This window comes from Hermetia illucens, chromosome 1 (genome assembly GCF_905115235.1).
Source record: "Hermetia illucens chromosome 1, iHerIll2.2.curated.20191125, whole genome shotgun sequence".
Taxonomy (NCBI): domain Eukaryota; kingdom Metazoa; phylum Arthropoda; class Insecta; order Diptera; family Stratiomyidae; genus Hermetia; species Hermetia illucens.
In genome coordinates this window covers 122760405-122832493 of record NC_051849.1, presented here as the reverse complement: position 1 = coordinate 122832493, position 72089 = coordinate 122760405, and the positions used below count along the sequence as shown (strand labels likewise).

Sequence of the window (72089 nt, the reverse complement as noted above, 5' to 3'; positions counted from 1 at the left end):
TTTCCCTTTTACGACGGGTTTAACCATCATCATAATTAAGTTAAAATCAAATTCAAATTGAAAATGTCTTAGTTTCAAATTTAAACCCCTTACTTTCCAATTCAGATATTTCAATTCCAGCTACACCTATATAATTCACCCAATAACTCCATTTCTATTATTAGATCAGAATTCAGTCTTTTCTCTCGGTTTTGTCACTCATGTCAACGCTCCTTCAAATTCAGGTACGCACATTATCAAAGTAATTCTACGCGGCCTAGGTATCCTGTCAAATAGTTTCCTCAGTGGCATTTGGCTGCAAAAACTCCATAAACGTTGTTTTATAGAAAGTTATCGTTATCGTTATCAACGAGCGCCTCAAACTAGATCAACCTACCTTCTTGCGGTTTTGCCTGTTGCCTGCTCGCTTCTGCCACTTCTTATTTCACGCTATTCAGAGTGTACTTGTATTGTGTGCGGCTAGTATCATGACTTTTAATTCCCGTTATTTCTCTTTTAGCTGGTTATTTATTTGTAATGTGCATTTATATATCTGCATATTCTTGATATTCTCCCTTTGTTCATATTTAATAGAAGATGTAAATGGTCTCCTATCCTCGCTCCGAGCGAACCAGGTGGTCGATCTGAAGAAAGGTCGCATCGCCCGTAGAAGGTATGGATTTCGCTTCCTCCGAACAATTTTCCATTGAGCCTGAGGCGCCAGCAAACGGGGCACTCTCCTGCTTTTATGCTGCGTGATATCCAATCTACTCCCAGCGACTCAGTAAATGATTCAACCTTTTCTGGTGGGGACAACAACCTATTTTCTACATTGATGGCTGGCTTCACCCGCGGATATCAAACTGTGACTATTCCTTCTCTGTTTTTCATCCTGAAGAAATCACCTATTAACAACAACAGCCATTACCTGCTCATATATATGTGTCATCTCATTTCCGTGACGTTAACATTTATTTATTTCAGGAGCGTCCAAAATTCAATCATTTTGCTATTCCTCCACTCTATCTTTCTCTCAATTTACACTAACCATTTAAGTACTGCATTACGGTAATTTCCACCAAATTAACTATTTGCCTGTCCATCAATTTCTATTTAAATTTACCGGATTCGCCATCTAAATCCCTTATCCCGCAAATATTTCCCTTCGCTAAAGGGTGAAATCGGGAGAAGCAACAGGACCTACCGACATCCTAACTGAACTCTAGAAACCGAAGAGCGACGTACTAACAAACATCTCAAATCTAAAATTTACCGCAATGTCGCCCGTCCTGTGTTCTCGATGCTTCTGCATGTTGGCTGACTACAAAAGACAATGAATGGTGTTTTGCGGTTGGACCAGCGGTGTGACACGTTTTCATCATATGCGAAATAAGAATATCTGCGATCGATGTCAAGTTACACCGATCGTTAGAAAAAATCTTCGGTTGTATAGTCACGCAATTCGCGCTAACGAGAAATCACTCGGCAACATTGGTCTGAACATCGAAGTCGATGGTAAGCGACCGAAAGGTCGGCAAAAACAACTGTAGCTTGATACGCTGGATGGAGATTTGAAAGCCTCGTGACTACATCCAGATCAGGCATTTGATAGAACCAAATGACGGAACCGATCACAACAAGCCCAACCCATTTATGAAAGGGACAATGATTGAAGAAGAAGGAGGTAGAAATTCATCCCTTCTTACTGAGAATATGTTGTACCAGGCACTCTGCATAGCAGTGTAGGGATGGAAACTTTGAAGATTTGATTCCTTCCATGTCTAGAACCTAAACTTATGTCAAGCACATCTTATAACCTCTGTCATCGTCCCCTTCTTCTCCCATCCTGCAATACTTTAAGACTCTGCATTCAATTGGTTCATGCCATATATATTTTTCGCTGATTTTCATCTTCAAGCTACATCTTAATGCTCGTTACTAGCTCTCCATAGTATGCGTCCAGCTTTAGACACCCAGGGCATACCGTTTACACCTATTGGCCTGCTCAGTGCTCATCCCTTCAAACCAGCCAGGCGGACTATGACACACTTGCCTACCAATCACTTACTACTTATCTATTTTTGTTAACCCTACCTCTATTCATTCATTCTTTGTTGGTTTTCAATTTTGTTATTAACTTCATAATTGAAACTAACATTAAGTTATGTTTATCAAACTTCCAAAATTCTATCATTTATTCTAACTTTGAACTTCCTTATTTTTCCACTCTATTTTTCTTTCAATTTACACTCACGATTTAACTATTGCATTACTGTAATTTCTGACTAGTTAAAATATTTCTATATCAATCAATTTCTAGCTAAATCTATCTGATTCCCCATCTATCATAATTCTCTTGTCCTACCAATATTTTTTTCCCTACCCTCACCTATCATCACAATTAAGTTAAAGTCAAATTTAAAATTCAAAATATCTTAATTTCAAATTAAAATCCTTTACTTTCAAATTCAAATATTCCAAATTCTAGCTATACCTATATGATTCACCACCTATTTCTACTCGTATTATCCCATCAGAACTCACTTTCCCCCGCCTTACTCATTGTTCCATTTGTAATTAAAATTATAATTTTGAAATTTGAATAATAATTTCAAATTCACTTTTTAACCTCAAATTCCACTTCCATTTCTCGGTGGAAAATTAGATAGGTGAGGACGTCAGTTGCGTTCCAAAACATTCTGACGAAATGTCAGATCAACGAACGAACAAAGAGAATAATCCAATCCATCACAATAAATAAAATCAGAAAGTATTTCCTGAATTTCGAGGAGGTAATCATTGAAATTCCATTCTAGTAGTTAAACACTCAAATTCAAAAGGAACGACATCCACCCCTTGTCGGCGTGGTCTTTGCGAGGTTGATGAGGACCATGTAATACCCAGGTGTGGTTCTCATTTGATTATGATATTTCAAATTTTACCGGTAATTTTATCAATTCTTTATCCATGATCCTAATCAATGGGTTGAATATAATACGTGCGTGTCACATATGCTTGTCTTCGCTTTCGCCAGCATTCAAATGGTCAATGGAAATTTCAACGTCCTCATCAGATGGTTGCCACAGCTTTTATATCAACATTTGCCAACGTATTATGAATTCATCAATCTAATCAAATCTTAATCATTTATTTCGTTTTAATTTTAGGTTATGGCAACTTCTTCAATTTACGTTCAAGTTGCATTCATTCAATTATGTTAAAAACCATCAAGTGAATAGTAAATAAAAATTTCTTTTGTATTGTTGAGTTTAGATCATGATAAGCGGTCCCCTGGCCCGATGGATAAATTAATGCAGAACCTGGCCAACGTGGCCTTGTGTGGTGGATTTATTTTGCCCATGAACTAAAATTTTGGTCGGAATCCCATACTTGGCTATTCTTAAAGAGATAATTTTCCCTCGGCTTTGTCACTTGAGTAGAAGGCCTTGAAGTTTTCCCACATATTGTGAAACTGACTACGCGGACCTCTAGATGCATTTCCACCCTGTCCAGTAGGCTTTCGTAGCAAGAACTAAAATAAAAAGCGCTTTTAAGAAAGTTATGGTAGGACCCGTGTTAACCTATCTATGGGCCCCTGTCTTTGAGGCAGAAGAGGTTATTTCTGAATCGAAAGTCACCACGACTCTGTCTCGATTGCAGGAATATTAATCCTATCCTCTCGTTAATTAAACGAGAACGTCAAGACAAAATTAAAAATCTGTTCCACCCACCTTCCATCCGATTTGCCCACTGTCTGCTCCCTTCCGCTACTTTCTATTTGGTCAGTTCAGTCGCCTTCTTCTCTTTCCAATGCCGCTTCTATCAGTGGTATTTTTCAGAGCAATACTCAGCCATTTCACTCTTTGTCCATTGTTCACCAGGTTTGGTGCCGGATTTGCTCACGATTTTTCATACACTTTAATCCATACCGCCTGTGGTCACTTTTTATTTATGTGATCTGCCGCTGTCCGCTTATACTTTGATAACTCTTTCCGTCATTTCTAATCATTAATTCTCCCAGTGCTAGACATTGAACACATATATCTATCTTAAGCATTGGTTAAAATGGGGGGTGGCTATTACAAGTGTTTGGTCTGCCCGAGCTTCTTTGATTTAACTTTAAATGGTGTATTTATTCTACATACAAGATCTCGACAAAATTTATAATTGGCAAAGCAACATATTTATATAAGAAAACTGCGCTTGCATCTACAGCACGAGAAGACTTATCTACTAGCTTATTCTAGCTTATTCTAATTATAATACTTCGCTTTGTAGCACCATCTATTTAACTCAGCATCTAATTCCCATATCCTATAAATATTTCCCTTTCCCGACGGGTTTAACCATCATCATAATTAAGTTAAACTCAAATTCAAATTGAAAATGTCTTAGTTTCAAATTTAAACCCCTTACCTTCCAATTCAGATATTTCAATTCTAGCTACACCTATATAATTCACCCAATAACTCCATTTCTATTATTAGATCAGAATTCAGTCTTTTCTCTCGGTTTTGTCACTCATGTCAACGCTCCTTCAAATTCAGGTACGCACTTTATCAAAGTAATTCTACGCGGCCTAGGTATCCTGTCAAATAGTTTCCTCAGTGGCATTTGGCTGCAAAAACTCCATAAACGTTGTTTTATAGAAAGTTATCGTTATCGTTATCAACGAGCGCCTCAAACTAGATCAACCTACCTTCTTTCGGTTTTGCCTGTTACCTGCTCGCTTCTGCCACTTCTTATTTCACGCTATTCAGAGTGTACTTGTATTGTGCGCGGCTAGTATCATGACTTTTATTCCCGTTATTTCTCTTTTAGCTGGTTATTTATTTGTAATGTGCATTTATATATCTGCATATTCTTGATATTCTCCCTTTGTTCATATTTAATAGAAGATGTAAATGGTCTCCTATCCTCGCTCCGAGCGAACCAGGTGGTCGATCTGAAGAAAGGTCGCATCGCCCGTAGAAGGTATGGATTTCGCTTCTCCCAACAATTTTCCATTGAGCCTGAGGCGCCAGCAAAGAGGGCACTCTCCTGCTTTTATGCTGAGTGATATCCAATCTACTCCCAGCGACTCAGTAAATGATTCAACCTTTTCTGGCGGGGGGAGGGGGGGACAACAACCTATTTTCTACATGGATGGCTGGCTTCACCCGCGGATATCAAACTGTGACTATTCCTTCTCTGTTTTTCATCCTGAAGAAATCACCTATTAACAACAACAGCCATTACCTGCTCATATATATGTGTCATCTCATTTCCGTGACGTTAACATTTATTTATTTCAGGAGCGTCCAAAATTCAATCATTTAATCGTTCTTCAAACTTTGCTATTCCTCCACTCTGTCTTTCTCTCAATTTACACTAACCATTTAAGTACCGCATTACGGTAATTTCCACCAAATTAACTACTTGCCTGTCCATCAATTTCTAGCTAAATTTAACGGATTCGCCATCTAAATCCCTTATCCCGCAAATATTTCCCTTCCCTAAAGGGTGAAATCGGGAGAAGCAACAGGACCTACCGACATCCTAACTGAACTCTAGAAAGCGAAGACAAAGACAAGCGAAGACAACAAACATCTCAAATCTAAAATTTCCCGCAATGTCGCCCGTCCGGTCGTTCTCGATGCTTCTGCGTGTTGGCTGACTACAAAAGACAATGAATGGTGTCTTGCGGTAATGGAGATGAAGATGCTAGGTTGGACCAGTAGGCGTGACACGTTTTCATCATATACGAAATAAGGATATCCGCGATCGATGTGAAGTTACACCGATCGTCAGAAAATACGAAGGAGACATCTTCGGTTGTATAGTCACGCAATTCGCGCTAACGAGAAATCATTCGCCAACATTGGTCTGAACATCGAAGTCGATGGTAAGCGACCGAAAGGTCGGCAAAAATAACTGTAGCTTGATACGCTGGATGGAGATTTGAAAGCCTCGTGACTACATCCAGATCAGGCATTTGATAGAACCAAATGACGGAACCGATCACAACGAGCCGAACCCATTTATGAAAGGGACAATGATTGAAGAAGCAGGAGGTAGAAATTCATCCCTCTTACTGAGAATATGTTGTACCAGGCACTCTGCATAGCAGTGTAGGGATGGAAACTTTGAAGGTTTGATTCCTTCCGTGTCTAGAACCTAAACTTATGTCAAGCACATCTTATAACCTCTGTCATCGTCCCCTTCTTCTCCCATCCTTCAATACTTTAAGACTCTGCATTCGATTGGTTCATGCCATATATGTTTGTAGAAGGCCTTGAAATTTTCCCGCATATTGTGAAAGTGACTACGCGGACCTCTAGATGCATTTCTACCCTGTCCAGCAAGAACTAAAATAAAAAGCGCTTTTAAGAAAGTTATGGTAGGACCCGTGTTAACCTACCTATGGGCCCCTGTCTTTGAGGCAGAAGAGGTTATTTCTGAATCTGAATTCACCACGACTCTGTCTCGATTGCAGGAATATTAATCCTATCCTCTCGTTAATTAAACGAGAACGTCAAGACAAAATTAAAAATCTGTTCCACCCACCTTCCATCCGATTTCCCCACTGTCTGCTCTCTTCCGCTACTTTCTATTTTTTCAGTTCAATCGCCTTCTTCTCTTTCAGTGGTATTTTTCAGAGCAATACTCAGCCATTTCACTCTTTGTCCATTGTTCACCAGGTTTGGTGCCGGATTTGCTCACGATTTTTCATACACTTTAATACATACCGCCTGTGGTCACTTTTTATTTATGTGATCTGCCGCTGTCCGCTTATATTTTGATAACTCTTTCCGTCATTTCTAATCATTAATTCTCCCAGTGTTAGACATTGAACACATATTATTTTTATATCTATCTTAAGCATTTGTTAAAATGGGGGGTGGCTATTACAAGTGTTTGGTCTGCCCGACCTTCTTTGATTTAACTTTAAATGGTGTATTTATTCTACATACAGATCTCGACCAAATTTATAATTGCAAAAGCAACATATTTATATAGGAAAACTGCGCTTGCATCTAGAGCACGAGAAGACTTATCTACTTGCTTATTCTAGCTTATTTTAATTATAATACTTCGCTTTGTAGCACCATCTATTTAACTCAGCATCTAATTCCCATATCCTATCAATATTTCCCTTTTCCGACGGGTTTAACCATCATCATAATTAAGTTAAAATCAAATTCAAATTGAAAATGTCTTAGTTTCAAATTTAAACCCCTTACTTTCCAATTCAGATATTTCAATTCTAGCTACACCTATATAATTCACCCAATAACTCCATTTCTATTATTAGATCAGAATTCAGTCTTTTCTCTCGGTTTTGTCACTCATGTCAACGCTCCTTCAAATTCAGGTACGCACATTATCAAAGTAATTCTACGCGGCCTAGGTATCCTGTCAAATAGTTTCCTCAGTGGCATTTGACTGCAAAAACTCCATAAACGTTGTTTTATAGAAAGTTATCGTTATCGTTATCAACGAGCGCCTCAAACTAGATCAACCTACCTTCTTGCGATTTTGCCTGTTACCTGCTCGCTTCTGCCACTTCTTATTTCACGCTATTCAGAGTGTACTTGTATTGTGCGCGGCTAGTATCATGACTTTTATTCCCGTTATTTCTCTTTTAGCTGGTTATTTATTTGTAATGTGCATTTATATATCTGCATATTCTTGATATTCTCCCTTTGTTCATATTTAATAGAAGATGTAAATGGTCTCCTATCCTCGCTCCGAGCGAACCAGGTGGTCGATCTGAAGAAAGGACGCATCGCCCGTAGAAGGTATGGATTTCGCTTCTCCCAACAATTTTCCATTGAGCCTGAGGCCCCAGCAAACAGGGCACTCTCCTGCTTTTATGCTGAGTGATATCCAATCTACTCCCAGCGACTCAGTAAATGATTCAACCTTTTCTGGGGGGGACAACAACCTATTTCCTACATTGATGGCTGGCTTCACCCGCGGATATCAAACTGTGACTATTCCTTCTCTGTTTTTCATCCTGAAGAAATCACCTATTAACAACAACAGCCAGTACCTGCTCATATATATGTGTCATCTCATTTCCGTGACGTTAACATTTATTTATTTCAGGAGCGTCCAAAATTCAATCATTTAATCGTACTTCAAACTTTGCTATTCCTCCACTCTATCTTTGTCTCAATTTACACTAACCATTTAAGTACTGCATTACGGTAATTTCCACCAAATTAACTACTTGCCTGTCCATCAATTTCTAGCTAAATTTACCGGATTCGCCATCTAAATCTCTTATCCCGCAAATATTTCCCTTCCCTAAAGGGTGAAATCGGGAGAAGCAACAGGACCTAACGACATCCTAACTGAACTCTAGAAAGCGAAGAGCGACGTACTAACAAACATCTCAAATCTAAAATTTCCCGCAATGTCGCCCGTCCGGTCGTTCTCGATGCTTCTGTGTGTTGGCTGACTACAAAAGACAATGAATGGTGTCTTGCGGTAATGGAGATGAAGATGTTAGGTTGGACCAGTGCCGTGACACGTTTTCATCATATGCGAAATAAGGATATCCGCGATCGATGTGAAGTTACACCGATCGTTAGAAAATACGAGGGAGACATCTTCGGTTGTATAGTCACGCAATTCGCGGTAACGAGAAATCACTCGCCAACATCGGATGGAAACTTTGAAGATTTGATTCCTTCCGTGTCTAGAACCTAAACTTATGTCAAGCACATCTTATAACCTCTGTCATCGTCCCCTTCTTCTCCCATCCTGCAATACCTGCAATCCTGCATTCGATTGGTTCATGCCATATATATTTTTCCCTGATTTTCATCTTCAAGCTACATCTTAATGCTCGTTACTAGCTTTCCATAGTATGCGTCCAGCTTTAGACATCCAGGGCATACCGTTTACACCTATTGGCCTGCTCAGTGCTCATTCCTTCAAACCAGCCAGGCGGACTATGACACACTTGCCTACCAGTCACTTACTATTTATCTATTTTTGTTAACCCTACCTCTATTCATTCAATCTCAAATTTCACAATTCTTTGTTGGTTTTCAATTTTGTTATTAACTTCATAATTGAAACTAACACTAAGTTATGTTTATCAAACTTCCAAAATTCTATCATTTATTCTAACTTTGAACTTCCTTATTTTTCCACTCTATTTTTCTTTCAATTTAGACTCACGATTTAACTATTGCATTACTGTAATTTCTGACTAGTTAAAATATTTCTATATCAATCAATTTCTAGCTAAATCTATCTGATTCCCCATCTAATTCTCTTGTCCTACCAATATTTTTTTTCCTAGCCTTACCTATCATCACAATTAAGTTAAAGTCAAATTTAAAATTCAAAAATCTTAATTTCAAATTAAAATCCTTTACTTTCAAATTCAAATATTCCAAATTTTAGCTATACCTATATGATTCACCACCTATTTCTACTCCTATTATCCCATCAGAACTCGCTTTCCCCCGCCTTACTCATTGTTCCATTTGTAATTAAAATTATAATTTTGAAATTTGAATAATAATTTGAAATTCACTTTTTAACCTCAAATTCCACTTCCATTTCTCGGTGGAAAATTAGATAGGTGAGGACGTCAGTTGCGTTCCAAAACATTCTGACGAAATGTCAGATCAACGAACGAACAAAGAGAATAATCCAACCCATCACAATAAATAAAATCACAAAGTATTTCCCGAATTTCGAGGAGGTAATCATTGAAATTCCATTCTAGTAGTTAAACACTCAAATTCAAAAGGAATGACAGTCACGGGCCTTGTCGGCGTGGTCTTTCCGAGGTTGATCAGCACCATCTAATACCCACCTGTGGTTCTCATTTGATTATGATATTTCAAATTTTACCGGTAATTTTATCAATTCTTTATCGATGATCCTAATCAATGGGTTGAATATAATACGTGCGTGTCACACATGCTTGTCTTCGCATTCGCTAGCATTCAAATTGTCAATGGAAATTTCAACGTCCTCATCACATGGTCGCCACAGCTTTTATATCAACAGTTGCCAACGTATTATGAATTCATCAATCTAATCAAATCTTAATCATTTATTTCGTTTTAATTTTAGGTTATGGCAACTTCTTCAATTTACGTTCAAGTTGCAATCATTCAATTATGTTAAAAACCATCAAGTGAATAGTAAATAAAAATTTCTTTTGTATTGTTGAGTTTAGATCATGATAAGCGGTCCCCTGGCCCGATGGATAAATTAATGCAGAACCTGGCCAACGTGGCCTTGTGTGGTGGATTTATTTTGCCCATGAACTAAAATTTTGGTCGTAATCCCATACTTGGCTATTCTTAAAGAGATAATTTTCCCTCGGCTTTGTCACTTGAGTAGAAGGCCTTGAATTTTTCCCACATATTGTGAAAGTGACTACGCGGACCTCTAGATGCATTTCCACCCTGTCCAGTAGGCTTTCGTAGCAAGAACTAAAATAAAAAGCGCTTTTAAGAAAGTTATGGTAGGACCCGTGTTAACCTATCTATGGGCCCCTGTCTTTGAGGCAGAAGAGGTTATTTCTGAATCGAAAGTCACCACGACTCTGTCTCGATTGCAGGAATATTAATCCTATCCTCTCGTTAATTAAACGAGAACGTCAAGACAAAATTAAAAATCTGTTCCACCCACCTTCCATGCCATTTTCCCGCGGTCTGCTCTCTTCCGCTACTTTCTATTTGGTCAGTTCAATCGCCTTCTTCTCTTTCCAATGCCGCTTCTTTTAGTTGTATTTTTCAGAGCAATACTCAGCCATTTCACTCTTTCTCCATTGGTTACAAGGTTTGGTGCCGGGTTTGCTCACGATTTTTCATACACTTTAATACATACCGCCTGTGGTCACTTTTTATTTATGTGATCTGCCGCTGTCCGCTTATACTTTGATAACTCTTTCCATCATTTCTAATCATTAATTTTCCCAGTGTTAGACATTGAACACATATTATTTTTATATCTATCTTAAACATTTATTAAGATGGGGGTGGCTATTACAAGTGTTTGGTCTGCCCGACCTTCTTTGATTTAACTTTAAATGGTGTATTTATTCTACATACAAATCTCGACAAGATTCATAATTGCAAAAGCAACATATTTATATAAGAAAACTGCGCTTGCATCTACAGCACGAGAAGACTTATCTACTTGCATATTCTAGCTTATTCTAATTATAATACTTCGCTTTGTAGCACCATCTATTTAACTCAGCATCTAATTCCCATATCCTATCAACATTTCCCTTTCCCGACGAGTTTAACCATCATCATAATTAAGTTAAACACAAATTCAAATTGAAAATGTCTTAGTTTCAAATTCAAGCCCCTTACTTTCCAATTCAGATATTTCAATTCTAGCTACACCTATATAATTCACCCAATAACTCCATTTCTATTATTAGATCAGAATTCAGTCTTTTCTCTCGGTTTTGTCACTCATGTCAACGCTCCTTCAAATTCAGGTACGCACATTATCAAAGTAATTCTACGCGGCCTAGGTATCCTGTCAAATAGCTTCCTCAGTAGCACTTGGCTGCAAAAACTCCATAAACGTTGTTTTATAGAAAGTTATCGTTGTCGTTATCAACGAGCGCCTCAAACTAGATCAACCTACCTTCTTGCGGTTTTGCCTGTTGCCTGCTCGCTCCTGCCACTTCATATTTCACGCTATTCAGAGTGTACTATCTATCTTTCTCTCAATTTACACTAACCATTTAAGTACTGCATTACGGTAATTTCCACCAAATTAACTACTTGCCTGTCCATCAATTTCTAGCTAAATTTACCTGATTCGCCATCTAAATCCCTTATCCCGCAAATATTTCCCTTCCCTAAAGGGTGAAATCGGGAGAAGCAACAGGACCTAACGACATCCTAACTGAACTCTAGAAAGCGAAGAGCGACGTACTAACAAACATCTCAAATCTAACATTTACCGCAATGTCGCCCGTCCTGTCGTTCTCGATGCTTCTGTGTGTTGGCTGACTACAAAAGACAATGAATGGTGTCTTGCGGTAATGGAGATAAAGATGTTAGGTTGGACCAGTGGCATGACACGTGTTCATCATATGCGAAATAAGGATATCCGCGATCGATGTGAAGTTACACCGATCGTCAGAAAATACGAGGGAGACATCTTCGGTTGTATAGTCACGCAATTCGCGCTAACGAGAAATCATTCGCCAACATTGGTCTGAACATCGAAGTCGATGGTAAGCGACCGAAAGGTCGGCAAAAATAACTGTAGCTTGATACGCTGGATGGAGATTTGAAAGCCTCGTGACTACATCCAGATCAGGCATTTGATAGAACCAAATGACGGAACCGATCACAACGAGCCGAACCCATTTATGAAAGGGACAATGATTGAAGAAGCAGGAGGTAGAAATTCATCCCTCTTACTGAGAATATGTTGTACCAGGCACTCTGCATAGCAGTGTAGGGATGGAAACTTTGAAGGTTTGATTCCTTCCGTGTCTAGAACCTAAACTTATGTCAAGCACATCTTATAACCTCTGTCATCGTCCCCTTCTTCTCCCATCCTTCAATACTTTAAGACTCTGCATTCGATTGGTTCATGCCATATATGTTTGTAGAATGCCTTGAAATTTTCCCGCATATTGTGAAAGTGACTACGCGGACCTCTAGATGCATTTCTACCCTGTCCAGCAAGAACTAAAATAAAAAGCGCTTTTAAGAAAGTTATGGTAGGACCCGTGTTAACCTATCTATGGGCCCCTGTCTTTGAGGCAGCAGAGGTTATTTCTGAATCTGAATTCACCACGACTCTGTCTCGATTGCAGGAATATTAATCCTATCCTCTCGTTAATTAAACGAGAACGTCAAGACAAAATTAAAAATCTGTTCCACCCACCTTCCATCCGATTTCCCCACTGTCTGCTCTCTTCCGCTACTTTCTATTTGGTCAGTTCAATCGCCTTCTTCTCTTTCCAATGCCGCTTCTTTCAGTGGTATTTTTCCTAGCAATACTCAGCCATTTCACTCTTTGTCCATTGTTTACAAGGTTTGGTGCCGGGTTTGCTCACGATTTTTCATACACTTTAATACATACCGCCTGTGGTCACTCTTTATTTATGTGATCTGCCGTTGTCCGCTTATACTTTGGTAACTCTTTCCATCATTTCTAATCATTAATTCTCCCAATGTTAGACATTGAACACATATTATTTTTATATCTATCTTAAACATTTGTTAAAATGGGGGGTGGCTATTACAAGTGTTTGGTCTGCCCGACCTTCTTTGATTTAACTTTAAATGGTGTATTTATTCTACATACAAATCTCGACAAAATTTATAATTGGGAAAGCAACATATTTATATAAGAAAACTGCGCTTGCATCTACAGCACGAGAAGACTTATCTACTTGCTTATTCTAGCTTATTCTAATTATAATACTTCGCTTTGTAGCACCATCTATTTAACTCAGCATCTAATTCCCATATCCTATAAATATTTCCCTTTCCCGACGGGTTTAACCATCATCATAATTAAGTTAAACTCAAATTCAAATTGAAAATGTCTTAGTTTCAAATTTAAACCCCTTACTTTCCAATTCAGATATGATATTTCAATTTTAGCTACACCTATATAATTCACCCAATAACTCCATTTCTATTATTAGATCAGAATTCAGTCTTTTCTCTCGGTTTTGTCACTCATGTCAACGCTCCTTCAAATTCAGGTACGCACATTATCAAAGTAATTCTACGCGGCCTAGGTATCTTGTCAAATAGTTTCCTCAGTAGCATTTGGCTGCAAAAACTCCATAAACGTTGTTTTATAGGAAGTTATCTTTATCGTTATCAACGAGCGCCTCGAACTAGATCAACGTACCTTCTTGCGGTTTTGCCTGTTGCCTGCTCGGTTCTGCCACTTCTTATTTCACGCTATTCAGAGTGTACTTGTATTGTGTGCGGCTAGTATCATGACTTTTATTCCCGTTATTTCTCTTTTAGCTGGTTATTTATTTGTAATGTGCATTTATATATCTGTATATTCTTGATATTCTCCATTTGTTCATATTTAATAGAACATGTAAATGGTCTCCTATCCTCGCTCCGAGCGAACCAGGTGGTCAATGTGCAGAAAGGACGCATCGCCCGTAGAAGGTATGGATTTCGCTTCTCCCAGCAATTTTCCATTGAGCCTGAGGCGCCAGCAAACACGGCACTCTCCTGCTTTTATGCTGAGTGATATCCAATCTACTCCCAGCGACTCAGTAAATGATTCAACCTTTTCTGGTGGGGACAACAACCTAGTTTCTACATTGATGGCTGGCTTCACCCGCGGATATCAAACTGTGACTATTCCTTCTCTGCTTTTCATCCTGAAGAAATCACCTATTAACAACAACAGCCATTACTTGCTCATATATATGTGTCATCTCATTTCCGTGACGTTAACATTTATTTATTTCAGGAGCGTCCAAAATTCAATCATTTAATCGTACTTCAAACTTTGCTATTCCTCCACTCTATCTTTCTCTCAATTTACACTAACCATTTAAGTACTGCATTACGGTAATTTCCACCAAATTAACTACTTGCCTGTCCATCAATTTCTAGCTAAATTTACCGGATTCGCCATCTAAATCCCTTATCCCGCAAATATTTCCCTTCCCTAAAGGGTGAAATCGGGAGAAGCAACAGGACCTAACGACATCCTAACTGAACTCTAGAAAGCGAAGAGCGACGTACTAACAAACATCTCAAATCTAAAATTTACCGCAATGTCGCCCGTCCTGTCGTTCTCGATGCTTCTGTGTGTTGGCTGACTACAAAAGACAATGAATGGTGTCTTGCGGTAATGGAGATGAAGATGTTAGGTTGGACCAGTGGCGTGACACGTTTTCATCATATGCGAAATAAGAATATCCGCGATCGATGTGAAGTTACACCGATCGTTAGAAAATACGAGGGAGACATCTTCGGTTGTTTAGTCACGCAATTCGCAGCTAACGAGAAATCACTCGCCAACATTGGTCTGAACATCGAAGTCGATAGTAAGCGAGCGAAAGGTCGGCAAAAACAACTGTAGCTTGATACGCTGGATGGAGATTTGAAAGCCTCGTGACTACATCCAGATCAGGCATTTGATAGAACCAAATGACGGAACCGATCACAACGAGCCGAACCCATTTATGAAAGGGACAAAGATTGAAGAAGCAGGAGGTAGGAATTCATCCCTCTTACTGAGAATATGTTGTACCAGGCACTCTGCATAGCAGTGTAGGGATGGAGACTTTGAAGATTTGATTCCTTCCGTGTCTAGAACCTAAACCTATGTCAAGCACATCTTATAACCTCTGTCATCGTCCCCTTCTTCTCCCATCCTGCAATACTTTAAGACTCTGCATTCAATTGGTTCATGCCATATATATTTTTCCCTGATTTTCATCTTCAAGCTACATCTTAATGCTCGTTACTAGCTTTCCATAGTATGCGTCCAGCTTTAGACACCCAGGGCATACCGTTTACACCTATTGGCCTGCTCAGTGCTCATCCCTTCAAACCAGCCAGGCGGACTATGACACACTTGCCTACCAGTCACTTACTATTTATCTATTTTTGTTAACCCTACACCTCTATTCATTCAATCTCAAATTTGACAATTCTTTGTTGGTTTTCAATTTTGTTATTAACTTCATAATTGAAACTAACATTAAGTTATGTTTATCAAACTTCCAAAATTCTATCATTTATTCTAACTTTGAACTTCCTTATTTTTCCACTCTATTTTTCTTTCAATTTACACTGACGATTTAACTATTGCATTACTGTAATTTCTGACTAGTTAAAATATTTCTATATCAATCAATTTCTAGCTAAATGTATCTGACTCCCCATCTAATTCTCTTGTCCTACCAATATTTTTTTTCCTACCCTTACCTATCATCACAATTAAGTTAAAGTCAAATTTAAAATTCAAAATATCTTAATTTCAAATTAAAATCCTTTACTTTCAAATTCAAATATTCCAAATTCTAGCTATACCTATATGATTCACCATCTATTTCTACTCCTATTATCCCATCAGAACTCATCTTTCCCCCGCCTTACTCATTGTTCCATTTGTAATTAAAATTATAATTTTGAAATTTGAATAATCATTTGAAATTCACTTTTTAACCTCAAATTCCAGTTCTAGTTGTTTCCATTTCTCGGTGGAAAATTAGATAGGTGAGGACGTCAGTTGCGTTCCAAAACATTCTGACGAAATGTCAGATCAACGAACGAACAAAGAGAATAATCCAATCCATCACAATAAATAAAATCAGAAAGTATTTCCTGAATTTCGAGGAGGTAATCATTGAAATTCCATTCTAGTAGTTAAACTCCCAAGTTCGAAAGGAATGACATTCACGGCCCTTGCCGGCGTGGTCTTTCCGAGGCTGATGAGCACCATGTAATACCCAGCTGTGGTTCTCGTTTGATTATGATATTTCAAATTTTACCGGTAATTTTATCAATTCTTTATCCATGATCCTAATCAATGGGTTGAATATAATACGTGCGTGTCACATATGCTTGTCTTCGCTTTCGCCAGCATTCAAATTGTCAATGGAAATTTCAATGTCCTCATCAGATGGTTGCGACAGCTTTTATATCAACAGTTGCCAACGTATTATGAATTCATCAATCTAATCAAATCTTAATCATTTATTTCGTTTTAATTTTAGGTTATGGCAACTTCTTCAATTTACGTTCAAGTTGCATTCATTCAATTATGTTAGAAACCATCAAGTGAATAGTAAATAAAAATTTCTTTTGTATTGTTGAGTTTAGATCATGATAAGCGGTCCCCTGGCCCGATGGATAAATTAACCAGAACCTGGCCAACGTGGCCTTGTGTGGTGGATTTATTTTGCCCATGAACTAAAATTTTGGTCGTAATCCCATACTTGGCTATTCTTAAAGAGATAATTTTCCCTCGGCTTTGTCACTTGAGTAGAAGGTCTTGAAATTTTCCCACATATTGTGAAAGTGACTACGCGGACCTCTAGATGCATTTCCACCCTGTCCAGTAGGCTTTCGTAGCAAGTACTAAAATAAAAAGCGCTTTTAAGAAAGTTATGGTAGGACCCGTGTTAACCTATCTATGGGCCCCTGTCTTTGAGGCAGAAGAGGCTATTTCTGAATCGAAAGTCACCACGACTCTGTCTCGATTGCAGGAATATTAATCCTACCCTCTCGTTAATTAAACGAGAACGTCAAGACAAAATTAAAAATCTGTTCCACCCACCTTCCATCCGATTTCCCCACTGTCTACTCTCTTCCGCTACTTTCTATTTGGTCAGTTCAATCGCCTTCTTCTCTTTCCAATGCCGCTTCTTTCAGTGGTATTTTTCCGAGCAATACTCAGCCATTTCACTCTTTGTCCATTGTTTACAAGGTTTGGTGCCGGGTTTGCTCACGATTTTTCATACACTTTAATACATACCGTCTGTGGTCACTTTTTATTTATGTGATCTGCCGCTGTCCGCTTATACTTTGATAACTCTTTCCGTCATTTCTAATCATTAATTCTCCCAGTGTTAGACATTGAACACATATTATTTTTATATCTATCTTAAGCATTTGTTAAAATGGGGGGTGGCTATTACAAGTGTTTGGTCTGCCCGACCTTCTTTGATTTAACTTTAAATAGTGTATTTATTCTACATACAGATCTCGACAAAGTTTATAATTGGAAAAGCAACACATTTATATAAGAAAACTGCGCTTGCATCTAGAGCACGAGAAGACTTATCTACTTGCTTATTCTAGCTTATTCTAATTATAATACTTCACTTTGTAGCACCATCTATTTAACTCTGCATCTAATTCCCATATCCTATCAATATTTCCCTTTCCCGACACGTTTAACCATCATCATAATTAAGTTAAACTCAAATTCAAATTGAAAGTGTCTTAGTTTCAAATTCAAGCCCCTTACTTTCCAATTCAGATATTTCAATTTTAGCTACACCTATATAATTCACCCAATAACTCCATTTCTATTATTAGATCAGAATTCAGTCTTTTCTCTCGGTTTTGTCACTCATGTCAACGCTCCTTCAAATTCAGGTACGCACATTATCAAAGTAATTCTACGCGGCCTAGGTATCCTGTCAAATAGTTTCCTCAGTAGCGTTTGGCTGGAAAAACTCCATAAACGTTGTTTTATAGAAAGTTATCGTTATCGTTATCAACGAGCGCCTCAAACTAGATCAACGTACCTTTTGCGGTTTTGCCTGTTGCCTGCTCGCTTCTGCCACTTCTTATTTGACGCTATTCAGAGTGTACTTGTATTGTGTCCGGCTAGTATCACGACTTTTATTCCCGTTATTTCTCTTTTAGCTGGTTATTTATTTGTAATGTGCATTTATATATCTGCATATTCTTGATATTCTCCCTTTGTTCATATTTAATAGAAGATGTAAATGGTCTCCCATCCTCGCTCCGAGCGAACCAGGTGGTCAATGTGCAGAAAGGACGCATCGCCCGTAGAAGGTGTGGATTTCGCTTCTCCCAGCAATTTTCCATTGAGCCTGAGGCGCCAGCAAACACGGCACTCTCCTGCTTTTATCCTGAGTGATATCCAATTTACTCCCAGCGACTCAGTCAATGATTCAACCTTTTCTGGTGAGGACTACAACCTATTTTCTACATTGATGGCTGGCTTCACCCGCGGATATCAAACTGTGACTATTCCTTCTCTGCTTTTCGTCCTGAAGAAATCACCTATTAACAACAACAGCTGTTACCTGCTCATACATATGTGTGTGATCTCATTTCCGTGACGTTAACATTTATTTATTTCAGGAGCGTCCAAAATTCAATCATTTAATCGTACTTGAAACTTTGCTATTCCTCCACTCTATCTTCTTCTCAATTTACACTAACTATTTAAGTACTGCATTACGGTAATTTCCACCAAATTAACTACTTGCCTGTCCATCAATTTCCAACTAAATTTACCGGATTCGCCATCTAAATTCCTTATCCCACATGTATTTCCCTTCCCTAAAGGGTGAAATCGGGAGAAGCAACAGGTCCTACCGACATCCTAACTGAGCTCTAGAAAGCGAAGAGCGACGTACTAACAAACATCTCAAATCTAAAATTTACCGCAATGTCGCCCGTCCTGTCGTTCTCGATGCTTCTGTGTGTTGGCTGACTACAAAAGACAATGAATGGTGTCTTGCGGTAATGGAGATGAAGATGTTAGGTTGGACCAGTGGCGTGACACGTTTTCATCATATGCGAAATAAGAATACCCGCGATCGATGTGAAGTTACACCGATCGTTAGAAAATACGAGGGAGACATCTTCGGTTGTATAGTCACGCAATTTGCGCTAACGAGAAATCACTCGCCAACATTGGTCTGAACATCGAAGTCGATGGTAAGCGAGCGAAAGGTCGGCAAAAACAACTGTAGCTTGATACGCTGGATGGAGATTTGAAAGCCTCGTGACTACATCCAGATCAGGCATTTGATAGAACCAAATGACGGAACCGATCACAACGAGCCGAACCCATTTATGAAAGGGACAAAGATTGAAGAAGCAGGAGGTAGGAATTCATCCCTCTTACTGAGAATATGTTGTACCAGGCACTCTGCATAGCAGTGTAGGGATGGAAACTTTGAAGATTTGATTCCTCCCGTGTCTAGAACCTAAACTTATGTCAAGCACATCTTATAACCTCTGTCATCGTCCCCTTCTTCTCCCATCCTGCAATACTTTAAGACTCTGCATTCAATTGGTTCATGCCATATATATTTTTCCCTGATTTTCATCTTCAAGCTACATCTTAATGCTCGTTACTAGCTTTCCATAGTATGCGTCCAGCTTTAGACACCCAGGGCATACCGTTTACACCTATTGGCCTGCTCAGTGCTCATCCCTTCAAACCAGCCAGGCGGACTATGACACACTTGCCTACCAGTCACTTACTATTTATCTATTTTTGCTAACACTACCTCTATTCATTCACTCTCAAATTTCACAATTCTTTGTTGATTTTCAATTTTGTTATTAACTTCATAATTGAAACTAACATTAAGTTATGTTTATCAAACTTCCAAAATTCTATCATTTATTCTAACTTTGAACTTCCTTATTTTTCCACTATTTTTCTTTCAATTTACACTGAAGACTGAAGACGAGCTGCTGGCCTCCAGCCAGGAGACAGTGGCCGTCGAGAGCAGTACACTCGGTGCCAGCCGTAGCACCGGTATGCTGAAACCAACCGCAGGGACCTCCCGGAGCGAGGCGCCAGACGGACTAGTGGATTCTAGCCTGGAATCCACTGCCGTCAGGCTGGGTGTAGCGAGTACCAGACATAGTACTCCTGACCCGAAGCCCTCAGCGTCGGGGGATCCCTCGAAAACGAAAACCGACAAGAATCGCCGGAAACCGGCTAAGAAGCGAAGGTCCACGGGTGTCCTGCTCAAGAGTCAGTACCAGAAGGCCATGCATATTCTCGGCAAGATTGCCAAGAATAAGGAGGCCGGTACTGTCGACGAGCGGGATGAAAAAGACCTCGCTAAATACCAGGCGATTGTTGATGAATACAACAGCAAACGCCGGGCTGACGAACAGAAGGCGAAGCCCATCGCTCTAAAACGTAACCGATCTCAAGACGAGGTCGAACAAGATAAAAAGCGGAGTAGAGTGGGCAAGAGCGCAGACGCCAAGCAACATACGAAGGAAATTGTTCAGCAACCGTCAGCCGGTGGGCCACGTACTGCGAAGACCTTCAGCGATGTGGCCAGGAGTCACTTATGGGTGGCGCTGGCGGATGGCAATTCTGCTAGCGGCAAACTAACGCTGGAGGTGTGGACCAGTGTTGAGGCTAGGCTGTCGGGCATGGTCTATGAACATCTCGTGGAAATCGGAGGCAAACACCCGGGACTCACTCCCCACTTTGATTCATCTCATGTGGTCCGTGGGTTCCACGTAATAGCTTGCATGGACCAGTTCTCTAAGGACTTTCTTGGCTCGTGCGTCGCTAAGATCAGCGACGCTTGGGAGGGCGTTAAGCTCAAGACTATCCCTTATGACGAGATTCCCAGGAGACCGGTCGCTCGCATTTGGTTGCCGAAGATCCGCATGGAGAAGGACAAGCTGGTCCATTTCCTGCGCCTTCACAACCACGGGATTCCCATGGACGACTGGGTTGTTATAAAGGAGGAGGAACCTCAGATAAACAGCCAGCCCGTACTACTCCGCATAAACGAGGAGTGCCTGGAGGCACTGAAAAAGGCCGATTACAAAGTGTGGTTCGGAGTCAGGTATGCCAAAGTAAAAGTGTTCCGCTCCGCAAAACCGGACGACGACCTTGACCCAATCGACGCCGCCAACGAGCTGTTGGAGGAGATGACGATCGACGGTCCGACGGGGGCTGTCGAACCCCCCACGAAAGCAGATCATGCTGAGGGTAACGCAGATAAATCTGCAGCACTCGAAGTGTGCCTCGGCTAATCTGCTCGTCTTCCTCTTAGAGGAAGACATCGACATCGCATTAATACAGGAGCCCTGGGTCGGAAGCGACCGAACCATCAAAGGGCTCCAAAACAAATATTTTAATCTATTCCACAGCACAGGAGACGCTGATCAGGCTAAACCTAGAGCATGTATTCTTGCGAGGAAGAGTCTGCACGCTTTTCTGTGCCCGGACCTGAGTTCCAGTGACCTAGTTGTGGTCAAGCTGGAGCAGGTGGGGGCAGAGAACGTGTATATTTCCTCGGCGTACATGGCTCACGACCGATCAGCTCCGCCACAAGAACTACAACATCTGATGAACACCATAACACCAAAGAAAGCCAACCTGCTGATAGGCTGCGACGCAAATGCAAGGCATACGCTTTGGGGCAGCTCTGAAATCAACGAAAGGGGTGAGTCATTCTTTGATTTTATTATTACTTCAAATTTATCGGTGTGTAACAGGGGCAGTACACCAACCTTTCATTTCCCCTGCTCGGAGAACTGTGACGGTTGGGAAGAGGTCCTTGATATCACCCTAATAACCGACAACGGGATTCTTAAGGTGGAGGACTGGAGAGTGTCTGACCAGAGATCCTTCTCTGACCACAGTTGGATACTCTTCAGTCTAGATCTCGCCGCAGAGGTCTCCAAGCCCTTTAGAGACCCCAGGAGGATCGACTGGAGAAAGTTTGGTCAGGTAATTAAGAACAAACTCTCCGGTGCGCAAATTGGTAGGATTGGCACGACAGACGAACTGGAGTCAAAGGTCGGGGCTCTGGAGAAGGCTTTTGATACCGCCTTCAAAGTCTCGTGCCCTGCTAAGTACAGCAAAAAGACCCTGCCACCGTGGTGGAACGAAGATCTCTCTAGTCTCAGGAAGTTGACCAGAGAAATCTTCAACATCTGCTACAGGCAAAAATACTGGCAGCCATACAAGGACTGCCTAAAGAAGTACAAGTCGGCCATCAGGACCGCCAAGAGGCGGTCTTGGCTAGACTATTGTCAGAACATTGAAAGCACTAGTGAATCCGCGAGGCTCAATAAGATTCTGTCCAAGGAACATAAGAGTCCATCCTTCCTTAAAAAGTCGGAAGGCTCCTGGACGGAATCTTCTAGTGAAACCTTGGAGCTGCTGGTGCAAACGCACTTTCCCTCCAGCGAGGAGGACTGTGAGTCAGAACCTTGCTTGGAGGGTTTGCGGCAACCCCAGCTGTGCGAGACTATCAAATCGGTAATTACCGGGGATAGGATCGGCTGGGCTATAAACAGCTTCTCCGCATACAAATCTCCGGGCCCAGATGGCATAATGCCAGTCATGCTACAGAAGCAGCAGGAAAGGGTTGTGCCGTGGCTTGTTGAGATTTACCGGAGCTGCATCACTTTAGGATACGTACCGCAGTCCTGGAGGCGCGCACGGGTGGTTTTCATACCGAAAGCGGGCAGGCGCGGTCATGAGTCCGCGAAGGACTTTCCACCAATCAGCCTGACCTCTTTCGTGCTGAAGACCCTAGAACGCGTCCTGGACATTCACTTAAGGACGATTATGGAGAGAACGCCTTTCTCTAAGTCCCAGCATGTCTACCTCAAAGGAAAATCCACAGAAACCGCCCTCCACGAGGTAATTGGCACGGTTGAGCGGTCGCTGCAGTACAAGCAGTATACCCTTGCTGCCTTCTTGGATATAGAAGGAGCCTTCAACAACGTCAGTACCAACGCCATCAAGGAAGCCTTGACCGGTATTGGATTGGAGGGGTATCTCACGCATTGGATTATATCCATGCTGAGTACCAGGATAATCCAATCCGATCTGGGAGGCAACCACTTGACCAGAGCTGTGAACAGAGGCACGCCCCAGGGTGGTGCTATCTCACCGGTGCTCTGGTTAATAGTAATGGACAAAATTTTACGTACATTAGACAGCAGCGGGGTGAAGGTGGTGGCGTATGCCGACGACTTGGTGATACTAGTATCTGGGATGTTTCTGTCCATTATGAGCGACATTATGGAAGGAGCGTTGCGAAAGGTGTGCCTGTGGGCCGCAAGATGCGGACTCAGCATAAACCCAACCAAAACGCAACTGATGCTATTCACCACCAAGACAAGGATACCTGAATTCCATCTACCACGGCTGAATGAACAAAGATTGGTTCTTTCCTCTAATGTGAAGTATTTGGGTGTAATCCTGGATCCTAAGCTAAATTGGAGGTTGAACATAGAACTGAGGGTTAAGAAGGCCTGTATAGCCTTCTATGCCTGTAAGAGAACCTTTGCCAGGAAATGGGGTCTCCAGCCGAGGATGGTTCTCTGGATGTACACCGCTGTAGTACGTCCGATCCTGACGTACGGTTCTATTGTATGGTGGCAGGCTTTGAAGAAGAAATACAATAGAACGAAGCTTAATAGGATTCAAAGAACCGCGTGTGCAGGTGCTACGGGGGCTCTGCAGTCTTGCCCGGCAGATGCTCTCAATGTACTCCTGCATCTCCTCCCCCTTGACCTCCACATCAAATATGTTGCAGCGTGCAGTGCCGTAAGACTGCGTGAGTCCGGATGCTGGGCAGCGAAGTCCTATGGCCACAGCAACATTCTAGATGAAATACCTCGAGAAATCTGGGCATCCCCCACGGACTATGTCACACGCAAGCTGAACTTCACGAGAAACTTTGCTGTGGACCTTCCAACCAGGGCAAAGTGGAAGACCGGCGGCGTGTTGCAAGACTATGACACGGTATTCTTTACGGACGGATCAAAGATGGCCTATGGAGTCGGCGCGGGGGTTTTCTCGAATACACACGGTGTATCCAAGTCGTATGGTCTCCCAGGTTTCACCAGTGTATTCCAGGCGGAAGTACTGGCGATATTGGAAGTCTGTCGATGGCTGGAGCGTGATTCGAGTCCCAAGCGTAACATAGCCATTCTGACCGACAGCCAAGCGGCCATCAAGGCCTTGTACTCAACGTCGACATCTTCCCGGTTGGTGGGGCAGTGCAGAGACACGCTCAACCATCTGGGCGTCACGCTCAAGATCACTCTCCTCTGGGTTCCCGGGCATAGGAACATAGAAGGGAATGAGCGGGCTGACGGATTGGCCAGGCAAGGCTCTGCTCTTGGCAGTCCCTCGGGGAACACAGTCGGTGTTCCGCTGGCGGCTGTCGGGGGCCGAGTCTACTCGCACTACCTAGCAGCCGCGGGCCTGAGATGGCGAAGTCTTACAAGCTGTGCCAAATCAAGGAGAATTTGGCCCGCTTATAACATAGCCCGATCACGAGAGCTCCTGTGCCAGACGCGTGCAAATGCATTCAAGATTACGGCGGTCTGCACGGGGCACTGGCCCATAGGGGACCATGCCGCTAGGCTCGGCTTACCCTACAACTCGCATTGCCGAAGCTGCGGAGAAGGAAGGGAAACCCTCATGCACTTTCTCTGCGATTGCCCGGCTCTAGCTCGAGTCAGGCTGCGGACACTGGGTAAACCATTCTTTGGGGACCTCAGTGAGATTTCTAGTTACAGGGTCGGAGAGCTGCTTTCCTTCGTGAATGCTACGGGCTGGCTCTGAGGATCCGAGCCAGCTGGACTCCGCTTCCCTGTTCCTATAACAACAGTCACGGTCTTGGGAGTTTGTGGCATCAAAACGGCGCACCAAAGCGCTAATTGGGCTCCTCGGAGCGGCCACTGATACCTACCTACCTACCCCTACACTGAAGACTTAACTATTGCATTACTGTAATTTCTAACTAGTTAAAATATTTCTATATCAATCAATTTCTAGCTAAATCTATCTGATTCCCCATCTAATTCTCCTGTCCTACCAATATTTATTATTCCTACCATTACCTATCATCACAATTAAGTTAAAGTCAAATTTAAAATTCAAAATATCTTAATTTCAAATTAAAATCCCTTACTTTCAAATTCAAATATTCCGAATTCTAGCTATACCTATATGATTCAACACCTATTTCTACTCCTATTATCCCATCAGAACTCACTTTCCCCCGCCTTACTCATTGTTCCATTTGTAATTAAAATTATAATTTCCAAATTTGAATAATCATTTGAAATTCACTTTTTCACCTCAAATTCCAGTTCCATTTGTTTACATTTCTCGGTGGAAAATTACATAGGTGAGGACATTAGTTGCGTTCCAAAATATTCTGACGAAATGTCAGATCAACGGACGGACAAAGAGAATAATCCAATCCATCACAATAAATAAAATCACAAAGTATTTCCTGAATTTCGAGGAGGTAATCATTGAAATTCCATTCTAGTAGTTAAACACTCAAATTCAAAAGGAATGACATTCACCGCCGTTGTCGGCGTGGTCTTTGCGAGGTTGATGAGCACCATGTATTACCCAGCTGTGGTTCTCACTTGATTATGATATTTCAAATTTTACCGGTAATTTTATCAATTCTTTATCCATGATCCTAATCAATGGGTTGAATATAATACGTGCGTGTCACATATGCTTGTCTTCGCTTTCGCCAGCATTCAAATTGTCAATGGAAATTTCAACGTTCTCATCACATGGTTACCACAGCTTTTATATCAACAGTTGCCAACGTATTATGAATTCATCAATCTAATCAAATCTTAATCATTTATTTCGTTTTAATTTTAGGTTATGGCAACTTCTTCAATTCACGTTCAAATTGCATTCATTCAATTATGTTAAAAACCATCAAGTGAATAGTAAATAAAAATTTCCTTTGTTTTCTTCAGTTTAGATCATGATAAGCGGTCCCCTGGCCCGATGGATAAATTAATGCAGAACCTGGCCAACGTGGCCTTGTGTGGTGGATTTGTTCTGTCCATGCTTTTCTTAAAGAGATAATTTTCCCTCGGCTTTGTCACTTGAGTAGAAAGCCTTGAAATTTATCCACATATTGTGAAAGTGACTACGCGGACCTCTAGATGCATTTCCACCCTGTCCAGTATCCTTTGGTAGCAAGAACTAAAATAAAAAGCGCTTTTAAGAAAGTCATGGTAGGACCCGTGTTAACCTATCTATGGGCCCCTGTCTTTGAGGCAGAAGAGGCTATTTCTGAATCGAAAGTCACCACGACTCTGTCTCGATTGCAGGAATATTAATCCTATCCTCTCGTTAATTAAACAAGAACGTGAAGACAAAACTAAAAATCTGTTCCACCCGCCTTCCATCCGATTTCCCCACTGTCTGCTCTCTCTACCTTCTATTTGGTCAGTTCAGTCGCCTTCTTCGCTTTCCAATAATATCTTGAATCATTTGAAGATGTCGTAATCCCATACTTGGCTATTTTTAAAGAGATAATTTTGCCTCAGCTTTGTCACTTGAGTAGAAGGCCTTGAAATTTTCCCACATATTGTGAAAGTGACTACGCGGACCTCTAGATGCATTTCCACCCTGTCCAGTAGGCTTTCGTAGCAAGAACTAAAATAAAAACCGCTTTTAAGAAAGTTATGGTAGGACCCGTGTTAACCTATCTATGGGCCCCTGTCTTTGAGGCAGAAGTGGTTATTTATGAATCGAAAGTCACCACGACTCTGTCTCAACTGCAGGAATATTAATCCTATCCTCTCGTTAATTAAACGAGAACGTCAAGACAAAATTAAAAATCTGTTCCACCCACCTTCCATCCGATTTCCCCACTGTCTGCTCTCTTCCGCTACTTTCTATTTGGTCAGTTCAGTTGCCTTCTTCGCTTTCCAATGCCGCTTCTTTTAGTTGTATTTTTCCGAGCAATACTCAGCCATTTCAATCTTTGTCCATTGTTTACCAGGTTTGGTGCCGGATTTGCTCACGATTTTTCATACACTTTAATAAATACTGCCTGTGGTCACTTTTTATTTATGTGATCTGCCGCTGTCCGTTTATACTTTGATAACTCTTTCCATCATTTCTAATCATTAATTCTCCCGGTGTTAGACATTGAACCCAGATTATTTTTATATCTATCTTAAACATTTATTAAAATGGGGTGGCTATTACCAGTGTTTGGTCTGCCCGACCTTCTTTGATTTAACTTTAAATGGTGTATTTATTCTACATACAGATCTCGACAAAATTTATAATTGCAAAAGCAACATATTTATATAAGAAAACTGCGCTTGCATCTAGAGCACGAGAAGACTTATCTACTTGCTTATTCTAGCTTATTCTAATTATAATTTTTCACTTTGTAGCACCATCTATTTAACTCAGCATCTAATTCCCATATCCTATCAATATTTCCCTTTCCCGACACGTTTAACCATCATCATAATTAAGTTAAACTCAAATTCAAATTGAAAATGTCTTAGTTTCAAATTCAAGCCCCTTACTTTCCAATTCAGATATTTCAATTCTAGCTACACCTATATAATTCACCCAATAACTCCATTTCTATTATTAGATCAGAATTCAGTCTTTTCTCTCGGTTTTCTCACTCATGTCAACGCTCCTTCAAATTCAGGTACGCACATTATCAAAGTAATTCTACGCGGCCTAGGTATCCTGTCAAATAGTTTCCTCAGTAGCATTTGGCTGCAAAAACTCCATAAACGTTGTTTTATAGAAAGTTATCGTTATCGTTATCAACGAGCGCCTCAAACTAGATCAACTTACCTTCTTGCGGTTTTGCCTGTTGCCTGCTCGCTTCTGCCACTTCTTATTTCACGCTATTCAGAGTGTACTTGTATTGTGCGCGGCTAGTATCACGACTTTTATTCCCATTATTTCTCTTTTAGCTGGTTATTTATTTGTAATGTGCATTTATATATCTGTATATTCTTGATATTCTCCATTTGCTCATATTTAATAGAAGATGTAAATGGTCTCCTATCCTCGCTCCGAGCGAACCAGGTGGTCGATGTGCAGAAAGGACGCATCGCCCGTAGCAGGTGTGGACTTCGCTTCTGCCAGCAATTTTCCATTGAGCCTGGGGCGCCTGCAAACAGGGCGCTCTCCTGCTTTTATACTGAGTGGTATCCAATCTCCTCCTAGCGACTAAGTAAATGATTCAACCCTCTCTGGTGGGGACAACAACCTATTTTCTACATTGATGGCTGGCTTCACCCACGGATATCAAACTGTGACTATTCCTTCTCTGCTTTTCGTCCTGAAGAAATCACCTATTAATAACAACAGCTATTACCTGCTCACATATATGCGTCATCTCATTTCCGTGACGTTAACATTTATTTATTTCAGGAGCGTCCAAAATTCAATCATTTAATCGTACTTGAAACTTTGCTATTCCTCCACTCTATCTTTCTCTCAATTTACACTAACCATTTAAGTACTGCATTACGGTAATTTCCACCAAGTTAACTATGATACATCCCTGTCCATCAATTTCTAGCTAATTTTACCGGATTCGCATCTAAATCCCTTATCCCGCAAATATTTCCCTTCCCTAAAGGGTGAAATCGGGAGAAGCAACAGGACCTACCGACATCCTAACTGAGCTCTAGAAAGCGAAGAGCGACGTACTAACAAACGTCTCAAATCTAAAACGTACCGCAATGTCGCCCGTCCTGTCGTTCTCGATGCTGCTGTGTGTTTGCTGACTACAAAAGACAATGAATGGTGTCTTGCGGTAATGGAGATGAAGATGTTAGGTTGGACCAGTGGCGTGACACGTTTTCATCATATGCGAAATAAGGATATCCGCGATCGATGTGAAGTTACACCGATCGTTAAAAAGTACGAGGCAGACATCTTCGGTTGTATAGTCACGCAATTCGCGCTAACGAGAAATCACTCGCCAACATTGGTCTTAACATCGAAGTCGATGGTAAGCGACCGAAAGGTCGGGAAAAACAACTGTAGCCTGATACGCTGGATGGAGATTTGAAAGCCTCGTGACTACATCCAGATCAGGCATTTGATAGAACCAAATGACGGAACCGATCAGAACGAGCCGAACCCATTTATGAAAGGGACAAAGATTGAAGAAGCAGGAGGTAGGAATTCATCCCTCTTACTGAGAATATGTTGTACCAGGCACTCTGCATAGCAGTGTAGGGATGGAAACTTTGAAGATTTGATTCCTTCCGTGTCTAGAACCTAAACTTATGTCAAGCACATCTTATAACCTCTGCCATCGTCCTTTTCTTCTCCCATCCTTGAATACTTTAAGACTCTGCCTTCGATTCCCTCATTTTCATCTTCAAGCTACATCTTAATGCTCGTTACTAGCTTTCCATAGTATGCGTCCAGCTTTAGACACTCAGGGCATACCGCTTACTCCTACTGGCCTGCTCAGTGCTCATCCCTTGAAACCAGCCAGGCGGACTATGACACACTTGCCTACCATTCACTTACTATTTATCTATTTTTGTTAACCCTCTATTCATTCAATCTCAAATTTCACAATTCTTTGTTGGTTTTCAATTTTGTTATTAACTTCATAATTGAAACTAACATTAAGTTATGTTTATCAAACTTCCAAAATTCTATCATTTATTCTAACTTTGAACTTCCTTATTTTTCCACTCTATTTTTCTTTCAATTTACACTCACGATTTAACTATTGCATTACTGTAATTTCTGACTAGTTAAAATATTTCTATATCAATCAATTTCTAGCTAAATCTATCTGATTCCCCATCTAATTCTCTTGTCCTACCAATATTTTTTTTCCTACCCTTACCTATCATCACAATTAAGTTAAAGTCAAATTTAAAATTCAAAATATCTGAATTTCAAATTAAAATCCCTTACTTTCAAATTCAAATATTCCAAATTCTAGCTATACCTATATGATTCACCACCTATTTCTACTCCTATTATCCCATCAGAACTCACTTTCCCCCGCCTTACTCATTGTTCTATTTGTAATTAAAATTATAATTTTGAAATTTGAATAATAATATCAAATTCACTTTTTAACCTCAAATTCCACTTCCAGTTGTTCCATTTCTCGGTGGAAAATTAGATAGGTGAGGACGTCAGTTGCGTTCCAAAACATTCTGACGAAATGTCAGATCAACGAACGAACAAAGAGAATAATCCAATCCATCACAATAAATAAAATCAGAAAGTATTTCCTGAATTTCGAGGAGGTAACCATTCAAATTCCATTCTAGTAGTTAAACACTCGAATTCAGAAGGAATTACATTCACCGGCCTTCTCGGCGTGGTCTTTGCGAGGTTGATCAGCACCATCTAATACCCAGCTGTGGTCCTCATTTGATTATGATATTTCAAATTTTACCGGTAATTTTATCAATTCTTTATCGATGATCCTAATCAATGGGTTGAATATAATACGTGCGTGTCACACATGCTTGTCTTCGCATTCGCTAGCATTCAAATTGTCAATGGAAATTTCAAGGTGCTTATCAGATGGTTGCCACAGCTTTTATATCAACAGTTGCCAACGTGTTATTAATTCTTCAATCTAATCAAATCTTAATCATTTATTTCGTTTTAATTTTAGGTTATGGCAACTTCTTCAATTTACGTTCAAGTTGCGTTCATTGAATTATGTTAAAAACCATCAAAGGAATAGTAAATAAAAAATTTCTTTTGTATTGTTGAGTTTAGATCATGATAAGCGGTCCCCTGGCCCGGTGGATAAATGAATGCAGAACCTGGCCAACGTGGCCTTGTGTGGTGGATTTATTTTGCCCATGAACTAAAATTTTGGTCGGAATCCCATACTTGGCTATTCTAAAAGAGATAATTTTCTCTCGGCTTTGTCACTTGAGTAGAAGGTCTTGAAATTTACCCACATATTGTGAAAGTGACTACGCGGACCTCTAGATGCATTTCCACCCTGTCCAGTAGGCTTTCGTAGCAAGAACTAAAATAAAAATCGCTTTTAAGAAAGTTATGATAGGAGCCGTGTTAAGTTAACCTATCTATTAGCCCCTGTCTTTGAGGCAGAAGTGGTTATTTATGAATCGAAAGTCATCACGACTCTGTCTCGATTCCAGGAATATTTATCCTATCTAATTAACGAGAACGTCAAGACAAGATTAAAAATCTGTTCCACCCACCTTCCATCCGATTTCCCCACTGTCTGCTCTCTTCCGCTACTATTTGGTCAGTTCAGTCGCCTTTTTCGCTTTCCAATGCCGCTTCTTTTAGTGGTATTTTTCCGAGCAATATTCAACCATCTCGCTCTTTGTCCATAGTTTACCAGGTTTGGTGCCGGATTTGCTCACGATTTTTCGTACACTTTAATACATACCGCCTGTGGCCACTTTTGATTTATGTGATCTGCCGCTGTCCGCTTATACTTTGATAACTCTTTCCATCATTTCTAATCATTAATTCTCCCAGTGTTAGACATTGAACACATATTATTTTTATATCTATCTTAAACATTTATTAAAATGGGGTGGCTATTACAAGTGTTTGGTCTGCCCGACCTTCTTTGATTTAACTTTAAATGGTGTATTTATTCTACATACAGATCTCGAGAAAATTTATAATTGCAAAAGCAACATATTTATATAGGAAAACTGCGCTTGCATCTAGAGCACGAGAAGACTTATCTACTTGCTTATTCTAGCTTATTCTAATTATAATACTTCACTTTGTAGCACCATCTATTTAACTCAGCATCTAATTCCCATATCCTATCAATATTTCCTTTCCCGACGGGTTTAACCATCATCATAATAAAGTTAAACTCAAATTCAAATTGAAAATGTCTTAGTTTCAAATTTAAACCCCTTACTTTCCAATTCAGATATTTCAATTTTAGCTACACCTATATAATTCACCCAATAACTCCATTTCTATTATTAGATAAGAATTCAGTCTTTTCTCTCGGTTTTGTCATTCATGTGAACGCTCCTTCAAATTTATATACGCACATTATCAAAGTAATTCTACGCGGCCTAGGTATCCTGTCAAATAGTTTCCTCAGTAGCATTTGGCTGCAAAAACTCCATAAAAGTTATTTTATGGAAAGTTATCGTTATCGTTATCAACGAGCGCCTCAAACTAGATCAACGTACCTTCTTGCGGTTTTGCCTGTTGCCTGCTCGCTTCTGCCACTTCTTATTTCACGCTATTCAGAGTGTACTTGTATTGTGTCCGGCTAGTATCACGACTTTTATTCCCGTTATTTCTCTTTTAGCTGGTTATTTATTTGTAATGTGCATTTATATATCTGTATATTCTTGATATTCTCCATTTGTTCATATTTAATAGAACATGTAAATGGTCTCCTATGCTCGCTCCGAGCGAACCAGGTGGTCAATCTGCAGAAAGGACGCATCGCCCGTAGAAGGTGTGGATTTCGCTTCTGCCAGCAATTTTCCATTGAGCCTGAGGCGCCAGCAAACACGGCACTCTCCTGCTTTTATGCTGAGTGGTATCCAATCTACTCCCAGCGACTCAGTAAATGATTCAACCTTTTCTGGTGAGGACTACAACCTATTTTCTACATTGATGGCTAGCTTCACCGCGGATATCAAACTGTGACTATTCCTTCTCTGCTTTTCGTCCTGAAGAAATCACCTATTAACAATAACAGCTGTTACCTGCTCATACATATGTGTGTGATCTCATTTCCGTGACGTTAACATTTATTTATTTCAGGAGCGTCCAAAATTCAATCATTTAATCGTACTTGAAACTTTGCTATTCCTCCACTCTATCTTCCTCTCAATTTACACTAACCATTTAAGTACTGCATTACGGTAATTTCCACCAAATTAACTACTTCCCTGTCCATCAATTTCTAGCTAAATTTACCGGATTCGCCATCTAAATTCCTTATCCCACATGTATTTCCCTTCCCTAAAGGGTGAAATCGGGAGAAGCAACAGGTCCTACCGACATCCTAACTGAGCTCTAGAAAGCGAAGAGCGACGTTCTAGCAAACATCTCAAATCTAGAATTTACCGCAATGTCGCCCGTCCTGTCGTTCTCGGTGCTTTTGTGTGTTGGCTGACTACAAAAGACAATGAATGGTGTTTTGCGGTTGGACCAGTGGCGTGACACGTTTTCATCATATGCGAAATAAGAATATCCGCGATCGATGTGAAGTTACACCGATCGTTAGAAAATACGAGGGAGACATCTTCGGTTGTATAGTCACGCAATTCGCGCTAACGAGAAATCACTCGCCAACATTGGTCTGAACATCGAAGTCGATGGTAAGCGACCGAAAGGTCGGCAAAAACAACTGTAGCTTGATACGCTGGATGGAGATTTGAAAGCCTCGTGACTACATCCAGATCAGGCATTTGATAGAACCAAATGACGGAACCGATCACAACGAGCCGAACCCATTTATGAAAGGGACAAAGATTGAAGAAGCAGGAGGTAGGAATTCATCCCTCTTACTGAGAATATGTTGTACCAGGCACTCTGCATAGCAGTGTAGGGATGGAAACTTTGAAGATTTGATTCCTTCCGTGTCTAGAACCTAAACTGATGCCAAGCACATCTTATAACCTCTGTCATCGTCCCCTTCTTCTCCCATCCTGCAATACTTTAAGACTCTGCATTCAATTGGTTCATGCCTTATATATTTTTCCCTGATTTTCATCTTCAAGCTACATCTTAATGCTCGTTACTAGCTTTCCATAGTATGCGTCCAGCTTTAGACACCCAGGGCATACCGTTTACACCTATTGGCCTGCTCAGTGCTCATCCCTTCGAACCAGCCAGGTGGACTATGACACTATGCCTACCATTCACTTACTATCTATCTATTTTTGTTAACCCTACCTCTATTCATTCAATCTCAAATTTCACAATTCTTTGTTGGTTTTCAATTTTGTTATTAACTTCATAATTGAAACTAACATTAAGTTATGTTTATCAAACTTCCAAAATTCTATCATTTATTCTAACTTTGAACTTCCTTATTTTTCCACTCTATTTTTCTTTCAATTTACACTGAAGATTTAACTATTGCATTACTGTAATTTCTGACTAGTTAAAACATTTCTATATCAATCAATTTCTAGCAAAGTCTATCTGACTCCCGATCTAATTCTCTTGTCCTACCCGTTTTTTTTTTCCTACCCTTACCCATCATCACAGTTAAGTTAAAGTCAAATTTAAAATTCAAAATATCTTAATTTCAAATTAAAATCGCTTACTTTCAAATTCAAATATTCCAAATTCTAGCTATACCTATATGATTCACCACCTATTTCTACTCCTATTATCCCATCAGAACTCACTTTCCCCCGCCTTACTCATTGTTCCATTTGTAATTAAAATTATAATTTTGAAATTTGAATAATAATTTTGAAATTTGAATAATAATTTCAAATTCACTTTTTAACCTCAAATTCCACTTCCATTTGTTTCCATTTCTCGGTGGAAAATTAGATAGGTGAGGACGGAAGTTCCGATCCAAAACATTCTGACGAAATGTCAGATCAACGAACGAACAAACAGAATAATCCAATCCATTACAATAAATAAAATCAGAAACTATTTCCTGAATTTCGAGGAGGTAACCATTCAAATTCCATTCTAGTAGTTAAACACTCAAATTCAAAAGGAATGACATTCACGGCCGTTGTCGGCGTGGTCTTTGCGAGGTTGACGAGCACCATGTAATACCCAGCTATGGTTCTCACTTGATTATGATATTTCAAATTTTACCGGTAATTTTATCAATTCTTTATCCATGATCCTAATCAATGGGTTGAAAATATACGTGCGTGTCACATATGCTTGTCTTCGCTTTCGCCAGCATTCAAATTGTCAATGGAAATTTCAACGTCCTCATCAGATGGTTACCACAGCTTTTATATCAACAGTTGCCAACGTATTATGAATTCATCAATCCAGTCAAAACTTATTTATTTCGTTTTAATTTTAGGTTATGGCAACTTCTTCAATTTACATTCAAGTTGCATTCATTCAATTATGTTAAAAACCATTAAGTGAATAGTAAATAAAAATTTCTTTGTATTGTTGAATGTAGATCATGATAAGCGGTCCCCTGGCCCGATGGATAAATGAATGCAGAACCTTGCCAACGTGGCCTTGTGTGGTGGATTTATTTTGCCCATGAACTAAAATTTTGGTCGTAATCCCATACTTGGCTATTCTTAAAGAGATAATTTTCCCTCGGCTTTGTCACTTGAGCAGAAGGCCTTGAAATTTACCCACATATTGTGAAAGTGACTACGCGGACCTCTAGATGCATTTCCACCCTGTCCAGTAGGCTTTCGAAGGAAGAACTAAAATAAAAAGCGCTTTTAAGAAAGTTATGGTAGATCCCGTGTTAACCTATCTATGGGCCCCTGTCTTTGAGGCAGAAGTGGTTATTTATGAATCGAAAGTCATCACGACTCTGTCTCGATTCCAGGAATATTAATCTTATCCTCTCGTTAATTAAACGAGAACGTCAAGACAAAATTAAAAATCTGCTCCACCCACCTTCGATCCGATTTCCCCACTGTCTGCTCTCTTGCGCTACTTTCTATTTGGTCAGTTCAGTCGCCTTCTTCGCTTTCCAATGCCGCTTCTTTTAGTTGTATTTTTCCGAGCAATACTCAGCCATTTCAATCTTTGTCCATTGTTTACCAGGTTTGGTGCCGGATTTGCTCACGATTTTTCATACACTTTAATACATGCCGCCTGTGGTCACTTTTTAGTTATGTGATCTGCCGCTGTCCGTTTATACTTTGATAACTCTTTCCATCATTTCTCCATCATTTCTAATCATTAATTCTCCCAGTGTTAGACATTGAAAACAGATTTTAGTTAGTTTAGTTAAATGGGGGGAGCCGCAGCTGCGAGCACTCAGGCCATTATTAGGCCCATTGGACTATCCCCGTAAGTTGCCTATTCAATGGCTTCCCGCCTACGGTGTTCGCAGGCTTTAGCGAATCTGAGAACATTCTCAAGAGGCAGGGAGTGTGCAGATTCTTCATTGAAGAAAACCTTGCCAAGGTGTCTTCGTCTGAGATCTGAGGATGCCGGCCAGCTGCATAAAAAGTGCAGGGCAGTTTCCTCCTCCTCCTCACATTGGCTGCACACAGCCGAAACCACTACCCCAATCTTTTCCATATGGTTGTTTAAGGGAGGGGTAGGGTCAAGCGTGCAAAAAAAAACACTTTTTTTACAAATTTTTTTAGAGGATATAGTTAACGTAAATTTATTTTACTCTTTTGTATGTTATAAAGTAACATTTGAACTATATTCGGTAATTTTTTTATTCAAAAATATCGATAAATGAGCGAATGGCAGTGAATTTTCGATGACGTCTTTTTGAAAACTTGATTTGCGGTGTTCAACGTAATTCAATTCAGGATCATTTGAAATAAAAAAAGCAAATGAATTTCGTTAAAATATGATATTTTTCTTCCCCCAACGATGCTTTTTTTTATCATTTTTTGATTTTTAAATTTTTTCTGATTGTTTTAAGTCAAAATTGCGATTTTACACGGTAAATTTCGCCATTTTGGGGGTGGAAAACACCCTTAAAGGGAAAAAAAAAATAAAAAAGCATCGTTGGGGGAAGTAATTTTATATGTAGAAAGCGTGTGCCAAATTTGAAAAGATTCGGTTGAGTAGTTTTTTCAGGCAATTGAACACGGGAAAAAAAAAAATGATTTCGAGAAAAACGCGTTTAAAGTTTTGAACTACAAAAAACTAAACAATAATGATGGAAAATTTTTTTTTCTTTACCTTACACCGAGTCATCGATTCCAGCACCATAAAGGACAGTTCCCTCTGCAATATACTGATCTTCCTTCATTTTTTTGTCAAGTCTTTCTTGAATTCTCGCCTCTTTTGTCTGCGTAGTTGCATTGAATTCTGCCCTTCCAATTCGTTATGCGTCAACTTCTTTTACGTAGGCGTGTGCACTCGGTCCAAGGCCGATTCCCAAATCATGCATACAACTTAATAGAGCTCCTGAACCCTCATTGAATGTAACAGCTGCAATATTAGCTGCGAATTCAACGATTGGAAGGCTGCCAGATAAGTCGCACGAGCCGCACGAGTAAATGCCTAACGACAAACTGATGCTCCGGTTTGCTCTTTTTGCTCCAAAATGTGTACATATACTATATTATACCTATACTAATACCTACTACAAGAGATTCACAGCTTCGGCTGCTTCTCTCGAATACCAAAGGAACCGTATCCCAATAGTAAAATGGAGCGAAACAGCTATACACAGTATACCTGTTCGACAGCTGCTCCGCGCGCTCAGCTACGGCAGGTACGCTCTTAGAGTAGAGGGGACTAAAACGGCTATAACTTTAAGAGTTTTGCTCCGTTTGACTTGAAATTTTGACACAATATTTTTGAAATGTTTATCTACAAGAAAATGTAAAACAAAAAAAATCGATTTTCTGACCCTACCCCTCCCTTAAGGGGCAGTGTCCCGTCAAAAGCCCTACTAGGATTTTCATGTCCCGCTTCTTAAGGGACAACAAAAATGCCGCTCTAGTGGCCCTAGGCTCCTTCACAAGGATTTTCGCTTGCCGGCAAGAGTCCAAATTTCTCCACTCGGTTGCGTGAATCCTTGCAATTTCACCTTTCAGAGTAGACTTGACAGTAGATGGTCGGATTCCAAGAGCTGGTCCTGGGCCCACCATTGTGGATCCAGACCCTCGGCGAGCCAGTCTATCAGCCCCCTCATTACCGGCAATGTTAGAGTGCCCCGGCACCCACATCAGGAACGTTTCGTTCAGTCGGCCAAGTTTCAGCAGCACCTGATGACAACTCCACACCAACTGGCTTGATATGTTGTTGCCATTTAGTGCTGATAATGCCGCCTGACTGTCGGAACAGATTCGAATGGTGCGACCCCTCCATTTTTGTCGCAGACATTCTTCTGCTGCCAATGAAATGGCATATATCTCCGCCTGGAATATGGTCGTCATTTTTCCGAGGGGTCGGGCCAGTTCTATAATCGGATTCTCCGAGAACACGCCTGCACCCGATCCATCCTCCATGACTGACCCGTCGGTGAAGATGATTAGGTCTGTAATCTGAAAGGACTCATGGCCACTTGTCGACCATTCTTCTCTTTCGGTGATTACGACAGTGTATTTCTTTTCAAAGACGAATCTGGAAACCATATGATCGGTCGGCATCAGGGCTACCGGATGTTTTTCAAGGAATTTCCATATAGACGCATGCCCGTTGGATTGGCCGCCTTTCCACGCCCCAATGGTATCGAGCCTATATGCGTCGTTGGCTGCTTTCCGTTTTACCTCCAAGTGGATGGGGGGTAAATTTAGGATGGCTTCAAGTGCCGCAGTCGGCGTAGTACTCATTGCTCCAGTAATACTTAGGCAACCAAGTCTCTGAATCTGCGTTAGCAGCTTCCTGCTGTTAGCAAAGTTCAGTCTTGGCCACCAGACGATGCATGCATACATCAAAATGAGTTTTATTATGGATGTATACATCCAATATATCCGTTTAGGTGAAAGTCCCCAGGTCTTACCTATCGCATTCCTACAGCACCAGAGCAATCTGCAGGATTTCTGGTATTGTTCCTGGATATGATGCTTCCACGTTAACTTGGAGTCGAAATGTACTCCTAAGTACTTGACTGTTTGTGCCAGCTAAATTTCCGCCCCTGCTAAGGTGGGTAGCGTATAGCTGCCCCACCTGACGTTCTTAGTGAACATAACTAGTCCAGTCTTTCTAGCGTTCACCGTGAGTCCATTGCGGAGGCACCAGCTGTGGATTACATGCAGAGTTGCATTCAAGCAGTCACATACTGTGTCCGCAAACTTGCCGGTAATTATTACGGCTAGGTCGTCCGCAAATGCTTGCGCGAAGACTTTTTTGTCTTCCAGGAGCCACAGCAGGGTATCCATCACCAAGAGCTATAACAGTGGAGAGAGAACCCCTCCCTGTGGGCAGCCCCTGAGACATCCTGCTTCAATAGACTTCTGGCCGACCGATATGTGGATTTTTCTCCACTCTAGCATGTGAAGGATCCAACTGATTAGCAGCGGTTCGATTCCATGCTGTCTTGCCGCATCACAAATTGCCGCAAATGAGGCATAATTGAAGGCACCTTCGATGTCCATGAATGCGCCTAAAGCGTATTCTTTATCGGACATCGCCTTTTCAATTTTTGCCGTAAGTTCATGGAGTGCTGTCTCCGTGGATTTGCCTTTCTGGTAGGCGTGTTGCCTATGGTGAAGTGGCCATTTAGGAATGTGTGTATCCCTTATGAACCGATCTACTAATCTTTCTAGTCCTTTTAGCAGAAAGGACGTTAGGCTGATCGGTCGAAAGCTTTTTGCGTCTGTGTAGGTGGGTTTTCCTGGTTTGGGAATGAACAACACCTTCACATCCCGCCATATAATTGGAATATAAGCGTGTGCTAGGCATGCCCGATATATATTCCGAATGTGTCGACCCAGGGCATCCATTCCTTCTATTACTAGCGCAGGAATGATGCCATCCGGACCTGCAGACTTATATCTGTGGAACGAGTTAAATGCCCATTTCACTCGCTCCAGTGATACTACTTTGCATGCCAGATTCCAATCTCTCGGTTGAGGGCTGTATGCACCTGTTGGCCCCGAGATTAGATTTTGGATGCTGCCTGGGAAGTGTACTTCAAGCAAATGATTTGCCGTTTCTTCATCGCTTCCTGTGTACTTCCCATTCTGTAAACGTAAGTAACCCAGTTTCTGGCTACGTTCTTTGACCAGAATCCGCTTCAGCTTTGAGGTTGCCTCAAGAGAGTTAGTCTCTTCGCAAAAGCGTCTCCAAGATGATCGTTTGGCCGATCTTATGCTCTTCTTTATAGCCTTTTGTGCCTCTTTATAGCGATTCCAGCTAAGGCTTGACTCGCCCTTCAGAGCACGATTAAGAAGCATCCTTGTCGTTCTCCTCTGTTTTGCCAAATCCGAGTTCCACCATGGTGTTTTACCCTTCTTTGGCATCTTGAGTGAACAGCTTTCTTCGAAAGCTTTTCTCATGCTAGTTGTGATAATCTGGGTTGTCTTCTCAATTCCAGCAATGGATTTGATGCGCCTCCCAGGGATCGTGACTCGGGCGTTCAATTCTGTTTGATACATTACCCAATCTGTCTTCCTCGGATTCCGAAATGGAGTGGGTGGAGGTAGATCCATGCCCATAACGAAATCAATGCGTCTGTGATCCGAGAGTGTGATATCGTTTGATACTCTCCACTCTCCGATCAGAGCCGCGATGTCAGGAGATGCCACCGTGATGTCGATGACCTCTCGCCTGACCACGTTGAAGAAAGTGGGTTCATTACCCACATTTAGGATCTGCAAATCGGTTCCTACTAGATACTCCAGTAGTCTCGATCCTCTTGCATTGATGTTCGAACTTCCCCAGCATATGTGGTGAGCGTTGACATCACATCCTGCTATTACCCCCATGCCTCTACTTTTGGCATATTGGATAGCTCTGATGAATGTTCCACTGGGAACGTCTTCTGCGTCGTAGGGGAAGTATGCAGAGCACCATAGTATCTCTTTATCTCCCTGTTGACTTTTTATGGTTAGCTTAGCCGATGTGGTGTCGCCATCACATAGATCGTTAACCAGGTTAGCCTGGAAGCCTTTGGAGACTACCATGCAGGTGCGGGGTCGATCGCTTCCATCGGCATACCATTGAACACAGATTATTTTTATATCTATCTTAAACATTTATTAAAATGGGGTGGCTACTACAAGTGTTTGGTCTGCCCAACCTTCTTTGATTTAACTTTAAATGGTGTATTTATTCTACATACAGATCTCGACAAAATTTATAATTGCAAAAGCAACATCTTTATATAAGAAAACTGCGCTTGCATCTAGAGCACGAGAAGAGTTATCTACTTGCTTATTCTAGCTTATTCTAATTATAATACTTCACTTTGTAGCACCATCTATTTAACTCAGCATCTAATTCCCATGTCCTATCAATATTTCCCTTTCCCGACGCGTTTAACCATCATCATAATTAAGTCAAACTCAAGTTCAAATTGAAAACGTCTTAGTTTCAATTTCAAACCCCTTACTTTCCAATTCAAATATTTCAATTCTAGCTACACCTATATAATTCACCCAATAACTCCATTTCTATTATTAGATCAGAATTCAGTCTTTTCTCTCGGTTTTCTCACTCATGTGAACGCTCTTCAAATTCAGGTACGCACATTATCAAAGTAATTCTACGCGGCCTAGGTATCCTGTCAAATAGTTTCCTCAGTGGCATTTGGCTGCAAAAACTCCATAAACGTTGTTTTATAGAAAGTTATCGTTATCGTTATCAACGAGCGCCTCAAATCAGATCAACTTACCTTCTTGCGGTTTTGCCTGTTGCCTGCTCGCTTCAGCCACTTCTTATTTCACGCTATTCAGAGTGTACTTCTATTGTGTGCGGCTAGTATCACGACTTTTATTCCCGTTATTTCTCTTTTAGCTGGTTATTTATTTGTAATGTGCATTTATATATCTGTATATTCTTGATATTCTCCATTTGTTCATATTTAATAGAAGATGTAAATGGTCTCCTATGCTCGCTCCGAGCGAACCAGGTGGTCAATGTGCAGAAAGGACGCATCGCCCGTAGAAGGTATGGATTTCGCTTCTCCCAGCAATTTTCCATTGAGCCTGAGGCGCCAGCAAACACGGCACTCTCCTGCTTTTATGCTGAGTGATATCCAATCTACTCCCAGCGACTCAGTAAATGATTCAACCTTTTCTGGTGAGGACTACAACCTATTTTCTACATTGATGGCTGGCTTCACCCGCGGATATCAAACTGTGACTATTCCTTCTCTGCTTTTCGTCCTGAAGAAATCACCTATTAACAACAACAGCTGTTACCTGCTCATATATATGTGTGTCATCTCATTTCCGTGACGTTAACTTTTATTTATTTCAGAAGCGTCCAAAATTCAATCATTTAATCGTACTTCAAACTTTGCTATTCCTCCATTCTATCTTTCTCTCAATTTAAACTAACCATTTAAGTACTGCAGTACGCTAATTTCCACCAAATTAACTACTTCCCTGTCCATCAATTTCTAGCTAAATTTACCGGATTCGCCATCTAAATCCCTTTTCCCGCAAATATTTCCCTTACCTAAAGGCGGAAATCGCGAGAAGCAACAGGACCTACCGACATCCTAACTGAGCTCTAGGAAGCGAAGAGCGACGTACTAACAAACGTCTCAAATCTAAAACTTACCGCAATGTCGCCCGTCCTGTCGTTCTCGATGCTTCTGTGTGTTGGCTGACTACAAAAGACAATGAATGGTGTCTTGCGGTAATGGAGATGAAGATGTTAGGTTGGACCAGTGGCGTGACACGTTTTCATCATATGCGAAATAAGGATATTCGCGATCGATGTGAAGTTACACCGATCGTTAAGAAATGCCAGGGAGACATCTTCGGTTGTATAGTCACGCAATTCGCGCTAACGAGAAATCACTCGCCAACATTGGTCTGAACATCGAAGTCGATGGTAAGCGAGCGAAAGGTCGGCAAAAACAACTGTAGCTTGATACGCTGGATGGAGATTTGAAAGCCTGGTGACTACATCCAGATCAGGCATTTGATAGAACCAAATGACGGAACCGAACACAACGAGTCGAACCCATTTATGAAAGGGACAAAGACTGAAGAAGCAGGAGGTAGGAATTCATCTCTCTTACTGAGAATATGTTGTACCAGGCACTCTGCATAGCAATGTAAGGATGGAAACTTTGAAGATTTGATTCCTTCCATGTCTAGAACCTAAACTTATGTCAAGCACATCTTACAACCTCTGTCATCGTCCCCTTCTTCTCCCATCCTGCAATACTTTAAGACTCTGCCTTCGATTCGTTCATGTCATATATATTTGTCCCTGATTTTCATCTTCAAGCTACATCTTAATGCTAGTGACTAGCTTTCCATAGTATGCGTCCAGCTTTAGACACCCAGGGCATACCGTTTACACCTATTGGCCTGCTCAGTGCTCATCCCTTCGAACCAGCCAGGTGGACTATGACACTATGCCTACCATTCACTTACTATCTATCTATTTTTGTTAACCCTACCTCTATTCATTCAATCTCAAATTTCACAATTCTTTGTTGGTTTTCAATTTTGTTATTAACTTCATAATTGAAACTAACATTAAGTTATGTTTATCAAACTTCCAAAATTCTATCATTTATTCTAACTTTGAACTTCCTTATTTTCCCACTCTATTTTTCTTTCAATTTACACTGACGATTTAACTATTGCATTACTGTAATTTCTGACTAGTTAAAATATTTCTATATCAATCAATTTCTAGCTAAATCTATCTGATTCCCCATCTAATTCTCTTGTCCTACCAATATTTTTTTTCCTACCGTTACCTATCATCACAATTAAGTTAAAGTCAAATTTAAAATTCAAAATATCTTAATTTCAAATTAAAATCCCTTACTTTCAAATTCAAATATTCCAAATTCTAGCTATACCTATATGATTCACCACCTATTTCTACTCCTATTATCCCATCAGAACTCACTTTCCCCCGCCTTACTCATTGTTCCATTTGTAATTAAAATTATAATTTTGAAATTTGAATAATAATTTCAAATTCACTTTTCAACCTCAAATTCCACTTCCATTTGTTTCCATTTCTCGGTGGAAAATTAGATAGGTGAGGACGTCAGTTGCGTTCCAAAACATTCTGACGAAATGTCAGATCAACGGACGAACAAAGAGAATAATCCGATCCATCACAATAAATAAAATCAGAAACTATTTCCTGAATTTCGAGGAGGTAATCATTGAAATTCCATTCTAGTAGTTAAACACTCAAATTCAAAAGGAATGAAATTCACCGCCCCTGTCGGCGTGGTTTTCCCGGGGTTGATGAGCACCATGTAATACCCAGCTATGGTTCTCATTTGATTATGATATTTCAAATTTTACCGGTAATTTTATCAATTCTTTATCCATGATCCTAATCAATGGGTTGAATATAATACGTGCGTGTCACACATGCTTGTCTTAGCTTTCGCCAGCATTCAAATTGTCAATGGAAATTTCAACGTCCTCATCAGATGGTTGCCACAGCTTTTATATCAACAGTTGCCAACGTATTATGAATTCATCAATCTAATCTAATCTTAATCATTTATTTCGTTTTAATTTTAGGTTATGGCAACTTCTTCAATTTACGTTCAAGTTGCATTCATTCAATTATGTTAAAAACCATCAAGTGAATAGTAAATAAAAAATTTCTTTTGTATTGTTGAGTTTAGATCATGAAAAGCGGTCCCCTGGCCCGATGGTATATGAATGCAGAACCTGGCCAACGTGGCCTTGTGTGGTGGATTTATTTTGCCCATGAACTAAAATTTTGGTCGTAATCCCATACTTGACTATTCTAAAAGAGATAATTTTCCCTCGGCTTTGTCACTTGAGTAGAAGGCCTTGAAATTTACCCACATATTGTGAAAGTGACTACGCGGACCTCTAGATGCATTTCCACCCTGTCCAGTAGGCTTTCGTAGCAAGAACTAAAATAAAAAGCGCTTTTAAGAAAGTTACGTAGGACCCGTGTTAACCTATCTATGGGCCCCTGTCTTTGAGGCAGAACACACAGAACACATTGAACACATATTATTTTTATATCTGTCTTAAACATTTATTAAAATGGGGTGGCTATTACAAGTCTTTGGTCTGCCCGACCTTCTTTGATTTAACTTCAAATAGTATATTTATTCTACATACAGATCTCGACAAAATTTATAATTGCAAAAGCAACATCTTTATATAAGAAAACTGCGCTTGCATCTAGAGCACGAGAAAACTTATCTACTTGCTTATTCTATAGTAGCTTATTCTAATTATAATACTTCACTTTGTAGCACCATCTATTTAACTCAGCATCTAATTCCCATGCCCTATAAATATTTCCCTTTCCCGATGCGTTTAACCATCATCATAATTAAGTTAAACTCAAATTCAAATTTAAAACGTCTTAGTTTCAATTTCAAACCCCTTACTTTCCAATTCAAATATTTCAATTCTAGCTACACCTATATAATTCACCCAATAACTCCATTTCTATTATTAGATCAGAATTCAGTCTTTTCTCTCGGTTCTGTCACTCATGTGAACGCTCCTTCAAATTCAGGTACGCACATTATCAAAGTAATTCTACGCGGCCTAGGTATCCTGTCAAATAGTTTCCTCAGTAGCATTTGGCTGCAAAAACTCCATAAAAGTTATTTTATGGAAAGTTATCGTTATCGTTATCAACGAGCGCCTCAAACTAGATCAACTTACCTTCTTGCGGTTTTGCCTGTTGCCTGCTCGCTTCTGCCACTTCTTATTTCACGCTATTCAGAGTGTACTTGTATTGTGCGCGGCTAGTATCATGACTTTTATTCCCGTTATTTCTCTTTTAGCTGGTTATTTATTTGTAATATGCATTTATATATCTGTATATTCTTGATATTCTCCTTTTGTTCATATTTAATAGAATATGTAAATGGTCTCCTATCCTCGCTCCGCGCGAACCAGAAAGGACGCATCGCCCGTAGAAGGTATGGATTTCGCTTCTCCCAGCAATTTTCCATTGAGCCTGAGGCGCCAACAAACAGGGCGCTCTCCTGCTTTTATGCTGAGTGATATCCAATCTACTCCCAGCGACTCAGTAAATGATTCAACCTTTTCTGGTGGGGACAACAACCTATTTTCTACATTGATGGCTGGCTTCACCCGCGGATATCAAACTGTGACTATTCCTTCTCTGCTTTTCGTCCTGAAGAAATCACCTATTAATAACAATAGCTATTACCTGCTCATATATATGTATCATCTCATTCCCGTGACGTTAACTTTTATTTATTTCAGGAGCATCCAAAATTCAATCATTTAATCGTACTTGAAACTTTGCTATTCCTCCACTCTATCTTCCTCTCAATTTACACTAACCATTTAAGTACTGCATTACGGTAATTTCCACCAAATTAACTACTTCCCTGTCCATCAATTTCTAGCTAAATTTACCGGATTCGCATCTAAATCCCTTATCCCACAAATATTTCCCTTCCCTAAAAGGTGAAATCGGGAGAAGCAACAGGACCTACCGACATCCTAACTGAGCTCTAGAAAGCGAAGAGCGACGTACTAACAAACATCTCAAATCTAAAACGTACCGCAATGTCGCCCGTCCTGTCGTTCTCGATGCTTCTGTGTGTTGGCTGACTACAAAAGACAATGAATGCTGTCTTGCGGTAATGGAGATAAAGATGTTAGGTTGGACCAGTGGCGTGACACGTGTTCATCATATGCGAAATAAGGATATCCGCGATCGATGTGAAGTTACACCGATCGTTAAGAAATGCCAGGGAGACATCTTCGGTTGTATAGTCACGCAATTTGTGCTAACGAGAAATCACTCGCCAACATTGGTCTGAACATCGAAGTCGATGGTAAGCGACCGAAAGGTCGGCAAAAACAACTGTAGCTTGATACGCTGGATGGAGATTTGAAAGCCTCGTGACAACATCCAGGTCGGGCATTTGATAGAACCAAATGACGGAACCGGTCACAACGAGCCGAACCCATTTATGAAAGGGACAAAGATTGAAGAAGCAGGAGGTAGGAATTCATCCCTCTTACTGAGAATATGTTGTACCAGGCACTCTGCATAGGAGTGTAGGGATGGAAACTTTGAAGATTTGATTCCTTCCGTGTCTAGAACCTAAACTTATGTCAAGCACATCTTATAACCTCTGTCATCGTCCCGTTCTTCTCCCATCCTTCAATACTTTAAGACTCTGCCTTCGATTCCCTGATTTTCATCTTCAACCTACATCTTAATGCTCGTTACTAGCTTTCCATAGTATGCGTCCAGCTTTAGACACCCAGGGCATACCGTTTACTCCTACTGGCCTACTCAGTGCTCATCCCTTCAAACCAGCCAGGCGGACTATGACACACTTGCCTACCATTCACTTACTATTTATCTATTTTTGTTAACCCTACCTCTATTCATTTAATCTCAAATTTCACAATTCTTTGTTGGTTTTCAATTTTGTTATTAACTTCATAATTGAAACTAACATTAAGTTATGTTTATCAAACTTCCAAAATTCTATCATTTATTCTAACTTTGAACTTCCTTATTTTCCCACTCTATTTTTCTTTCAATTTACACTGACGATTTAACTATTGCATTACTGTAATTTCTGACTAGTTAAAATATTTCTATATCAATCAATTTCTAGCTAAATCTATCTGATTCCCCATCTAATTCTCTTGTCCTACCAATATTTTTTTTCCTACCGTTACCTATCATCACAATTAAGTTAAAGTCAAATTTAAAATTCAAAATATCTTAATTTCAAATTAAAATCCCTTACTTTCAAATTCAAATATTCCAAATTCTAGCTATACCTATATGATTCACCACCTATTTCTACTCCTATTATCCCATCAGAACTCACTTTCCCCCGCCTTACTCATTGTTCCATTTGTAATTAAAATTATAATTTTGAAATTTGAATAATAATTTCAAATTCACTTTTCAACCTCAAATTCCACTTCCATTTGTTTCCATTTCTCGGTGGAAAATTAGATAGGTGAGGACGTCAATTGCGTTCCAAAACATTCTGACGAAATGTCAGATCAACGAACGAACAAACAGAATAATCCAATCCATCACAATAAATAAAATCACAAAGTATTTCCTGAATTTCGAGGAGGTAATCATTGGTGTCCGGGTAGCTGAGTGATTAGAGCACAAGGCTGTCGAACGGAAGGTCGCGGTTCAAATCTCGCTAGCGACAGTGGGATTTGCATCGTGATTTGACGTCGGATACCATTCGACTCAGCTGTGAATGAGTACCTGAGTCAAATAATCTCGGGCGAGCGCAATGCTGACCACATTGTCTCCTAGTGTACCGTTACGGTCTTGAATGAAGTGCTCTAACACACTTCAAGGAAGTCAAGCGACGACGGCTTTACGGTTTCTTACCAGGGCAGAGGGAAATCGTCACACGCTGCCTCATCTCTGCCCTGGGAGCAGCGTGACCGTAGCGGCTCGCAGATGTTGAATGCTCATTTATATAATTCGTAAAACACGACATGCCTACGAATTATATTGAGCGCAAATCCGCCTTATTGACCAGAGCTTGGCCAGAGCTTCTCAAAACGAACACTTCAAGGCCCTGATCCAATATGGATTATTGTGCCAATGATTATTATTTCCGAGTTATCACGATCTCGGCAGATGCCGGATTTTACCTAATACTAGCACTAAGTGCCAATCATTTAGGCTCGGACGATCCTACCTACTTAAAAACTAAAGGGGCGCTGGTGGTGGTGGCCGGTGGTAGGTCAGTGGGAGAGTCCGTCGAGTACCCCCCGCAACATCGAGCACGTATGCAGAATGGTGTACTTCTGCATGGTTTGAACCAGACTGTGCGAAAATCCCAAATTCCACTTCCATTTGTTTCCATTTCTCGGTGGAAAATTAGATAGGTGAGGACGTCAGTTGCGTTCCAAAACATTCTGACGAAATGTCAGATCAACGGACGAACAAAGAGAATAATCCGATCCATCACAATAAATAAAATCAGAAAGTATTTCCTGAATTTCGAGGAGGTAATCATTGAAATTCCATTCTAGTAGTTAAACACTCAAATTCAAAAGGAATGACATTCACCGCCCCTGTCGGCGTGGTTTTCCCGGGGTTGATGAGCACCAGGTAATACCCAGCTATGGTTCTCATTTGATTATGATATTTCAAATTTTACCGGTAATTTTATCAATTCTTTATCCATGATCCTAATCAATGGGTTGAATATAATACGTGCGTGTCACACATGCTTGTCTTCGCTTTCGCCAGCATTCAAATTGTCAATGGAAATTTCAACGTCCTCATCACATGGTTGCCACAGCTTTTATATCAACAGTTGCCAACGTGTTATTAATTCTTCAATCTAATCAAATCTTAATCATTTATTTCGTTTTAATTTTAGGTTATGGCAACTTCTTCAATTTACGTTCAAGTTGCATTCATTCAATTATGTTAAAAACCATCAAACGAATAGTAAATAAAAAATTTCTTTTGTATTGTTGAGTTTAGATCATGATAAGCGGTCCCCTGGCCCGATGGTATATGAATGCAGAACCTGGCCAACGTGGCCTTGTGTGGTGGATTTATTTTGCCCATGAACTAAAATTTTGGTCGGAATCCCATACTTGGCTATTCTAAAAGAGATAATTTTCCCTCGGCTTTGTCACTTGAGTAGAAGGCCTTGAAATTTACCCACATATTGTGAAAGTGACTACGCGGACCTCTAGATGCATTTCCACCCTGTCCAGTAGGCTTTCGTAGCAAGAACTAAAATAAAAAGCGCTTTTAAGAAAGTTATGATAGGACCCGTGTTAACCTATCTATGGGCCCCTGTCTTTGAGGCAGAACACACAGAACACATTGAACACATATTGTTTTTATATCTGTCTTAAACATTTATTAAAATGGGGTGGCTATTACAAGTCTTTGGTCTGCCCGACCTTCTTTGATTTAACTTTAAATGGTGTATTTATTCTACATACAGATCTCAACAAAATTTATAATTGCAAAAGCAACATATTTATATAAGAAAACTGCGCTTGCATCTAGAGCACGAGAAGACTTATCTACTTGCTTATTCTACAGTAGCTTATTCTAATTATAATACTTCACTTTGTAGCACCATCTATTTAACTCAGCATCTAATTCCCATGTCCTATAAATAATTCCCTTTCCCGACGCGTTTAACCGTCATCATAATTAAGTTAAACTCATTTTCAAATTGAAAACGTCTTAGTTTCAATTTCAAACCCCTTACTTTCCAATTCAAATATTTCAATTCTAGCTACACCTATATAATTCACCCAATAACTCCATTTCTATTATTAGATCAGAATTCAGTCTTTTCTCTCGGTTCTGTCACTCATGTGAACGCTCCTTCAAATTCAGGTACGCACATTATCAAAGTAATTCTACGCGGCCTAGGTATCCTGTCAAATAGTTTCCTCAGTAGCATTTGGCTGCAAAAACTCCATAAAAGTTATTTTATGGAAAGTTATCGTTATCGTTATCAACGAGCGCCTCAAACTAGATCAACTTACCTTCTTGCGGTTTTGCCTGTTGCCTGCTCGCTTCTGCCACTTCTTATTTCACGCTATTCAGAGTGTACTTGTATTGTGCGCGGCTAGTATCATGACTTTTATTCCCGTTATTTCTCTTTTAGCTGGTTTTTTATTTGTAATATGCATTTATATATCTGTATATTCTTGATATTCTCCTTTTGTTCATATTTAATAGAATATGTAAATGGTCTCCTATCCTCGCTCCGAGCAAACCAGAAAGGACGCATCGCCCGTAGAAAGTATGGATTTCGCTTCTCCCAGCAATTTTCCATTGAGCCTGAGGCGCCAACAAACAGGGCGCTCTCCTGCTTTTATGCTGAGTGATATCCAATCTACTCCCAGCGACTCAGTAAATGATTCAACCTTTTCTGGTGGGGACAACAACCTATTTTCTACATTGATGGCTGGCTTCACCGCGGATATCAAACTGTGACTATTCCTTCTCTGCTTTTCGTCCTGAAGAAATCACCTATTAACAACAACAGCTGTTACCTGCTCATACATATGTGTGTGATCTCATTTCCGTGACGTTAACATTTATTTATTTCAGGAGCGTCCAAAATTCAATCATTTAATCGTACTTGAAACTTTGCTATTCCTCCACTCTATCTTCTTCTCAATTTACACTAACCATTTAAGTACTGCATTACGGTAATTTCCACCAAATTAACTACTTGCCTGTCCATCAATTTCCAGCTAAATTTACCGGATTCGCCATCTAAATTCCTTATCCCACATGTATTTCCCTTCCCTAAAGGGTGAAATCGGGAGAAGCAACAGGTCCTACCGACATCCTAACTGAGCTCTAGAAAGCGAAGAGCGACGTACTAACAAACATCTCAAATCTAAAACGTACCGCAATGTCGCCCGTCCTGTCGTTCTCGATGCTTCTGTGTGTTGGCTGACTACAAAAGACAATGAATGGTGTCTTGCGGTAATGGAGATAAAGATGTTAGGTTGGACCAGTGGTGTGACACGTGTTCATCATATGCGAAATAAGGATATCCGCGATCGATGTGAAGTTACACCGATCGTTAAGAAATGCCAGGGAGACATCTTCGGTTGTATAGTCACGCAATTCGCGCTAACGAGAAATCACTCGCCAACATTGGTCTGAACATCGAAGTCGATGGTAAGCGAGCGAAAGGTCGGCAAAAACAACTGTAGCTTGATACGCTGGATGGAGATTTGAAAGCCTCGTGACTACATCCAGATCGGGCATTTGATAGAACCAAATGACGGAACCGATCACAACGAGCCGAACCCATTTATGAAAGGGACAAAGATTGAAGAAGCAGGAGGTAGGAATTCATCCCTCTTACTGAGAATATGTTGTACCAGGCACTCTGCATAGCAGTGTAGGGATGGAAACTTTGAAGATTTGATTCCTTCCGTGTCTAGAACCTAAACTTATGTCAAGCACATCTTATAACCTCTGTCATCGTCCCTTTCTTCTCCCATCCTTGAATACTTTAAGACTCTGCCTTCGATTCCCTCATTTTCATCTTCAACCTACATTTTAATGCTCGTTACTAGCTTTCCATAGTATGCGTCCAGCTTTAGACACCCAGGGCATACCGTTTACTCCTACTGGCCTGCTCAGTGCTCATCCCTTCAAACCAGCCAGGCGGACTATGACACACTTGCCTACCAGTCACTTACTACTTATCTATTTTTGTTAACCCTACCTCTATTCATTCAATCTCAAATTTCACAATTCTTTGTTGGTTTTCAATTTTGTTATTAACTTCATAATTGAAACTAATATTAAGTTATGTTTATCAAACTTCCAAAATTCTATCATTTATTCTAACTTTGAACTTCCTTATTTTTCCACTCTATTTTTCTTTCAATTTACACTCACGATTTAACTATTGCATTACTGTAATTTCTGACTAGTTAAAATATTTCTATATCAATCAATTTCTAGCTAAATCTATCTGATTCCGCATCTAATTCTCTTGTCCTACCAATATTTTTTTCCTACCCTTACCTATCATCACAATTAAGTTAAAGACAAATTTAAAATTCAAAATATCTTAATTTCAAATTAAAATCCCTTACTTTCAAATTCAAATATTCCAAATTCTAGCTATACCTATATGATTCACCACCTATTTCTACTCCTATTATCCCATCAGAACTCACTTTCCCCCGCCTTACTCATTGTTCCATTTGCAATTAAAATTATAATTTTGAAATTTGAATAATAATTTCAAATTCACTTTTTAACCTCAAATTCCACTTCCATTTGTTTCCATTTCTCGGTGGAAAATTAGATAGGTGAGGACGTCAGTTGCGTTCCAAAACATTCTGACGAAATGTCAGATCAACGAACGAACAAAGAGAATAATCCGATCCATCACAATAAATAAAATCAGAAAGTATTTCCTGAATTTCGAGGAGGTAATCATTGAAATTCCATTCTAGTAGTTAAACACTCAAATTCAAAAGGAATGACATTCACCGCCCCTGTCGGCGTGGTTTTCCCGGGGTTGATGAGCACCATGTAATACCCAGCTATGGTTCTCATTTGATTATGATATTTCAAATTTTACCGGTAATTTTATCAATTCTTTATCCATGATCCTAATCAATGGGTTGAAAATAATACGTGCGTGTCACACATGCTTGGCTTCGCTTTCGCCAGCATTCAAATTGTCAATGGAAATTTCAACGTCCTCATCACATGGTTGCCACAGCTTTTATATCAACAGTTGCCAACGTATTATGAATTCTTCAATCTAATCAAATCTTAATCATTTATTTCGTTTTAATTTTAGGTTATGGCAACTTCTTCAATTTACGTTCAAGTTGCATTCATTCAATTATGTTAAAAACCATCAAGTGAATAGTAAATAAAAAATTTCTTTTGTATTGTTGAGTTTAGATCATGAAAAGCGGTCCCCTGGCCCGATGGTAAATGAATGCAAAACCTGGCCAACGTGGCCTTGTGTGGTGGATTTATTTTGCCCATGAACTAAAATTTTGGTCGTAATCCCATACTTGGCTATTCTAAAAGAGATAATTTTCCCTCGGCTTTGTCACTTGAGTAGAAGGCCTTGAAATTTACCCACATATTGTGAAAGTGACTACGCGGACCTCTAGATGCATTTCCACCCTGTCCAGTAGGCTTTCGTAGCAAGAACTAAAATAAAAAGCGCTTTTAAGAAAGTTATGATAGGAGCCCGTGTTAACCTATCTATGGGCCCCTGTCTTTGAGGCAGAACACACAGAACACATTGAACACATATTATTTTTATATCTGTCTTAAACATTTATTAAAATGGGGTGGCTATTACAAGTCTTTGGTCTGCCCGACCTTCTTTGATTTAACTTCAAATAGTATATTTATTCTACATACAGATCTCGACAAAATTTATAATTGCAAAAGCAACATATTTATATAAGAAAACTGCGCTTGCATCTAGAGCACGAGAAGACTTATCTACTTGCTTATTCTAGCTTATTCTAATTATCATATAATACTTCACTTTGTAGCACCATCTATTTAACTCAGCCTCTAATTCCCATGTCCTATCAATATTTCCCTTTCCCGACGCGTTTAACCATCATCATAATTAAGTTAAACTCAAATTCAAATTGAAAATGTCTTAGTTTCAATTTCAAACCCCTTACTTTCCAATTCAAATATTTCAATTCTAGCTACACCTATATAATTCACCCAATAACTCCATTTCTATTATTAGATCAGAATTCAGTCTTTTCTCTCGGTTTTGTCACTCATGTGAACGCTCCTTCAAATTCAGGTACGCACATTATCAAAGTAATTCTACGCGGCCTAGGTATCCTGTCAAATAGTTTCCTCAGTAGCATTTGGCTGGAAAAACTCCATAAAAGTTATTTTATGGAAAGTTATCGTTATCGTTATCAACGAGCGCCTCAAACTAGATCAACTTACCTTCTTGCGGTTTTGCCTGTTGCCTGCTCGCTTCTGCCACTTCTTATTTCACGCTATTCAGAGTGTACTTGTATTGTGCGCGGCTAGTATCATGACTTTTATTCCCGTTATTTCTCTTTTAGGTGGTTATTTATTTGTAATATGCATTTATATAAGTTAATGTCAGCATATTAACTTCAGCATAGACATCGATATCGACCGGAAAGACAACTCGCGCAGTATCACCTGAGTCAGCGGTCATCGATACAGGTGAAATCAAAACAAATGCATAATTGGCAAATTGCAATAATTCGTGCTACTTTTCATGTTTAGTAGTAAGAATCCGGTAGTTAGTCTTTAGCAGTATATCGTAGATTACACATCTCGAATAATAATTAAATTTTTTTTAAATAAAATCGTTGATGGTTCTTTAGCTGGCGCCCGAGCAGGGACCACACTTGCACAAGCAACATAACTATCTCGCGCTAATTGAAGTGTTAACTTTTTTCCTTCATTCGGTATCCTTTTCTACGAGCAATAACCAAGCCGTGTCAAAGGAATCCAACGCGAGTTTAATATTGTGTGGAAGCGATAACCAAGCAGCCAATAATTAACCTGTGATTACCCAATCGCAGGAGTTGCAGTGTAGCATCGTGGATTCAGGCTGCTTAGTACTTTAACAACCAAAGGAAGGAAGCGGATCAAGCCATCCAGATCGAAGTAGTGGTCCGAACCAATTTATAATCATTGTAAGCCAGTCAACGAGCTTTTGTCGAAAAATAAGTAAATTTCCAAGACTAGGAAATGGAAACGACGATAAGGTTACTGTAAGTTATCTCTTATTAAAATTAATTGAATTTAGCAAAAACTAATTAAATTGAAAAGTAAATTAAGGAAACTCATTACAATTGTGTAAAAAGATTAACAAGCAATTAACACAACAAGTGAAAAAAAAAGATTCCGCATGAAAAAGATATTTTGTGATTTTATGGAAAGTTATTGAGAAATTTTGAAACAGTAAATAGTGGAAGGTAATATTCTGTTTTGAAGTAGATTTTTACGATTTTATTGAATTTAATTGAAATTTTCAGCGGCTGGTAAAATTTTTTTCCTTTTTAATTGACAGTTTGTAATGCGGTGTTGTTGATTTTAAATAAGGTTTTTGGATACGCAAACGGCTAAATTGATTATAATCAGTGTGAATTTTCGGTTATTTAGAATTGCAAATCGGTGATAATAATTCTTCTCGCGGATATTTAAAAAAAAAAAAAAATCTCGATTAATCAGCTCTATGTCGAACCCAAATAATCTTATAAGACCGTCAAGACTAGGAGCAAATAATATGCCTCCTCCAATTCCTGAGGAAGGAGCGGAAATTCCTCAAATAAATCCCAACCAACTTCCGCCAAACATTCAAAATGATCTATCGGGTTATATTAATCGTGTGGTGGCTGAGGCTATGCAGCTTCAAGGAAGACAAATTTTCCACTCGTTCATGAATCTAGCTTCTGATATAAATAACGAGGTAGATATTCCCATAAATATAGGCGATAATAGAGATCTTTCGGACATGGATAAAATTCCGGACGTCGTGAAGAGCTTGCGACAGTTTTCCGGAGAGGCAGGGGAATTTAGCTCATGGAAGAAAAGCGTAGACAGGATATTGAGGATTTATGAGCATCTTAAGGGAACACCCAAGTATTACGGCATTCTCTCCGTAATACGAAATAAGATAGTGGGTTATGCAGACGTAGCACTGGAATCCTACAATACACCCCTGAATTGGGAGAAGATATCCAAGTGCCTTACTCTTCATTATGCGGATAAACGGAATTTAGGAACCCTTGAATATCAACTAACTACTTTGGTTCAGGGTACAAATAATATTCCCGAATTTTACCAACTTGTTTACCATCACCTCTCCCTGATTCTCAATAAGCTTTCTGCTATGGATCTCGGCCAAGAGTCAATGAACGTCATGACGCAGGCTTATAGGGATAAGGCCTTAGATACGTTTGTCAGAGGTTTAAAGGGTGATCTACCGAAGTTACTGAGTGTTAGGGAACCTGCTGATCTGCCACAGGCATTACACTTTTGCTTGAAATTGCAGAATATGGACTATCGTACACAACATGCAAATAATTCACAAGGTTTGGCGCGAAAGCCACATTTCTCAAATTCCCCACCAGTGCCTCCAAGAAGGAATATGAATTCTCATCCGCAACCGGTTCTCGTACCCAGACAAGGGTTTTATCCGGAATTAGTACATAATCCGCAATCTTTTAATTCTAATGGTAGGATGAACTGGCAACCCTTGCAACAGCAGCTGCCATTTCCAAACGCAAGACTGCATCAAAACCCTTCTTATAATCTGCAGATGAGACGACCGCAATATCATAATCCCCAACCACTCCCTCCTAAACCACAACCACGCCCGGAACCAATGGACGTGGATAGGTCAATTAGGTCAATGGCTGTAAACTATCAAAACAGACCGAGAAACATACCACCGATCGTTGCACCGAAACGTAATGTTCCACAGCAGGATCATGTACCGAACAAACTTCAGAGAACATTCTATACGGAACAAACGGACGAAACCGATCCAACATTGACAGACTACAAAGAAAACATGGACAAAGAGGACGACAATTACGAACAGAGCATCGCCGACTACACAGAAGGACTCGACGAACCAGAACATTTGGACGATATCTATTTTTTAGACTAAGGTCCTCTTCGCTACCTTATTTCGAACACGTTACAAGGAGCGGAGAGATATTAAAATTTCTTATAGATACCGGCTCAAATAAAAATTATGTGCAGCCGAGACATATTAGATACCCAATTCTCAATGAAAAAAACTTTTATGCAAATTCGGTCGGAGGGAACGTTAAAATTAGCCACCACTCTTTGATAGGGAAACTGAAATTCTTCATTCTTCCGACTCTCATCGCATTTGATGGGATAATTGGAAACGATACTCTGAAACAAATAGGCGCGGTAATTTATACCCAGGATAATTTTATGACAATCGGTCCAGGCATATCCATACCCCTTAAGCAGCATATCTCAGAAACAGTTAATAATTTGAATCTTCGGACTTCGCATATGACCGAAAGCCAAGTATCCAAATTGATGAACGTCTTTAAAAAATGTCCTAGTATTTTTGCTGACCCTGACCAGAAGCTAACCTGCACCACTAACGTTAAAGGGGAAATACGAACTACCACCAAAGATCCTGTTTACACCAGATCCTATCCCTATCCTAGGGCTCTGAAGAACGAGGTTGAAAAGCAGATCAACGAACTTCTAAGAGACGGCGTCATTCGCCCATCTAAATCCCCATATAATTCACCCATCTGGATAGTTCCAAAAAAACCGACGCATCAGGCCAGAAGAAATACAGACTTGTGGTCGACTTTAGGAAACTAAATTCAGTCACCATTCCAGAGGCCTATCCAATCCCCGATATTAATGACGTTATTGCCAACCTCAGTAAGAAAAGATACTTTGCAGTTTTAGATCTCAAAAGCGGATTCCATCAAATACCTCTCCTAGAATCCGACATAGGAAAAACCGCCTTTTCAATAAATAATGGTAAATTTGAATTTACTCGTCTTGCTTTTGGACTAAGGAACTCACCACCCACCTTTCAACGCGCCCTAGACGACGTTCTCAGGGAACACATCGGGAAACGGTGTGAGATCTACATCGACGATATAATTGTCTATGGTGAAAACGAAGACGAATTTTTTGACAACTTACGGAAGGTTTTAGAGACTTTAGAGGTGGCGAATCTAAAACTACAGGCAGACAAGTGCGAATTTTTTAAAGATGAGGTAGAATTTTTGGGCTTCATTGTTAGCAAGGACGGTGTTAAGGCAAACCCGAAGAAAGTAGAAGCAATAGTTCATTTCCCAATGCCCAAAACACTCAAAGACCTTAGATCGTTCCTCGGGATGTCGGGTTATTACAGACGCTTTATCAGGGATTATGCTAAGATCGCCAAACCCCTAACACTGCTTTTAAGAGGGGAGGATGGACTAGTGTCCAAGAACATCTCGAAAACGAAGCCCATTCATATGAGCGACGAAGCCATAAAAGCATTTAATAACTTGAAAAATTGCCTTATTTCCAATGACGTTATTTTAATGTACCCTGACTTTGAAAAAGAGTTCGAGCTGACGACCGACGCCTCAAACCATGCTAGTGGCGCGGTTTTGTCTCAAGATAACAAACCCATAACCTTTCTGTCCCGGACTTTGAGCAACACTGAGGAGAACTATGCCACAAACGAGAAAGAGATGTTGGCCATCATATGGGCTCTAGGCTCGTTGCGGAACTATTTGTACGGCTCAAGGAAAGTGAAAATATTCACTGACCATCAACCGCTAACATACGCGCTGTCCAATAAGAATACCAACTGTAAGATGAAGAGATGGAAAGCGATACTAGAGGAGTACAATTATGAGCTAAGGTACAAGCCAGGGAAAGAGAATATCGTAGCTGATTCCTTGTCGAGACCTCATCTTGTTCTGAGCACAGCGATGATAGTTCCTCGCATAATTTAATTCCGACGGTAGAGGTACCGATTAACGTATTTAGAAACCAGCTAGTTCTTAAAATCGGAGAGGAGGACAGTTATCAAATCATTCATCCTTTTAATAACTACACTCGTCATATCATAACTAAACGCCAGTATAACGATACAGACTTTATACAGATATTCAAGAGGTATCTTAATCCTAACACCATTAATGGACTACAGACTAGTGAGGAAAATATGGGCAGAATCCAAGAAATTTACCCCAGCCATTTCAGGGATTACAGAATCCGGTATGCGCAAAGAATTGTAGAGGATATCCCTAATGAGATGGAGCAAGAAGAGAGGATTCTTCGCGTACACCAGCGAGCTCACAGAAATGCGGAGGAGAACAGAATCCAACTTTTGGAAAACTTTTATTTTCCCAGAATGTAGAATTTGTAAAGAAAATAAATATGACCGACACCCTAGTAAACCCTTCTTGAATCCAACTCCCATTCCGAATTATCCCGGTCATACTGTGCACATAGACATCTTTTCGACTGAAAAAAAATTAGTACTCACCGCAATAGACAAATTAACTAAGTTCGCTCAGGCAAAAATTATTCCCTCCCGTTCCATAGAGGATATCAGACGCCCTCTAATAGATATCTTATTCTACTATTGCGTTCCAGAATTTGTTGTTATCGACAACGAGAAAGCATTGAACGCTGCCTCCATAAAATCAATGTTAGAAAACGAACTGCGCATTAACATCTTTAAAACTCCTCCATATAAGAGTGAAGTTAACGGCCAGGTGGAACGTTTCCATTCAACCCTCTCAGAGATTATGAGGTGTCTCAAATCCGAGAATCCCCATCGCGATTTTGACGAACTTCTTGCGCGTGCCGTGAACGAGTACAACCATAGCATTCATTCCGCAACAAAGAAAAAACCAGTAGAGCTATTCTTCGGGAGAAACCCCAGGGTCAGTCCAGAAGATTTTGAGCAAGCTCGTTTATCTAATATAGAAAAGATCAAACGGCGACAGGAGAAAGATATTACTAATCATAATAAAAGAAGAAAACCAATCAAAAATTATCAGCCAGGGGAGATCATTTACATTAAGCATAATAAAAGAATAGGTTCGAAATTGACGGTTAGGTACACAAGGGAAGTTGTCCAGGAAAATAGGAATAGTACTGTTATTACGGAATCAGGCAAGACTGTTCATAAAAGTAATATTAAAACGTAATTGTTTTTCACAGGTTTATTCTTCATATTGTGGCTGGAAGCGTAGAAATTCTCGACTACACCAACTCTCAGATTGTGACAATAGACTATGGACAAGCAAAGACACAGACGGGGAACTTTAAAATCATCCACGACGTGGACCTTAAACAATACGACAGACTGCTACTAGAAATCGAAGGAACTTTAAGACAAGACATTACCGTTGAAAATCCCTTACACCCATATTTAGAACACGAATTGCAACAAACTCGGGAATTGTTGGATAATCTTAAACCTAGAGTAGGAAAACGTTCGTTAAATTTTTTGGGTTCAGCGTGGAAATGGGTAGCGGGCAGTCCCGATCATGAGGATTACGTTACGATACAAGACAAAATTAATAATCTACTTAAAAACAGCAACCAGCAGGTCATTATAAATAAATCCCTTAATGAACAGCTAAACAAGTTAACGAATGTTGCAAACAAAATTGAGAAATTTGTAAAGACCAGCCAAGATTATAAGCAAGAATTTGTAAGTTCCACGCAATATAAACTAAAACTTATCAAGGAAGAACTTGTGAATATTAGATACGCTGTAAATTTTGCCAAAAGTGGAACCATTAATACAATGATGTTAACCCCAAAGGAGATAGAAGTAGCTCTCAATGTATTAGATAAAGAAAAACTTCCCTACTCTACACCGGAGGAAGCTTTAGAATTTTCTAAGGTGAAGGTTATTTCCAATGATCTGACTTTATTGTACATTGTTAATGTTCCGATAACTTCTGAAGAAACATTTGCCAAAATTTTAGTAAAACCGGCTCAAGAAAGGAAATGCAGTAATAGAAATCTTTAGTAAGTTTATTCTGAAAAATGAAAAGAAAATTTATAGCATTGTAAAAGAATGTAACAATATAAACAGGTTGTCAATATGTAATCAAATGAACTTAATAGATATCAGTAACACTTCTTGTATTCCTAGATTATTATTGAGCTCCGATTCCAGTTGCAATAAAATTAGCGGACAGCAAGTACCGACATTGGAAGAAATTACATCCGGCATACTTCTCGTAAATGATTATGAGGGACCTGTAAATATCAATGAAACTTCCCGTGAGCTAAATGGCACTTTTATCATAAAATTCGAAAACGCAACGATCAATCTGAATGGCCAGTCATTCTCATCTAATGATGCTTCATACTTACAGCCTCTACCTGCAATTTTCCAGCCAACACCACGAGAGAAGCAGTACAAAGAGATACTTTCATTGGAGTCAATCAAAGAACTTCATATTAACAATTTCCACGAGATTGAGCTAATGAAAACCGAAAATAAGATCGTCAAACTTACCAACTGCGGTTTCGCCATGGTTATAATTATCATCGTGATCGTCTTCCTAATTAACAAATTCCTGGGGGGAAATCGATCAACAATCAGTATCACGCAAAGCACAGAAACCGATAAGATGCGACATCAACATCCGGCAACCATCAGTATCCCGCCACCTTCGAGTACGCCAAAAATCTACAGTAGTCCATTCTTTTGATCCTGATGAGGACATCAGGAAGCTAGAGGGGGAAGAGTTAACGTCAGCATATTAACTTCAGCATAGACATCGATATCGACCGGAAAGACAACACGCGCGGTATCACCTGAGTCAGCGGTCATCGATACAGGTGAAATCAAAACAAATGCATAATTGGCAAATTGCAATAATTCGTGCTACTTTTCATGTTTAGTAGTAAGAATTCGGTAGTTAGTCTTTAGCAGTATATTGTAGATTACACATCTCGAATAATAATTAAATTTTTTTTAAATAAAATCGTTGATGGTTCTTTAACTTATATATGTATATTCTTGATATTCTCCTTTTGTTCATATTTAATAGAATATGTAAATGGTCTCCTATCCTCACTCCGAGCGAACCAGAAAGGACGCATCGCCCGTAGAAGGTATGGATTTCGCTTCTCCCAGCAATTTTCCATTGAGCCTGAGGCGCCAGCAAACAGGGCGCTCTCCTGCTTTTATGCTGAGTGATATCCAATCTACTCCCAGCGACTCAGTAAATGATTCAACCTTTTCTGGTGGGGACAACAACCTATTTTCTACATTGATGGCTGGCTTCACCCGCGGATATCAAACTGCGACTATTCCTTCTCTGCTTTTCGTCCTGAAGAAATCACCTATTAATAACAACAGCTATTACCTGCTCATATATATGTATCATCTCATTCCCGTGACGTTAACTTTTATTTATTTCAGGAGCGTTCCAAAATTCAATCATTTAATCGTACTTGAAACTTTGCTATTCCTCCACTCTATCTTCCTCTCAATTTACACTAACCATTTAAGTACTGCATTACGGTAATTTCCACCAAATTAACTACTTCCCTGCCCATTAATTTCTAGCTAAATTTACGGGATTCGCATCTAAATCCCTTATCCCACAAATATTTCCCTTCGCTAAAGGGTGAAATCGGGAGAAGCAACAGGACCTACCGACATCCTAACTGAGCTCTAGAAAGCGAAGAGCGACGTACTAACAAACATCTCAAATCTAAAACGTACCGCAATGTCGCCCGTCCTGTCGTTCTCGATGCTTCTGTGTGTTGGCTGACTACAAAAGACAATGAATGGTGTCTTGCGGTAATGGAGATAAAGATGTTAGGTTGGACCAGTGGCGTGACACGTGTTCATCATATGCGAAATAAGGATATCCGCGATCGATGTGAAGTTACACCGATCGTTAAGAAATGCCAGGGAGACATCTTCGGTTGTATAGTCACGCAATTCGCGCTAACGAGAAATCACTCGCCAACATTGGTCTGAACATCGAAGTCGATGGTAAGCGACCGAAAGATCGGCAAAAACAACTGTAGCTTGATACGCTGGATGGAGATTTGAAAGCCTCGTGACTACATCCAGATCAGGCATTTGATAGAACCAAATGACGGAACCGATCACAACGAGCCGAACCCATTTATGAAAGGGACAAAGATTGAAGAAGCAGGAGGTAGGAATTCATCCCTCTTACTGAGAATATGTTGTACCAGGCACTCTGCATAGCAGTGTAGGGATGGAAACTTTGAAAATTTGATTCCTTCCGTGTCTAGAACCTAAACTTATGTCAAGCACATCTTATAACCTCTGTCATCGTCCCTTTCCTCTCCCATCCTTCTATACTTTAAGACTCTGCCTTCGATTCCCTGATTTTCATCTTCAACCTACATCTTAATGCTCGTTACTAGCTTTCCATAGTATGCGTCCAGCTTTAGACACCCAGGGCATACCGTTTACTCCTACTGGCCTACTCAGTGCTCATCCCTTCAAACCAGCCAGGCGGACTATGACACTTGCCTACCATTCACTTACTATTTATCTATTTTTGTTAACCCTACCTCTATTCATTTAATCTCAAATTTCACAATTCTTTGTTGGTTTTCAATTTTGTTATTAACTTCATAATTGAAACTAATATTAAGTTATGTTTATCAAACTTCCAAAATTATATCATTTATTCTAACTTTGAACTTCCTTATTTTTCCACTCTATTTTTCTTTCAATTTACACTGCACGATTTAACTATTGCATTACTGTAATTTCTGACTAGTTAAAATATTTCTATATCAATCAATTTCTAGCTAAATCTATCTGATTCCCCATCTAATTCTCTTGTCCTACCAATATTTTTCTTCCAACCCTTACCTATCATCACAATTAGGTTAAAGTCAAATTTAAAATTCAAAATATCTTAATTTCAAATTAAAATCCCATACTTTCAAATTCAAATATTCCAAATTCTAGCTATACCTATATGATTCACCACCTATTTCTACTCCTATTATCCCATCAGAACTCACTTTCCCCCGCCTAACTCATTGTTCCATTTGTAATTAAAATTATAATTTTGAAATTTGAATAATAATTTGAAATTCGCTTTTTAACCTCAAATTCCACTTCCAGTTGTTTCCATTTCTCGGTGGAAAATTAGATAGGTGAGGACGTCAGTTGCATTCGAAAACATTCCCACGAAATGTCAGATCAACGAACGAACAAAGAGAATAATCCAATCCATCACAATAAATAAAATCAGTAAGTATTTCCTGAATTTCGAGGAGGTAATCATTGGTGTCCGGGTAGCTGAGTGATTAGAGCACAAGGCTGTCGAACGGAAGGTCGCGGTTCAAATCTCGCTAGCGACAGTGGGATTTGCATCGTGATTTGACGTCGGATACCATTCGACTCAGCTGTGAATGAGTACCTGAGTCAAATAATCTCGGGCGAGCGCAATGCTGACCACATTGTCTCCTAGTGTACCGTTACGGTCTTGAATGAAGTGCTCTAACACACTTCAAGGAAGCCAAGCGACGACGGCTTTACGGTTTCTTACCAGGGCAGATGGAAATCGTCACACGCTGCCTCATCTCTGCCCTGGGAGCAGCGTGACCGTAGCGGCTCGCAGATGTTGAATGCTCATTTATATAATTCGTAAAACACGACATGCCTACGAATTATATTGAGCGCAAATCCGCCTTATTGACCAGAGCTTGGCCAGAGCTTCTCAAAACGAACACTTCAAGGCCCTGATCCAATATGGATTATTGTGCCAATGATTATTATTTCCGAGTTATCACGATCTCGGCAGATGCCGGATTTTACCTAATACTAGCACTAAGTGCCAATCATTTAGGCTCGGACGATCCTACCTACTTAAAATCTAAAGGGGCGCTGGTGGTGGTGGCCGGTGGTAGGTCAGTGGGAGAGTCCGTCGAGTACCCCCCGCAACATCGAGCACGTATGCAGAATGGTGTACTTCTGCATGGTTTGAACCAGACTGTGCGAAAATCCCAGGACATCAAGGGAAGCCATCAGGGATTTAGGTACAATATCTGTAGCTGACAATATTATGGGAACTACAACCACCCGCTCGAGACGCCAAATTTCTTTGATTTCCCGAGCCAATGGCTCATAATTCACCCTCTTCTCCACGTATTTCCGTTCAATGTTGCTATTATGGGGGATAGCAACATCAATAATATACGCGGAGCGACCCGTCTTGTCAACTAACAGTACGTCAGGCTTATTGTGTGCGGTATGGCGATCAGTCAGAACTTGTCGGTCCCAATACATGCTGTAAGCAGAACTATCAAGTACTGATTGCGGCTCATATCGGTAAACCGGACATGTTCCCGTGATCAGCCCACGCTTATATGCAAGGTTTTGATGGATAACCTTACATACAGCATTATGCCTGGTGATGTATTGCACCGGTGCCATAACAGTACAGCGAGAAATGAGATGGTCCAACGTCTCTAACGCCGAACCACACATTCTGCACTGGTCGTTCTCCACCCGTTCTTTCATGATGAGCTTTTATAAGCCCGGGTGGCGAGCACGCCATCCTGAATGGCACACATAAACCCCTCCGTCTCAGCAAAGAGCTCCCCAGCACACAGCCATCTGTTCGAAAGATGCAAATCGACAAATGGCTACCAAAGACAATTCACGTGTTTACCGTGCATTGCCTTCGACTTCCATTCATCGATCTGCTCTTGGTCCGACTTCACCCCACTCAGAGGATTGAAGGATCGATCCTTCAAGTTAAGTGGAGTCAGTCCACAGTTTGCCTTACAGACAGCCGCATGCAAGGGACTCGCCTGCTCTTTGCTGTAAAAATAAGCGCGCAGCGAGTAGACTTGGCGATGATGTTGTGCCGCCACGTCAACCACGCCTCTACCTCCGATATCACGAGGCAGGTTCATCCGCTCCACGGCAGACTTTGGGTAATGCATTCGGAATTTGGACATAGTTGTCTGTATCCGCCGCTGGACGTTTTCCAGATCGGTCTTCGTCCACGGCAATATTCCGACTGCATAAGCCAGTGAAGGGATAGCGAATACATTCAACGCGCTTATTTTATTCTTCCCCGAGAGATGCGATTTCAGCACCAGCTTTACACGTTGCAGGAATTCGGACAGCAGAGCTTCTTTCAGATCACCAACTTGAGCATGGGTTCCTTGCAGAATTCCTAGGTACTTGTAGAAGTCTGTCTCGGTCATAGCTTCGATGTGGAGGTCACCAATGCTATGTCCGGCATGTGGCTCGTGATGACCTTTGCGGAAGGCTTGGATTCGACATTTGCCTAATCCAAACTCCATCCGAATATCACGGCTGAACATGTCTATTATTCGCAACAGACTTCTAAGATGGTCGTCAGTACCAGCATACAGCTTGATGTCATCTAAGTACATCAAGTGTGTCAGTTCGCACTTAGCAGGTAGGCCATACTTTATTACAAAACCATGCCCTCTAGCATCATTCAGTAGGGTCAAGCAGTGTACTGCAGGATAGACTGATGCGGAACATAGCTCCCTGAGGCCAACCTATCTTTCTCTAAGGATGAGTTGTCTCTCCTCTGGGACGGTGTGTGCCTTTTCAGGGGCCAAGCCTCTCGTCTACCAAGACCGTTAGTGAGTGGTGATAGCCACACCCTGTACGAGGTGACCCTACTATTAACAAAACGCTACGGATCTAGACTGGGGAGATGAAAAACACCTCCCCCAATACAGGGTGTCATGCGAACCGTGCCCATTGGATAGTTTGCAGTCGGGGGTAACTAACTGTATTCGAACGGAGCCTCACTGATACCTGGTCGCCTCAGTGAGTAAGTTAGATCTTACCGTGCTACGGGGGGCTATGGCACGGCGGACCTCTTAACCCCCATACTCGTGGGAATCAAATGAGTACAAAACTGGAAAAAAAAAAAAAAAAACCAAAAAAGCGGGGCCCCGTACCGCACCAAAACTGGTTAATCAGGCGGAGGCACGTCTCCGAATTACTGAAAGCCAGGTGACTACACCCAAGAAGGGAGAAGTTGGGACGTCAAGCAGTGGATCCAAGGTGAGCATTGGTATACTGCATGGACTACAGCCAACGAACACCACTGCTCAAAGAGCAGGGACCAGCAAAAGCACGTCTGAGATAAATATAACAGACGTCAGGAAGGAGACAGGTCTCAGTGGCGCCGGGGTTAAATGGTACCTGCGCTATCTGAAGGAAGGCCTGAAACCAGAAGAGGCCCTTAAGAAGGCTCAGGACAGATCTAAGCCATCTCTACCGGAGCCGAGAAAGCGGGGAGCAGCAGAAATCAGCCCGCGTGAAGGGAATGCTCCCAAAAAACCCAGACCTGAACCCACGGGAGTAGAAAACCCGGGCAGGTCAGGAGTGAAGGCAGGACCCAGGAAGCCCGGCATTAGCTATGCTAGTGCGGTCAAGGGCATTCGACTGGCCATACTGCCAAAAAGGTTTCCCGAGCAAATACTCACTCGGGAGGAACAGGAAATCATTGAAGAACTTGTCGTCAAGCAGATGATCAAGGGTTGGACGTCGAAACTGGTGTTCACCGGGATACACTTTCGACCAGGCCTTATACTGGTGGACTGCGCGACGGAAGGTACCGCAGAATGGGTCGGAACCATAATTCCTAGATTGCCAGGCTGGGAAGGGGTGGAACTGTCAACATGTGCTGGAGATGATATACCACGAGCCCACATGGTGACAGTTTTTCTCCCAAAGGCCGCGGCAATAGTAACAGAAGACCTTATGAGACTCCTAATTGCTCAGAACGAAGATCTCCATACTCGACTATGGAGAGTCTTCAGAAGCAAGGTGGAGGGAAAGGGTAAACTCCTCACGATCGGGGTAGATGACCGATCCCTAGAGGCAATTAAACGTCGGAGTTGTCATATCAACTACCGATTTGGCAACACACCCGTGCATGTGCACAAGGAAAAGCCAAGGAAAGAGACCTCAGAGGAGGCATCGGGTGGAAAACTTACCGAGGTCCCTGAAGAAGTCGCGGAAGCCATAGAGGCGGAAAGAACGGGATCAACCAGGGAAATAGACCTGCTGCCCAGTGAAGAGCAGAAGCTGGACGACCTAGACCTAGGACTGCTAGGACTCGGGGTGGACAGCGACGCGCAGGAAAGCACCATGTCGGAGGAGGAGGGTGACACTCCGACAGTGGAGAAGAGCTCCAAACAATAACGGAGCCAATGGCCAGCACTAGGATAGCCCAGATAAACCTCCACCATGCGAGAGCTGCATCTGCAGTGATTGCAAGGGCAAATTCCAAGGAGAACATTGGAATAGTGCTGGCTCAGGAGCCCTGGGTGTACCGGGGGCAGATTCGCGGTCTGCAAGGAGGAGACATGCAGGTAATTTGGGATTCCTCTTGTGAAAAACCAAGAGCTTGCATAATTCTCAAACGTAATCTAAAATACATATGTCTTTCAGAGTTCTTAACCGGGGACCTTGTGGCTATCCAAGTCTCATTGGAAGCCGGGAGGAGCACTCGAAAGGTAGTTGTAGCATCGGGATACTTCCCAAGAGACGAGAGCCGGGCTCCACCGGAACAAGTCGCAAAGCTGACGGAGTATTGCGAGGAGAGGGCGTTACCACTTCTTCTCGGCTGCGATGCAACGCCCACCACGAAGTGTGGGGAAGCAGTGACACTAATCGTAGAGGTGAGTACCTTCTCGAATTTATTCTTAGTAATAAGTTAGAACAGAGCCTACTTCAGCTTACAAAGACTGTTCCGCTCGAAACGTCTCACCATAGGGTCAAAGCTCTTACTGTACAAGACTATGATCTTGCCAGTCCTCATGTATTCCTCGGAAACTTGGGTTCTTAGCAAGAAAAATTGCGAACTCTTGGCCGCGTTCGAGAGAAGAATCCTCCGAAGAATTTTTGGCCCCCTACATGAGGATGGACGATTCCGTAGCCTACACAATGACGAAATCTATGAGCGATACCATGACCGTCCGGTTGTGGATAAAATCCGGCTCAATAGGTTACGGTGGGCGGGTCACTTAATCCGTATGGATGAAGATGATCCCACCCGGAAAGTCTATAAGGGCAATATCTATGGTAGGAAAAGAAGACGAGGCAGACCCTGCCTAAGATGGAGCGATGGCGTGGGCCAGGACGCCAGACAGCTTTTAGGGATATCGAATTGGTGGACCTCGGCGCAAAACCGGGATGTCTGGAGTTCCTTATTAAGGCAGGCCTAGACCGGATACCGGTTGTTGCGCCGTTGATGATGATGATGATGAATAAGTTAGAAATATACAGCGTAGGGAACACTCCAACATTTGTGACCAGCACCAGACAAGAGGTACTAGATATAACTCTAGGAAATACCCTAATGAACGGGATGGTCAGGAATTGGAGGGTGCCGGATGAACCCTCAATGTCTGATCACAGGATAATCAGATTCGACATTGAGGGTAACTCCGAAATAAAAAGAATAATAAGGAATCCCAAGAGAACGGATTGGGAATCCTACACAATGCACCTGAGCAACAACATTGCCCACCTTCAAGGGAGCGGTGACATCAGGAGCGAATTAGAATTAGAAACGGTGGTGGAAGACCTCAACACAATCGTCATTGACGCATATGAGGCCAGCTGTCCGGCCAAGACAGTCAAGTCATCAAGGGATGTACCATGGTGGAACAGAAACTTAGCCAGAATGAGAACGGAGGTACGAAAACTCTTTAACCGGGCAAAACGAACCGGGGACTGGCGGAGGTATAAAAATGCACTGACTGCGTATAGCAACGCCATCAGGGAAGTGAAACGGAACAGCTTTAGGGAATTCTGTGAAGGGATTGAACAGATCACAGAAGCAACCAGGCTGTACAAGGCTGTAGCCAAAGACGGGAGAATATCCTCTGTCTGCTTGAAAAAGGAAGATGGGACCGAGAATGAGGAGGACAGGGTACACCTGCTTCTCAGAACTCCTTTCCCGGGGTCCTACCCCTCGGCGGCAGGCGACATTAATCTGCCTGACACCCCAACAACGAATAAAAGGGGAAGGAAAGAGAGCTGGAAACTAGCAAAAGGGGTATGCTCAGAAGCTAGGCTAAGATGGGCAGTGGGAACCTTTCAACCAATGAAATCTCCCGGAGCAGATGGCATTTTCCCAGCACTTATCCAGAGAGGCCTAGGAATTATCTTAGAGTCTCTTCTGAGGGTGGTAAGGGGGAGCATAGCACTGGGTTACATACCAAGGGCATGGAGAAAAGTGGTCTTTATTCCGAAGGCGGGTAAAAAGGATCCTTTTCACCCTAAATCTTTCAGACCAATCTGCCTAACATCGTTCGTACTCAAAACGGTGGAGAAGGTCATAGACAACTATATTAGAACTAACGTTCTAAAGCGTAATCCCTTACATCACTGTCAACACGCTTACCGGGCAGGAAGGTCAACTGAAACTGCTCTGTATCAGCTGACAGAGGTACTACGGGACGCCATAGAAACAAAAGAAATTGCACTGTGCGCGTTTTTGGATATCGAAGAAGCATTCGACAACACATCGCACACAGAGATACAGGATGCCCTGAGCCGCAAAGGAGTGGGAAACACCCTGGCACTCTGGATGGGCAAAATGCTAGAAAGCAGACAAATAGAGGTACAAACAGGTACAAATTCTATTACCATGAACACCACCCAAGGCTGTCCACAGGGCGGAGTACTATCGCCGCTGATGTGGAGTATGGTAGTGGATGAACTCCTGGACGTGTTAACTAATACTGGAATGCAAGTCCAGGGCTACGCGGACGACATTGTTCTAATCTGTAGGGGCAAATATGAAGATACCCTATGTGAAAGAATCCAAACTGGATTAAGGGTTACTAGTGCCTGGTGCAGGAAGGTGGGACTGCGGATTAACCCAACCAAAACCACCATAGTACCATTCACTAAGAGGCGTAAGCTGGATCACCTGAAAGCCATAACATTACATGATATGGAGGTGAAACGAGAAACAGAGGTCAAATACTTGGGAATCACGCTAGACCAAAAATTACTCTGGAAGACACATGTCGGAAACACTTGTCGGAAAGCCACGAGGGTTCTGATGACTTCCAGATCCATAGCAGGAAAAAAATGGGGTTGTAGCCCGAAGATACTACTTTGGATATATACTGCAATCTGGGCAGAAAGAACCCAACTCAGCACACAAGCCAGGGAATTACATAAGCTCCAAAGGCTGGCTTGCATATGTATCAGTGGGGCAATGAGGACATGCCCAACGGCATCCCTGGAGGTCCTTCTGGGATTAACCCCTCTCCATCTGCACATACAGATGCAGGCAAGGAGATCAATATTCAGGATGGCCGGTAGCATGAGTGAGGCGGGGAGCTGCCTAAATCGAAGGAAGATTGATATCCTTTCTAGGCGGTATCCCGAATTACTGATACCGAGGGACAATATGACAACGAGGTTTCACTTCGATAAGAAGTTTGAAACACGTTGGAGTAACAAGGCAAACTGGGAGAGCGTGGCTGCGACATACGGCTTAAACCAGCAACTGATTACTTGGTACACTGACGGATCCCTCACAGCAGAGGGAGCGGGTGCCGGTGTCATTGGTCCAAGGAAAATGTACTTTGAGCCAATGGGCAGGTACACTAGCATATTCCAGGCGGAAATTTACGCCATACACAAATGTGCCTCCTTTAATCTGCAAAGGAACTACAGGGGGCAGAACATAGCTATTCTCACCGATAGCCAAGCAGCGATCAAGGCACTTAGGTCCAACCAGGTGAACTCTAAACTGGTATGGGAATGCCTTGAGAGACTGAATACACTCGGCTCGTCCAACAAGGTCTGGATACTTTGGGTTCCAGGCCATGCTGGGCTGGAAGGCAATGAGGCAGCGGATGTACCAGCCAAGAAGGGAGCAGGGATGCCTTTATACGGGCCAGAACCCTTCTGTGGAATCGGAAACGGTTTCATGGCTATGAATCTAAGAAACGAAGAAAACCGGTTGAGGGAACTATATTGGGCGGGCCTACCAGGGATGGAGCAGTCCAGGGTGCTTATTGGGGGATACGAACCCATGCGCACAAAG

General features: G+C 40.9%; 1 protein-coding gene and 1 long non-coding RNA gene across 3 annotated transcripts; both read left to right on the top strand.

Moving 5' to 3' along the window:
- The first annotated feature begins 2582 nt into the window (after positions 1–2582).
- Positions 2583–3491, top strand: LOC119647287. Its single transcript, XR_005248838.1, has 3 exons — positions 2583–2883; positions 3014–3088; positions 3147–3491. It is a non-coding gene; the product is annotated as an uncharacterized LOC119647287 (long non-coding RNA).
- Positions 3492–29841: 26350 nt separating this feature from the next.
- On the top strand, positions 29842–61988 carry LOC119647285. Of its 2 annotated transcripts, XM_038048190.1 has the most exons (3): positions 29842–30506; positions 61154–61284; positions 61380–61988. In XM_038048190.1, exons 2-3 carry the CDS (start codon positions 61273–61275, stop codon positions 61716–61718), a joined length of 351 nt encoding a protein of 116 aa, XP_037904118.1. In that variant the 5' UTR covers positions 29842–30506; positions 61154–61272; the 3' UTR covers positions 61719–61988. The 2 variants fall into 2 exon arrangements, 1 of the variants encoding a protein (XP_037904118.1); XR_005248837.1 differs by lacking the exons at positions 61154–61284; positions 61380–61988 and adding an exon at positions 30884–30977.
- The last annotated feature ends 10101 nt before the right edge of the window (positions 61989–72089 follow it).